Below are 70,079 nucleotides of genomic sequence, written 5' to 3'. Positions count from 1 at the left end.
GTTTCAGTTGTGAATCTGCAGAGGTTGCAAGGTAGTCAGGTACCCTGTTTCACAGAGGAGAAGATGTTGGTACACAGCTTATATACATCTGGATGTTCTGGATGTTCTTGCACATTTCAGTGAATAGAATAGAATACTTTTACGGTCAATGACCAAATATATTACAAATTTCCAATTTAGCAAATATAACAACAAGAAATGCAGATCTCTCTCCAGTACTCCAGCACTATCCATTTATATATCATTATACACTGTAAACATGTACTCAAACAAGCACAAAAATACTAAACAAAACAAAACTAGCTAAGGGGGATGCCATATTCAGATCATTTTTTTCTTTTTCGTAATGTCTAAACAGAATTTTGCTACCCGTTCAGTAATATTCTCCTTATCTTGTAATAGTTTTTCACAACAAACTTTATCAGAACGGTATGTTATCTTATGTAACAGACGTGACAGGCATTTTCCCCTTGCCTCCTCATAAAGGGGACATTTTAATAACATATGTTCTATAGTTCTATAATTCAGAGAGCAAGAACATAACCTTGTTGCATAAGGTACCTTTTGATATTTCCCTTCTAAGACAGCAGTGCACTTCTTGCAAGAGTAAAAGCTCTCCTTAGATGTTTGTTATTCAGGTAAGTTGGGCAAGGAGTAAGGCTACAGTGGTATATTTTTGTGAAGAGTAGAGCGGAAAATCTGAATATCTTGCCAGATCAGACTGTCGTGATACACACATTTCAGTGCTGACTACACCTCCTGTATCTTTTGTGAATGAATCAGATACATTGTGTGTATGTGAAGTGCTGTCAAACCACAGCTGACTTTTGGCAACCCTGTAGGTTTTTCATGGCATGAGACTAACAGAAGTGCTTTCCTCTGCATAGTGACCCTAGGATTCCTTAGTGGTCTCTCATACAAATACTCACCAAGAGTGACCCTATTCAGCTTTTGAGGTCTGACAAAATGAAGCTAACCCAGTCAAAGCATGAATATATTATGGTGCAACAGCCTCCTTTTTATGGGGGTGGTACATATTAGCCCAGTGATGGCGAACCTTTTTGAGACTTGAGTGCCCAAATTGCAACCCAAAACCCACTTTTTTATCGCAAAGTGCCAACTCGGCAATTTAACTTGAATACTGAGATTTTAGTTTAGAAAAAACTGAAATGTGGTTGGCTTCGAGGCTGCAATTACTTTCGAGGAGGCAAGTTTGGTGAAGTAACCATGCAATGCTTCAAATGGGTGAATCACAACCCTAGGAGGGTTTACTCAGAAGCAAGCCCATTGCCAGCAACTGAGCTTACTCCCAGGTAACGGATCATACCCAGGCCAGCCTAGATGTGTATGTGTAGGGGGGTTATTTTCCACCCCCCACATGACAAACTCTGTGCATATGTGACCACAGAAAGGGCTCTGAGTGCCACCTCTGGCACCTATGCCATAGGTTCACCACCACTGTATTAGCCTAATGCAATGATAGGAAATCTATGACAAACATGTCATGTGTGTTAAATACCATTATATTTCAGCGAGACACCAGCGTTCACCAACACTCGTCAACAGCTATTCTCCCTATTTGAGTTACCAACAAAACTGAACCAACAAACATACCAGGAATATGTGACCCTGCAGCACCCAGAGTTTAAAATGGATTCTGACCATCTGTATCAGCACATGATCTGGCACCTTCAGAACTGCAGTTTGTGGTGACATGAAAGAAGGAGCAACTTGCAAAATCCGATTGGAATGGGGCAGCCATGCATTTCCGGTGGTCATATGTGATTGGCATTACACATGACTGGACTGTACTTTTTTTTTAAAAAAAAAGTAATTAATATGTAAATAATTGTTTCTCTTTTGTTTGGGGGAGGGTGTGACATGCCAGCAGTCAAACTGGGCAACCTACATGACTGGTTGGATTATAACCATGAAGATTTCACATCCCATATGGATTATGCTGCAAACTGGAAAGAGTAGCTTGAAAACCATCTTTTAATTTTTTTTATTAAAACTTGACTTCTCAGCATTTCTCTCTTGCTCTACTATGAACAAGAATCAGTGTCCAATATGGGTCTATGCAGACAAATAATATTTTGTATCAAGGTATTTGGTTCTGTCTGATATATATTTTTTATTCTGACTAATGTTTCCCCGTTTTATTCATTTTGTAGTGGCCTAAATATGTTTAAACTGTCCTGTCTAACATTTATGTTTTATTGTACACTTCTGTAATCCTAGTCCTATTACATTGCTCATTAAATGTCTCATCCTATTGGCTGCATCCACTTACACTGTGCAATCCTCTTCAAGTCTCAGTGGGAAAGGTGTACTATGAATAATATAAACAAATACATTGTGAACAATTTTCTCTATATACTTATTGGCAATCACTCCATGCTTTTCTTTCATTCCCTGATCTGAATAAAGATTTGGTTTGACATGGTGGTTGAGCTTGTAAACTTGGCCAGCAAGCTTAGTGACTGCTAATTCACACGTTAAGGACCATGCAGGTGGAGCCTGGGTCTTGCACCCTGTGTATAACAGTGCAACATGAGGTATTGGTACTTCTCATTTGATACACAATCAGCAAAAGAGCACTGAACATGGCTCACAGGAAGGGTTGTGCAATGTAAACACTAATGGAACAAAATGAACTGCACTGTGTTAACAACATGTGTGCTAGTGTGTTGAGCAACAGCTCTCAAGTTCCCCCTTCTACATGCAAAGCAGATAAATGTAGACCAACTGGGCATTTCCGCACCTTCTGTGAGCTCCTCTACAAGAGGCAGCCACAAGAAACGGAGCAAGAAATGCCGGGTTCTGAGAGGATCTTCAGAAGATAGCTTTCATTGATGGAAAGAGGTCCACCAAGGGGTTTCGTTTCCACTCATCCATTTCCTCTGACCTGCTCTTCTGAGAGAGATCTCACACAGGAATCTGACTTTCCCCATCTGGGACACTGGTCCTCCCCTGCCCAGGTCAGTGCCAGTAAACTAACCATGTAGAGACACACCCTTCCAAGTTCATGGAAGTCCATGAGTTTCGAAGGCTGTAATTCTGCTTACAATTGTGGAGGGGGCATGGGGGTCTGTTGTCAGAGCATTCGATAGAAATCTGGCAGCCTCTTGAAGACCCCCCCCCCAAAAAAAGCATTTTAGCTTGAGCTTTTGCAGAAGTTAGAACTCACTTCATCAGGTGCATGGTGTCCATCCATTAGAGATTATTTATTTGTCAAGTTACAAGCAATAGGATGGTGGGAACATGGAGGCATTCATTAGGATTGCAGCGCAAATAGGGATGGTGGGACCTGGGACTCCCTGGGAGTTACACTTCATCTCCAGAATACAGAGATCAGTTCTCGTGGGAAACAAATTGGAATGTGGAATCTATGTCATTATACTCCACTAGCAGGTGAACTCTATGACATTATACTTCTCTGAGATCCTCATCTTCCCGATGCTCCCTTCCCCAGTTCTCCAGACTTTTCCCCACTTAGATCTAGCAACATTACCTTTTCCCCATACCCTACTGGTGGCCAAGGAAGACCTGACAACTCCACCTTCAAATCTATCTGAATCCGACAAAAGCAGGTTTGATTCTGGAAAGTTTATCCTCTGTGAATCTTGTTGGTCTCGCCTGAACTCAAATCTTGCTCTACTGCTGCTGCAGACCAACGTAGCTGTTCAGCAGAAACAATGTAAACTTTGGAATCTGGTGAAATGGCAGTAGCCATTTGAGGAATGAGTTTCATGTGGAGGAGTGGGGAATCAAACTCAGTTCACCAGATAAGAGTTTGTAGTGACATAATCTAATAGGAATCTGGCCGCCTCTTGAAGACCAGCAAAATTTATTTTAGCTTGAGCTTTTGCAAGTCAGAAATCACCTCATCAGGTACACGGTGTCCATCCATTAGAGATATATTTATCTGTCAAGTTACAAGCAATAGGATGGTGGGAACAGGAGGCATTACATATTTCAGACGCACTAGGATTGCAGTTCCAACTGCCTCCAAATAGGGATGCCAGACTCCTGGTGGGACCTGGAGATCCCCTGGAATTACAGCTAAACTCCAGAATACAGAGATTAGTTCCCCTGGAAAAATTGGAAGGTGGATTCTATGACATTAAACTCCACTGGTAGGTGAACTCTATGGCATTATATCCCTCTGAGGTTATCATCTTCTTGATGTTTCCCTCCCCGAATTTCCATAAGTTCCCCACCTAGATGTAGCAATCCTACCTATCCCCCCTACCACACTGGTGGCCAAGAAAGACCTGGCAACTCCACCTTCAAATCTAGTTGTATCTGTGAATCTTGTTGGTCTCGCCTGGACTCAAATCTTGCTCTACTGCTACAGGAGCAGTGGTGTAGGAGGTTAACAGACAGGAGCAGTGGTGTAGGAGGTTAACAGCTCGTGTATCTAATCTGGAGAAACCAGGTTTGATTCCCAGCTCTGCCGCCTGAGCTGTGGAGGCTTATCTGGGGAATTCAGATTAGCCTGTACACTCCCACACACGCCAGCTGGGTGACCTTGGGCTAGTCACAGCTTCTCGGAGCTCTCTCAGCCCCACCTACCTCACAGGGTGTTTGTTGTGAGGGGAAAGGGGAAGGAGATTGTAAGCCTCTCCCCAAGGTCTCCTGCAGGAGAGAAAGGGGGGATATAAGTCCAAACTCTTCTTCTTCTTCTTCAAATTTACTTGTATCTGTGAATCTTGTTGGTCTAATCCTGGAGCTCAAATCTTTGCTCTATCTGCTATGCAGAACCTTGATTAGCTGGCGAGGAGGGTTAAGAGCTTGTGTATCTAATCTGGAGGAACCAGATTTGATTCCTCCCGCTCTGCCACCTGAGCTGTGGAGGCTTATCTGGGGAACATTCAGATTAGCCTGTACACTCCCACACATGCCAGCTGGGTGACCTTGGGCTAGATCAGCCAGCTTCTCTGAGCTCTCCTTAGCTCCCACCTACCTCACAGGGTGTTTGTTGTGAGGGGGGAAGGGCAAGGAGATTGTAAGCCCTTTTGAGTCTCCTACAGGAGAGAAAGGGGGGTTATAAATCCAAACTCTTCTTCTTCTTCTATCTGACAAAAGGAGATTTGACTCTGGAAAGTTTGTCCTCTGTGAATCTTGTTGGTCTCGCCTGGACTCAAATCTTGCTCTACTGCTACAGACCAACATAGCTGTGGAATCTGGTGAAATGGCAGTAGCCATATAAAAAATGAGTGCTTCTCACATGCCTAGGTTGGAGGTGTGTTTCAGGGTGAATGATAGGGACAGCTTTACAGTTGAATGCAAGAGATGTGTAACAAGATGTTCAGGAAATCATGATTGCACCAGTCTGAACTGCCGTGTTCTTGAGGTGGTGGTGGCTCTATTAGAGTTGCCAAATGATGGTGGAACCGAGGGAGGGGAGGGATTGGGGAGGAGAAGGAGTTAATCAGGGCTGTTATCCCATAGAATTGGCCCTCCAGAGCTGCCATTTCATCTGTAGTCTGGAGATCAGTAGAGGCGGGCAACAGAGGAAGTAGTAGAGCGGAAATAACCACAGGTGACCACTCTTATTTTGACAAGATATTAATTAGTGAACCCCATGGTGCAGAGTGGTAAGCTCAGTACTGCAGTCCAAGCTCTGCTCATAACCTCAGTTTGATCCCAGCAGAAGTCGGTTTTGAGTAACTGTAACCTCAGCTTGTGGGTTCTGTGGGGCAGTACTTGGAATGAGTTGCAACAACAATTTTTAAACAACAAAATGGTTTACTTTTCTGTACAATTAACACTTTTAAAACATCAACATTTAGATCTGCTACAATTCAAAAGGTCCTGTTCAGGTTGCATTTCAAGTCCTTCTATTTACAGTCTACTGAAGTATTGCCAAGTCCAAATCTTCTTTTGCAAGTTGGCTGGCTCACTGAAGACTCCAAGGGCTTCTGATGAACAGGTTGCAACATGATGAAGGTCTCCAGGAGAACTCTCACCCATTACAACCAACCACAAAAGAAAACCCTGAAACAATAAACTCCAACATTTCATAACATAGCAAAACAACAACTACCTTCCCAGTAGTTTCCAACAATATTGCAATTACCTTAACAAGGTGTTAAGGGCTTATAGGAAATCAAGGTCCAAGTCTGGTAGCGCCTTGGCTTCTAGCCTACTGGGTAAAGAGCTCTTTGCAGCCTCTCTGTTGCTCCTAGTCTCCACCCCCCTTACTGGGGTCAACTCCATTCACAAGTGCCAAGCCATTCTTCTGGGCATGGGGTTACATTCTCCCCACTAAAGGTATTCTGTCGTCCCGACAGTAATTGTACTGTCATGCAACTTTTGAGAATCATTGCACAATGATTTCCCCAGAGATTCCTGTACTTGGAGGAACCACATTTGGTGCATTTGAATGGCAGAACATTTGTCTTCTTCCCTTGCAAGGATTTCCCAACTGTTCCAAAACTTAGCTGCACTGGAAGTTTGCAAAACTTTCCAGCAAATGTTAAACTTCAGCAAAGCAGTTTGTATGCAGAAAGGATGGGGATTACAGCTAGTGATCCCTTCCTTCATCTATAACTTCGCCAAACAGTGTTTTCAAATTAACACAGCAAACATCTCTTTGAACTTCTTCTATAACAAAACAGTTTTATGTGGGGATCAAACCCCCCAACTTGCTAGCACACTTGCATTGCAAAACAATTTATATTTGCAATCTCACTTCAACCCCCCCCACGCTGGTTGAAGCCATTTGTAACCTCAGCTTGTGGGTTCTGTGGGGGCAGTACTTAGATGAGTTGCAACAGCAATTTTAAAACAACAAAATGGTTTACTTTTCTGTACAATTAACACTTTTAAAACATCAGCATTTAGCGTTACAATTCAAGGTCCTGTTCAGGTTGGATTTCAAGTCCTTCTATTTACAGTCTACTGATATTGCCAAGTCCAAATCTTCTTTGCAAGTTGGCTGGCTCCTGAAGACTCAAATGGGAGGCTTGATGAACGGAGTTGCACAACATGATGAAGGTCTCTCGGGAGAACTCTCACCCATTACAGCCACAAAAGAAAGCCCTGAAACGACAATAAGCTTAGCATTTACAACATAGCAAAGAAACAACAACTACCTTCCCAGTAGTTTCCAACAATAGTTTGCAATTACCTTCTTAACAAAGGTGTTATAGGGCTTATAGAAATCAAGGTCCAAGTCTGAGTAGCCTTGCTTCTTCTGCAAGATAAAAGAGCTCTTTGCAGCCTGGTAAGCTCAGTACTGCTCGAGTCTCCAAGCTACTGCTCATAACCTCAATTCCAACCCATTCTGGGCATGGGGTTTCAAGTAACCAGCTCAAGGTTGAATCAGCTTTCCATCTTTGCAAGGTTGGTATAATGAGTTTTCAGCTTGCTGGAGATAAAGTGTAGATGACTGGGGAAGGCAATCACAAATCACTCCATAAACATAGTCTGCCTAATTACTAGTAAATGCCATAATTTGTCATTATCCCATGGGTCAGTAATGACCCAGTTCTTACACAGTTCTTACCTTTACCTTTTCCGTGCCTGCTGCTGAGTGAGCTCACAGCTCCTCTTGGGCTGAGGAGTGCCCTGAGTGAAACAAAATATATCCTTAGCTGGTGAGAGAGAGAGTGCTGTGCTTGAACGTTGTGGCATAGTTGAAAGAAATTGGCTGTAAACACAGACATCTTTTAGCATTTGGTGGAAGGGAATGCTTGGTTGCTTATGTGCATGTTTTGTACAGACAGAGAAAGAGTTGGTTTTTATAACCTGCTCTTCTCTACCTTGCAAGTGTCTCAAAGCGGCTTACAAACTCCTTCCCTTCCCCTCCCCACAACAGACACTTTGGTCCCTTCTGCACACGCAAAATAATGCGTTTTCAAACCACTTTCACAACTGTTTGCAAGTGGATTTTGCCATTCTGCACAGCTTCAAAGAGCACTGAAAGCAGTTTCAAAGTGCATTATTCTGCATGTGCGGAATGAGCCTTAGTGAGATAGGTGGGGCTGGGACTGGCCCAAGGTCGCCCAGCATGTTTCATGTGGAGGAGTGGGGAATCAAACCCAGTTCACCAGATAAGAGTCCACTTGCTTATGAGCAAGAATGGGAAAAATAAATGAGTCTAATGCAACCAAATATAAAATACAGTAGAACCTATACAAGGGCAATATAAACAGTAAGAATTGTAACTACTTTAACTGCACATTTTAAAAAATATAACTAGTATACAAGATTTAAGGAGCACAGAAAGCAATCCTTAGATTTGCCAACATTATGCAATGCAAGTATTCCACTACGCAGCTGGAGATAGACTCCTTTCATCATGAGATGGATCTTGTAGATCTTTCTGTCTTTTTTAAAAAATGCTTTTTTGGAGAAAAATAATATAAAGGGACAACAATGTTTACATTAGTACTATACAAGAAAATGTTATTATTAAAAAGACTTCTCCTTTGTTATATGAACTGTCATTCAGTTCAGGTAAAAGCAGGTGCTTTTCCACCCGAGAAAGAAATAAAAAAGTTACATATTATTATAGAATATAGAGAGGTTATTCAGTTCTTGTATTAATCAGTTGTAATCGCTAAGTATATCAAAAAGCAAAAAAAACAGAGAACATGTTTAATTGATTCGTTATTTCAATGTTTCTTAAGATATTATTAGTATTGTCCTGTTGAAAGAATCAAAGTTATATAAATACTTTGTCAGTGGTTCTTTATAGGAACCAAATTTTCTTTGTCGAGCACAGCAACATTCTAAGCATGTCAAGGGCAATGTAGCAAAGTCTGAAAGAAGAGTGCAAGGTCACCGGTAAGCTCAAACTCCGTTTCATGGAAGCATGTTCACTTGATCAGCATTTTAGGATTTTTATGGCATACCCGTCTCATTTCCAGAAGCTTATGTTCCCCAAAGTGGGCTAAGCTGTACATGGTAGATTCTCTTGAGCTAGAGAAATGTGAAATGTGTAGCCTATAGTATTGCTTTTACACCTCGTCATACAAGGAATTTGTTTTCTGATGTTTAGTTGGATTCTTAAATGTTGTATAAACTTTATACCGTTAATACGATGGCCATTGGCTTGCAATTTCTATGAGTGATTATAAAGTTGGCATGATTTATATTGTCTTTGTATTGCGTCTAGTGTGTTTGCGTTTCTTTTCGATTTCTATTGTCTTCGCCAGGCAAGGCAGCTGGCTCCCAATAAGATTTTAAGATCAAATATTTCTTATTCAAAAATAAATGGATAAATTATGTAACATTTTGTAGTCTCTTATTTTGAACAGGTATCTTAAAGACCCTTATGCTCATGAATACAGTTTCAAAGATAGGGACTGAACCATATGTATATGTAACAAGGATTTGAATGTGTTATATTAACGTGGATTAGCAATTATGAATTTGGTGATATTTAATTCAATCTGTTTATGAGGATTCTCTGTTCTTTATCCATTTGCAGATGGGCTTTGAGAAAGTGGATACAAAATCAGGCCAGCATGGTGTAGTTGTTTAAAGCAGGAGGATTCTAATCTGGAGAAACAGGTTTGATTCCCCACTCCTCCACCTGAGTTGTAGAGGTTTATTTTGTGCACCAGATGTGTTTCTACACTCCTACATTTCTGCTGGGTGACCGTGGGCTAGTCACAACTTTTTGCAACTCTCTCAGCCCCACCTACCTCACAAGGTGTCTGTTGTGGGGAGAGGAAGGGAAAGGAGCTTGTAAGCCACCTTGAGTCTCCTTACAGGAGGGAAAGTTGGAGTATAATTCCAAACTCCTCCTCCTCCTCCTCTTCTTCTTTTTTTACTTGATTATAGAATCTTATTTGTGAAGTAAACGGAAAATAGAAAATGTATTAAAAATAAAACTATTAAAAGTCATTGGTCTACTTCAACTTAATGCTGGTAGGGGCAGACTGTAATATGCATACTGGCCTGTGACTGAGGCAACTGCAGTTCTACCATCTTGAGTGGCTTCCCCTTTCTTCCCTTCCCCTTCTACTTTTTGCCCTACTTTTTGCTCTTTTCTCCCCTCCTCTTTTCTCCCCTCCCCTCCCCCTCCCCCCTTTTTGTTTAATAGGATAGGTTCTGGGGGATGGGTGTCAATCCCATGCTCAGGTAATAAAATGTTTGTGAGGTTCAAAGGATCTTATTGAAGGCAAGCCAGGAACAGAAAAAGACAGTTCTGGTGAAAGCGCGACAGAACAGTTGATAATACGGACAGCACAATCTCCACCTCCGCATGGGAACAACAGAGCTAGTAGTGCCCAGCCTGGAGTCTCTTCCCACCCGCAAACCTCAAGGACAGAACTAGGAGATAATTAAGCACCTGCATAAGCGAAAGTGTTCCCAGAGAATTCCCCCCTCCCAAACATGGCAACTTGACAAAAGAGAGGCTGCGACTTACCGGAGTCGCCATTGCTGATGGGGAAGGGACAGCCTCCTCGCTGGCTGCCACCTCCCCCCTGAGTCCTTGCGAGATCCCAAGTGCCCGCAAGGTTTGGGGTTGCTGGGGTGCTGAGTTGTGACGCTGGCGCCCTGACGTCAGTGGGAGGTGGGCCTAGGCAGCCTTCTTAAGCTGGCCTGCGACCTCCCCCTTCAGCCGGAGCACACGTGTTTCCCACCCACCTCTTTCTGTTTTGACCTCTTGTTAATGCACGCCTGTTTTGTTAGTTGGTTGGCAGTTTGTGCATCGGGGACTGATCTTTAGCTTGGGGTCAGCGGGTGAAATACCCACTTCATTGGAACCTCCTTATGAGGTTTGGGGTGGAGCAAGCCAAAGGGTTACCTGCCCAGACGTGGGCTTCTATGGCTTGCGTCCCTGGCAGCAAAGAGTCTTCAGGAAGTGGCGACTGCCCATCTGGAATCGCACAGCTGCTCCAGCGTGTGATAATTTTTCAACAGCAGGTGTGCTGGAGAAAAATTTAGGTGTCTGGGAGACGGCAGTCGGGCTGCCCAGCACACAGATCAGACCCCCATGCTGCGCCTTACGCTTTGTTTACCTTGAACCAATTTTTTTGTTAATAAAATGGCTATGGCCAACTTTTTCTCCCCACAAAAGCATGTTGTAGTCACTTTTATTCTTGGAAGGGCTAGGAGGGTTTTTAGTTACTTCCCTCAAGCAGCAATGGGTCACAAAGGCCCTTTTCGCCCGAGCCAATAAAAGCAGGGGAAAGGCAGGTTATATGAACCCACACTTACCCCAGCCTCTTTGCATGGCTGTCTTTGCCAGCACATTGGCTGGGTCACATGCCTTCCAGCAGGAGGGCGGGAAATAGAGTAAGGGGAAGAGATCCTATACATCGTGGTGTGCTGATGTCATTTCTAGAACAACCAGAAGTGACATCAGCAGGTCACTGGTGACATTCTAGCATTCAGCCAAAACTCTGTGGAAAAAACCTCCTGACAAACAGATGCTGGAGCAAAGCATCTACGGCACAGCCTGGCATCTGTAGGTTTTGCTTGAGAAGCTTCACTGGGAGTTGGTTGTTGGTTGTTGGAAACTGATTGCTCAGAGAGATGGAAGAAGGTAAGTTTGAAATGATGCCCTCTTTTCCTCAAACAGATGAAGTCTCGAAGAAGAAGAAGAAGAAGAAGAAGAAGAAGAAAAAAAGAAGAAGAGGAGGAGGAGGAGGAGGAGGAGGAGGAAAAGGAGGAGGAGTTTGGATGTATATCCTCCCTTTCTCTCCTGCAGGAGACTCAAAGGGGCTTACAATTTCCTTGCCCTTCCCCCCTCACAACAAACACCCTGTGAGGTGGGCGGGGCTGAGAGAGCTCCGAAAAGCTGTGACTAGCCCAAGGTCACCCAGCTGGCGTGTGTGGGAGTGCACAGGCTAATCTGAATTCCCCAGATAAGCCTCCACAGCTCAGGTGGCAGAGCAGGGAATCAAACCCGGTTCCTCCAGATTAGATACACGAGCTCTTAACCTCCTACGCCACTGCTGCTCCTTCCCGTCCTCTCCGCACAACAGACACCTTGTGAGCTAGGTGGGGCTGAGAGAGCACTGAGAGAACTGTGACTGGTTCAAGGTCACCCAGCAAGCTTCATGTGCAGGAGGGGAGAAACGAACCTTGCCAACCAGATTAAAGTCCACCACTCATGTGGAAGAGTAGGGAATCAAACCCAATTCTCTAGATTAGCATCCACCTGTTCTTAACCACAACACCATGCTGGACAGTGATCGGGTTTCACAAGGCAGTTCTTAAGTTCTTCTTTTTCTCCATGCAGGAGAAGACAGAAGACACAAGTGAAGGAGAGTCTCCCCTCCGAAGGAATGGAGGACACAACTCGGCTGACCACTGTCACCGTTGGCTATAATGAAAAAGAGCTTGCCTTCATACCAACTTTGGCGGAAAGGCTGGGCATCCTCTCCATGGTCATCTATGGGGTGGCCTTCGTGCTGGGCGTCACTGGGAATGGGCTAGTCATTTTCATCACCGGCTTCCGTATGGAGAAGACGGTCAACACCATCTGGTTCCTGAACTTAGCCATTGCTGACTTCACCTTCACCTTCTTCCTGCCACTGAGCATTGTCTACCAGGCCCAGGGGTTTCACTGGCCCTTTGGGGAGGCCATGTGCAAATTCAACAGCACACTGGCTTTTGTCAACCTCTACGCCAGCGTCTACCTCCTCATGGTCATCAGCATAGACCGCTGTATTTCTGTGCTATGCCCTGTGTGGGCTCAGAATCACCGGAGGCCCCGCCCGGCTTCCTTTGTGGCTTTGGGGGTTTGGATCGTGGCCGTGATGTTCAGTTCGCCATATATCCATTTCAGAAAGACCGTGAAAAATGGTGACGTGATCAACTGCTACACCAAATACAGCCGCAATGAGGAGCAGGCAAAAGTCACCCACCATGCTGTGGTTATCAGCCGCTTCATCTTAGCCTTCGTGATCCCTTTTCTAGTCATCATTGCTTGCTACGGGGCCATTGTTTTGAGGCTGAGGAGGGACCGCTTGGCCTCCTCCAGCAAGCCCTTCAAGGTCATCACGGCGGTGATCCTGGCCTTTTTCCTCTGCTGGTTCCCCTATCATGTTTTCTCGTTCTTGGAGATTCAAGCTTACGAGGATCACAGCCTGCGCCTGTCACTCACTATCGGTCATCCTCTGACAACCAGTCTGGCCTTCATCAACAGCTGCCTCAACCCCATCCTGTATGTCTTCATGGTGCACGATTTCAAGAAAAAGCTCAAAAGCTCCATCCTCTCTGTATTTGAGAATGCCTTTGCCGAGGACGTCAGCCAGAGTACGACTCAAACAAAGACCACATCCTCAGTGGAGATGGACTCCCATGACTGATGAACAAAGCTGCCCTTTGCTTCCAAATGCCCTCGCCTTCCAAGCCATTCAGTATGGTGCTCGGAGACAACTCATTCTCCGGGCACACACACACACCCCATGCCCCCTGCGCTCAGGGTTGGGGCTTGGGGGCATGACCCCACACTCAAGCCCTTACCCCACCCTCCATGCTTCCTTGGGAGGGCGCAGACTCCAAGCCAGCCTACAGGGAGCCTGGGAGGGTGGGGTGCCACTGCTTCCCACCGTGCAGCTCCCCTCTGGCTCCCTGGAGGCTGGCTCCTCCTCTCCCCAAGACCCCGGGAGGGGATGGGGCGCTGCAGAAGACAGCTCAGGTGCACACATTTTTGTCACGTAAGTGGTGTCCAGCACCCCCTCCTCATGGCTAAAAGGTGTGTTTCCGGGGACCTGGTTGTCTCCATGTCCCTAGGGTGGTACTACCCTGCTTTGTACTGACTGTAGGGTTATTGTGGTGGAAGGCTTCCTGGTGACCTTCTGCATTGCCTGCCAATGTTTTGAGTGGCAGCAGGAGAAAAAATAAAGAGAAAAATCACTGTTGGCCTCTGTGTGAGTGCTTCAGTTGTGGGTTCAACTTGGACATGACAGAGCGGCTCTAGGAACTGACAGATACCAAAAGAGTTTCATGTGATTCCTAGAGCTACCCATTGCAACTTCTAAGGACCATCCCATGTCCCGGCCTCCCAATCCTCCCTCTGGTTGCCCAGCTCTGCCTGGCAGCTTTAACTGTCCATCCACCCCCACCCAGAGGTGGGATCCAGCAGGTTCTCACCAGTTCCCGAGAGTGGGTTACTAATTATTTGTGTGTGCTGAGAGGGGGTTGCTAGTTGGGTCCGCTTTTCCACCTCCACGCCCTCGCCTTCCCGAGAGGCCTACTGCCTTTGAACGTGAAGGTTCCATATAGCAATTGCGACTAATAATGTAACTCCCTGAACTGGGTTAATCCCTTTCAGGTACTGCAATTCATTGAGTCTCAGCCTTTCGTACCTTTTATCTCACCAGTCTCTATCAAAGAACCTGTGTGTTTCACCATTGCTGTGTTCAGATTTGTGAGTTGGGGCATTTTCTATGATGTGATGATGATTTAGAAATGACCTGGTGCAAAAAATGTGATGATGATTTAGAAATGACGTGGTGCAAAAAAATTTGGGGGGGTCGTGGTGGGGTGGCTGCCCATGGGGGGGCATCCGACTCAGGTTTTGCCCAGGGCTCAGGTTTGCCTAGGTACGCCTCTGCCCCCTTTGCTGAGGGGGGCGGGGCTGGCGAGGGAACCTGTTACTAAAATTTTTGGATCCCACCACTGCCCCCATCCCAGCCCATCCATTCAGCACAGAGGTGGACTCCTCATTTTCTTTTGCCCCATTATTTCAGTTGTGAATCTGCAGAGGTTGCAAGGTGGTCAGGCACCCTGTTTCACAGAGGGGAAGATGTTCGTGCACAGCTTACGTGCATCTGGATGCGCATGCACACACATTTCAGTGGTGACTGTACCTTCTGTATCTTTTGTGAACGAATCAGATACATTATGTTTGTATAAAGTGAAATCAAGCCATAGCTGACTTTTGGCAACCCTGTAGGGTTTTCAAGGCACGAGACCAACAGAAGTGGTTTGCCGATGTCTTCTTCAGCATAGTGACCCTGGGATTCCTTAGTGGTCTCCCATACAAATATGAACCAAGGGTGACCCTATTCAGCTTCTGGGGTCTGACGAAATGAGGCTAACCTGGGACATCCAAGTCGGGGCGTTGGATATATTGCAGTGCAACAACCCCCACTTTTTTTTGGAGGGGGTACACATTAGCCTAATGCAATGCTAGCAAATCTATGACAAACATTTCACATGTGTCAAACACCATGATGTTTTTGTGACACACCAGCGTTCACCATCGTTCGACAACAGCTATTCTCCTTGTTTGAGTTGCCAAAGAAACCGAACCAACAAACATACCAGGAATATAATAATAATAAGCCTTTATTTGGCATAACAATAATCATAACACAATAAAAACCTGAGATAAAAGGTATACAAATACAAAGGTTTAGGATAAAATATAAATTATTGATTGTGCATCACCTCCAGTAAAAATTGTGCAACCAATTCACAAGTTTCATTGTCAGAATTGTCCAGAAGGAAAGGAAGTCTACCTGATTCTCCCATTTCACTAGGTATCCTAGAAAGAATATTGGAATATTTTGATCTGATATTAGCAGATTTAGGGCAGCAAAGCAGTTGATGTGCCAATGTTTCAATTTGTTGTTCACCACAAGAGCATACCCTTTCGCTCATACCAGGAATATGTGACCCTGCAGCACCCGGAGTTCAAAATGGATTCTGACCATCTTTATCAGCACATGATCTGTCATCTTCAGAACTGCAATTGTTGGTGACATGAAAGAAGGAGCCACTTGCAAAACCCAATAGTGGTTATATGTGATGGTACCACGCGTGATTGGACTGGTTTTTTGAAAAGAAATAGTGAATATGTATGTAATTGTTTCTCTTTTGTTTGGGGGAGGGTGTGACATGCCAGCAGAGTCAAGTTAGGCAACCTACATGGCTGAAGTCGGATTATAGCCATGAAAATGTCACAATCTATACAGATTGTGCGGTAAACTTGAAAGGGTAGCTTAAAAACCATCTTTTAATTTCTAAGCATTTCTCTCTGGCTGTAGTATGAACAAGACGCAGAGACCAAGATGGGTCTATGCAGACAAATATTATTTTGTATAAGCTATTTGGGTTCTGGCTGATACATTTTGCTTCTTCTGACTAGCGTTTCCCCTTTTTATTCATTTTTACTGGCCTAAATATGTTTAACAGATCCTGTCTAACATTTATGTTTTATTTCACATTTCTGTAATCCTAGTCCTGTTACATTGCTCATTAGATGTCTCATCCTACTGGTTGCATCCACTTACACTGTGTAATTCTCCTCGAGTCTCAGTGAGACTATCTTCATCATCATAAGTAATACAAATAAATAAATTGTGAAGAATTTTTCTATATACTTAATCACAACCACTTTTTTTAAAAAAAGTCAGTGAACTCCATGCTTTTCTTTCATTCGCTGGTCTGAAAAAAAGTTTTGGTTTGACAAGGTACTTCAGCTTGTAAGCTGGGCAAGCTTAGTGACTGCTGATTCACATATTACGGACCATACAGGTCAAGTCTGGGCTTTGCACCCGGTATAACAGTGCAACCTGAGTTATTGATGCTTCTCATTTCTTTGGGTTGCTGTGCCCAACTTGGATCATGACCACACTGTGTATAGTGAATGGGTTTCAGCCTTTCCCATGCAGTATTTTTCTGACCAGAAATGGTCTGGCCCATTGGGGAGACTCTCTTGTATCCTAATAAACATCTGGCTTTCTCCAGGAAAAAAAAATACAAGGATAATGTTCTATTTATTTACTTCATTTAAACCTGACTTTTCTCCCCCCCCCCCAAAAAAAGGCTCATGTGATGTACCTCATTCCCTTCTTCCCCATTTTATCTTCACTACAACCCTGTGAAGTAGGTTGGACTGAGAGCAGGCGACTTGCACAAGGTCACCTAGCAAGCTTCCATGGCAGAGGCAGGATTTGAACCTGGGTCTCCAGCCCAACACTTTAATCGCAACGCTTCACTGGTGTCTTATAACACTGTACAGTATTTAATGAATTCATATTGTCAAATATATTTCTTTTAGGCTGAGATATGATTGCACAAAGCAGTAGGTGGAAACATGTTGTGAAAGCATCTTCTCTGCACTGGAATTAATCTTGCATCTGTTTGACCAGCAGCTCAGTAAATCTGAGTCCAGCAATACCTGGGTGAATTGAAGCCGAAGCTTGTGCAAGAGGAGAAAGGAAGTAGGGTTGCCAGCTCTGTGGATAATTTTTGGGGCAAAACGTAGGAAGGGTAGCGCAAGAAGAAGAAGAAGAAGAAGAAGAAGAAGAAGAAGAAGAAGAAGAAGAAGAAGAAGAAGAAGAAGAAGAAGAAGAAGAAGAAGAAGAAGAAGAAGAAGAAGGAAGCAAAGGAGTAGAAGAGGAAGATAAGGAAAAGGAAGAAGAAGAAGAGGAGGAAAAGGAGGAGTTTGAATTCATACCCTGCCTTTCTCTCCTGAAAAGAGCCTCAAGGTCGCTTACAAATTACTTCCCTTCCTCTTCCCACAACAGACAACTTGGGAGGTAGGTGGAACTGAGATAGTTCGGAGTGACTTGCCCAAGGTCACCCAGCAGACTTCATGTGTAGGAGTGAGGAAACAAATCCAGTTCACCAGCTTAGAGTTCACCACTCATGTGGAGGAATGGGGAATCAAACCTGGTTCACCCGATTCGAGTCCACTGCTCTTAACCACTGCACCATGATTCCTTGAGAAGGCACCTCAACTCATAAGGCAGTGTGATGCCATAAAGTCTGCCTTCCTAAGCTGCCATTTTTCAGGGAAACTGATCTCTGTGGTCCAAGATCAATCATAGTTCCAGAAGAACTCCAGACCCCACCTGGAGGCTGGCAACATTAATTGGGACTTCTGATGTTCATTACAAAGCGCCTTTCCTCTCACCCAGCCCACAGAGATAGATCAACTGGGCTGTGTGTGTGCATGCATGCATGCATGCTTGCTGTCAAGCCTACAGTTGACTTATGGTGACCCCCACAAGGTTTTCAAACCAAGAGTCATTTAGAGGTGGTTTGCCATTGCCCACCTTGGTGTCACTCCCCTGGAATTCCTTGGAGGTCTCCCATCCAAATACTTGCCAGGGTCAGGGTTGACACTATATGGTTGGCCCAAGGTCACCCAGCAAGTTTCCATGGCAGAGCAGAGATTCAAACCTGGGTTTCCCAGGTCCTAGTTTGACAACATAACCACTACACCATGCCAGTTTTCATTTACAATTGTTGTAAAAGTTGCCAGAAGTTGCATGATTTGATTTGCACAATGTTGTATGTGGGGGTAGAGAACAAAGAAGATACATAGGCCTGAGGATGAATAGAACTATATTTTGGCTGTTTCCGCAGGGTCAAAATATCCTGGGTTCAGCAAGAAAAACATCCCTGTGCAGCTAAGAATTCTGCACGGTTCCCGATGCTAAAGCAGACCTGCCCTGATGTTATCCCGTAATATTTCCCTTACGCCAAGATTTTCAGAAATTACCAGTTTGGAGGTTCTTTTTTAAAATCCCAGTGTTACCCTGCCTGCTACCGTGCAAACACCAATTGGGAGCAGACCCAGTTTATTTTTCCCACCCAGCATGCCTGATCTGCCCGCCTGATGTCCATTCAAGCTGCCACTCAAAATCAACAGCAAATCAGAATGTGGGACACAGGGCATGCTCAGATCCACTCATAAACCAGGGAGAAAATGGGCAGCGTAGAAGCCTGCCATGAATTCCAAGCAGAACCCACTGACTGTGACTATTTCGAGTTTATAGTTGAGTAGCTTCCTTATGGCCATGTGTACTGTAACCTATTAAAAAAGTGGATGGAATCGTGTGTTTCCCCCTTCTACACAAAGAAATGTCTTGTAATCAATGGTAACAATCACTTGGTCTATTTTCCTCAGTACAAGTTCTATTTTAAATCAATTAGCAGGCCTATTCACTAGTTTTCTCTCTCTGACAGCAAAATCTTACTTTAAACTATTAAAAACACGGATCAATTTTTTCCATTCCCACAGTACATACACAAAAACACCAATCGGGAGCTGACCCAGTTTATTTTTCCCATCCAGCCACCTTATCTTCCTGCCTGACGTCCATTCAAGCTGCCACTTCAAATCAACAGCCAATCAGAACACGGGACACTGGGAACGCTCAGTTCTGCCTACAATCTCAATACAGAGGTCCTGTGCTCCTGTGGAACAAATTGGAGTATTACTTCTCAGTCCTAACCTCCTGGGAAGAAATGGGGAACCATGCGGAGGCAGAAACCGGGATAAAATAGACCCAGTATGTAAGATCCCGGTTCTAACCCGGTTTAATTGTGCCATGTGGAAACGGCCTTTGTTTCAGAAAAAAAGATGTTAGTATGGTCAGTTGAGGTGGTGCAGTTGCATTAGAATATAATCCCAAACGAATATGAGAATTATTCATTTTTACACGCTGCCTTTGTCAAAACCATTATTTTGTGCATTATAATGTTATATAATTAAACTTAATGCAAAAATGTATTTTTACTTTCAAATGGATGGAGTGGTGAAGAGCAGGGTTAGGAAGGCACTAGGACCCAGGCGGAGCATTCTGCAACAAAGAAGGTCCAGCACGTTGAGTTCTGTGGTGAAGGAATGTACAGCCCTACTAACATCTTTTGCTGAGACAGACTATAGTCAGACCACGGTGGACTCCACTGCGCTGCTGGAATTTCTGCTGCTGGAAAAAGCACGTGGAACCCAGTTCTCACTGAAAGCTCCTTTAAAAGAGGACAAGAAGGATTGATTGTTAGTTGCTTTGCAGCCTGTCCCAACGAAGGTATACAAAAGAGGGTTGAGACAACTGTTGAGGCAGAAAAGGCCATGAGCCAATGGTGCTCCTATATTGAGGGTTTTTTCCATCCCAAGACTGTCGTCTTCCAGAGTTTCAAGAATGGAGAAGAGATGGTAGGGGAACCAGCTGCAGAAGAACACCAAGACCACAGCTGCTATGATCTTGAAGGATCTACCAAAATGGCCAAAGCAGCTTCCCCTCAGTTTGATGACAATGGCATAATAGCAAGCCGAAATGATGGCGGAAGGGATGAGAAAGCCGACTGTAAATTCGATCATCACTACGGAAAAATGCCGCTGTGTCCTGAGCTCTCCGTCATCCTCTGAACCAAAGCTGTAGATGCACTCAACGAAGCCATCTGGAAGGGGCTTTGTATCACGGAAACTCAGGTAGGGTAAACTGAGGGCCAAGGCAGCCACCCAAATGCCCACAGCCATGAAGGAAGCAAGGCGGAGATTGCGGTGGTTCAAGGCCCAGACTGGGCACATCACAGAAATGCAGCGGTCGGCGCTGATGGCTGTCAAGAAGAAGATGCTGGCAAACATGTTCAGGAAGGTCACCATGGCGTCAAATTTGCACATCAGCCTCCCCAGAATCCAGTGATAATCAAGGGCTGTGTAAACTATCTCAGAGGAGAGTGAAAGGGCAAAGATGAAATCTGCCATGGCCAAGTTGAGGTACCATATGGTGGTGACTGTCTTCTTCATGCGGAAGCCGGTGTGGAAAATGACCAGGCCGTTGCCTGTGGTGCCCAGCACCAAGGTGATGCTATAAATTACCATGGAAACCCTTTTCATGACCTGCTGGATTTGGTGACTGTTATAGAAAGGCTCTGAGGCCCAACTTTCGTTCCAGCTGTAGTAGAATTCGGTGTCGCTTAATGGTGGAAATTCAGTGTTATATGGAAAGGTAGTGAGGAGAGCCATGCCCCCTCAGAGTGGTTCTTTCTCTTTCTGTAGGGTTTGTCTACAAAACAACAACCACACAAATCCATTTTGTATTACATAACATAAAATGTTGGGCCTCTCTATACAGAATTCTGAACATTTCTAAGAGGTGCATCCAGGTGTATGTTATGGCTCCAAAAAAAGGGTTGCCAGGCTTTGCCTAAGCAACCAGTGTGAGGGTTGGGGGTGGAGCCTCAGGTACCATGACATCATCTGAACTGCTACAGCACTTCAGGGGGAAAAAACAGGAAATGGCACAGGTAATTCTAGGAATAGCTGGAAACTCTATAGTAAAACTATAAAGTTTCTGGTGGTGATTCCTAGAATTACCGTATGTCATTTCTGGGTTTTCTGCCTTAAAAAAATAGTCTCCCACTGCTGCAAGGTGCAATGGAGGCTGCCCCCAACGAGAGCTGCCAGTAGGAAACCTCAGTGGTAGGCTGGGAAAGATATCGAATTGGGTTGTGGTGCTTGACAAGTGAGAAGGTTAACTTTTCCTGTATCATCTTTCCATTCTAAATTGCCTCTACAGATGGCCACAGCTTCAATCCCTAGTTAAAAGAAACAGGAAGTGATATTAAAATGCGGGTCAGACAGATTCATGAGGAAGTCCATTAATGACTACTAGCCATGGGGACTAAGAAGAGGAGGAGGAGGAGGAGAGGGGGGGTTGGATTTCTACCCTGCCTTTCTCTACCAGAAGGAGTTTCAAAGCGGCTTACAAACTCCTTCCCTTTCTGTCCCCACAATAGGCACCTTGTGAGGTAGGTGGGGCTGAGAGAGTCCTGAGAGAACTGTGAGTGGACCAAGGTCACCCAGCAGGCTTCATGTGGAGGAGCAGGGAACCTTTCCAATTCACTAGATAAGAGTCATGCGGAGGAGTGGGGAATCAAACCAGAGAGTCCACCACTCTTAACCACTACACCACGCTGGCCCTAAAGAGAACCTCCATATTCAGAGGTAGCTAACCTGTAAATGCCAGTGTTAAAAGACATAATCAGGAGAAGGCCTTGGACTCTTTGTCCTGGCCCTCCAGTGCAAATTGTTGACTACTGAGTGCAACAGGTTTCTGAATTAGATGGATCACTTGTGTGATCCAACAGAGCACTGTGTATATTCTTCTAAGAATTGGCAGCTGCTGACTTAAAAGAACTCCCCCCCCCAGCCCTAATCATAGCTGTTTTTTTTACTGGGGAAGAACAAAGGCACTTTGTGCATTCTCAGAGGTGCTATTAATGCTGCTTTTTATGCTTCTGGCATTCAAAATAAGATCGGTGGGTCAGACTTGTCAGCTCAAGCTAAAACCCCACTCTTCTTCCCTGGTGTATGTCCTTCTTGGGCATTTGGGCTTTGCTTTTCTCTCTCCCCCACAGAGAAACAACATACAGACCCCATAAGGCACTACTCACCCAATGTTGTGCTGCTGCTTCTAGCTTAGTGAAGTCTTTGGCAAATTCGGGCAGACCGGCCCAGCTCTTTGTTCGATTCCTTCCTGTCTTTGATATCTCTTTCTCTGCTAGTTTATCTCTATTGTCTTTCTGCAAAATGTGCAGAATGCTACTACTTCTTGGAGGCCATGGCTCTCTCCGCCTGCTTCAGTTGCACATTGGGTTCTTTGGGTGGCTGTGGATGAGAACGGCTGGCAACATCTATGGGGAAAATCATCACAGTGCAGTGATGTGGTCTACTCTTTGCAAAAGAGCCGAAATTCAATCAAGGGATATGTATATATGGACGAAAATTCAGACAAAAGGCCCACCCCCCCCCCCCCCCACCCCCCCCCCCCCCCCCCCCCCCCCCCCCCCACCCCCCCCCCCCCCCACCCCCCCCCCCCCCCACCCCCCCCCCCCCCCGCCCCCCCCCCCCCCCACCCCCCCCCCCCCCCACCCCCCCCCCCCCCCACCCCCCCCCCCCCCCACCCCCCCCCCCCCCCACCCCCCCCCCCCCCCACCCCCCCCCCCCCCCACCCCCCCCCCCCCCCACCCCCCCCCCCCCCCACCCCCCCCCCCCCCCACCCCCCCCCCCCCCCACCCCCCCCCCCCCCCACCCCCCCCCCCCCCCACCCCCCCCCCCCCCCACCCCCCCCCCCCCCCACCCCCCCCCCCCCCCACCCCCCCCCCCCCCCACCCCCCCCCCCCCCCACCCCCCCCCCCCCCCACCCCCCCCCCCCCCCACCCCCCCCCCCCCCCACCCCCCCCCCCCCCCACCCCCCCCCCCCCCCACCCCCCCCCCCCCCCACCCCCCCCCCCCCCCACCCCCCCCCCCCCCCACCCCCCCCCCCCCCCACCCCCCCCCCCCCCCACCCCCCCCCCCCCCCACCCCCCCCCCCCCCCACCCCCCCCCCCCCCCACCCCCCCCCCCCCCCACCCCCCCCCCCCCCCACCCCCCCCCCCCCCCACCCCCCCCCCCCCCCACCCCCCCCCCCCCCCACCCCCCCCCCCCCCCACCCCCCCCCCCCCCCACCCCCCCCCCCCCCCACCCCCCCCCCCCCCCACCCCCCCCCCCCCCCACCCCCCCCCCCCCCCACCCCCCCCCCCCCCCACCCCCCCCCCCCCCCACCCCCCCCCCCCCCCACCCCCCCCCCCCCCCACCCCCCCCCCCCCCCACCCCCCCCCCCCCCCACCCCCCCCCCCCCCCACCCCCCCCCCCCCCCACCCCCCCCCCCCCCCACCCCCCCCCCCCCCCACCCCCCCCCCCCCCCACCCCCCCCCCCCCCCACCCCCCCCCCCCCCCACCCCCCCCCCCCCCCACCCCCCCCCCCCCCCACCCCCCCCCCCCCCCACCCCCCCCCCCCCCCACCCCCCCCCCCCCCCACCCCCCCCCCCCCCCACCCCCCCCCCCCCCCACCCCCCCCCCCCCCCACCCCCCCCCCCCCCCACCCCCCCCCCCCCCCACCCCCCCCCCCCCCCACCCCCCCCCCCCCCCACCCCCCCCCCCCCCCACCCCCCCCCCCCCCCACCCCCCCCCCCCCCCACCCCCCCCCCCCCCCACCCCCCCCCCCCCCCACCCCCCCCCCCCCCCACCCCCCCCCCCCCCCACCCCCCCCCCCCCCCACCCCCCCCCCCCCCCACCCCCCCCCCCCCCCACCCCCCCCCCCCCCCACCCCCCCCCCCCCCCACCCCCCCCCCCCCCCACCCCCCCCCCCCCCCACCCCCCCCCCCCCCCACCCCCCCCCCCCCCCACCCCCCCCCCCCCCCACCCCCCCCCCCCCCCACCCCCCCCCCCCCCCACCCCCCCCCCCCCCCACCCCCCCCCCCCCCCACCCCCCCCCCCCCCCACCCCCCCCCCCCCCCACCCCCCCCCCCCCCCACCCCCCCCCCCCCCCACCCCCCCCCCCCCCCACCCCCCCCCCCCCCCACCCCCCCCCCCCCCCACCCCCCCCCCCCCCCACCCCCCCCCCCCCCCACCCCCCCCCCCCCCCACCCCCCCCCCCCCCCACCCCCCCCCCCCCCCACCCCCCCCCCCCCCCACCCCCCCCCCCCCCCACCCCCCCCCCCCCCCACCCCCCCCCCCCCCCACCCCCCCCCCCCCCCACCCCCCCCCCCCCCCACCCCCCCCCCCCCCCACCCCCCCCCCCCCCCACCCCCCCCCCCCCCCACCCCCCCCCCCCCCCACCCCCCCCCCCCCCCACCCCCCCCCCCCCCCACCCCCCCCCCCCCCCACCCCCCCCCCCCCCCACCCCCCCCCCCCCCCACCCCCCCCCCCCCCCACCCCCCCCCCCCCCCACCCCCCCCCCCCCCCACCCCCCCCCCCCCCCACCCCCCCCCCCCCCCACCCCCCCCCCCCCCCACCCCCCCCCCCCCCCACCCCCCCCCCCCCCCACCCCCCCCCCCCCCCACCCCCCCCCCCCCCCACCCCCCCCCCCCCCCACCCCCCCCCCCCCCCACCCCCCCCCCCCCCCACCCCCCCCCCCCCCCACCCCCCCCCCCCCCCACCCCCCCCCCCCCCCACCCCCCCCCCCCCCCACCCCCCCCCCCCCCCACCCCCCCCCCCCCCCACCCCCCCCCCCCCCCACCCCCCCCCCCCCCCACCCCCCCCCCCCCCCACCCCCCCCCCCCCCCACCCCCCCCCCCCCCCACCCCCCCCCCCCCCCACCCCCCCCCCCCCCCACCCCCCCCCCCCCCCACCCCCCCCCCCCCCCACCCCCCCCCCCCCCCACCCCCCCCCCCCCCCACCCCCCCCCCCCCCCACCCCCCCCCCCCCCCACCCCCCCCCCCCCCCACCCCCCCCCCCCCCCACCCCCCCCCCCCCCCACCCCCCCCCCCCCCCACCCCCCCCCCCCCCCACCCCCCCCCCCCCCCACCCCCCCCCCCCCCCACCCCCCCCCCCCCCCACCCCCCCCCCCCCCCACCCCCCCCCCCCCCCACCCCCCCCCCCCCCCACCCCCCCCCCCCCCCACCCCCCCCCCCCCCCACCCCCCCCCCCCCCCACCCCCCCCCCCCCCCACCCCCCCCCCCCCCCACCCCCCCCCCCCCCCACCCCCCCCCCCCCCCACCCCCCCCCCCCCCCACCCCCCCCCCCCCCCACCCCCCCCCCCCCCCACCCCCCCCCCCCCCCACCCCCCCCCCCCCCCACCCCCCCCCCCCCCCACCCCCCCCCCCCCCCACCCCCCCCCCCCCCCACCCCCCCCCCCCCCCACCCCCCCCCCCCCCCACCCCCCCCCCCCCCCACCCCCCCCCCCCCCCACCCCCCCCCCCCCCCACCCCCCCCCCCCCCCACCCCCCCCCCCCCCCACCCCCCCCCCCCCCCACCCCCCCCCCCCCCCACCCCCCCCCCCCCCCACCCCCCCCCCCCCCCACCCCCCCCCCCCCCCACCCCCCCCCCCCCCCACCCCCCCCCCCCCCCACCCCCCCCCCCCCCCACCCCCCCCCCCCCCCACCCCCCCCCCCCCCCACCCCCCCCCCCCCCCACCCCCCCCCCCCCCCACCCCCCCCCCCCCCCACCCCCCCCCCCCCCCACCCCCCCCCCCCCCCACCCCCCCCCCCCCCCACCCCCCCCCCCCCCCACCCCCCCCCCCCCCCACCCCCCCCCCCCCCCACCCCCCCCCCCCCCCACCCCCCCCCCCCCCCACCCCCCCCCCCCCCCACCCCCCCCCCCCCCCACCCCCCCCCCCCCCCACCCCCCCCCCCCCCCACCCCCCCCCCCCCCCACCCCCCCCCCCCCCCACCCCCCCCCCCCCCCACCCCCCCCCCCCCCCACCCCCCCCCCCCCCCACCCCCCCCCCCCCCCACCCCCCCCCCCCCCCACCCCCCCCCCCCCCCACCCCCCCCCCCCCCCACCCCCCCCCCCCCCCACCCCCCCCCCCCCCCACCCCCCCCCCCCCCCACCCCCCCCCCCCCCCACCCCCCCCCCCCCCCACCCCCCCCCCCCCCCACCCCCCCCCCCCCCCACCCCCCCCCCCCCCCACCCCCCCCCCCCCCCACCCCCCCCCCCCCCCACCCCCCCCCCCCCCCACCCCCCCCCCCCCCCACCCCCCCCCCCCCCCACCCCCCCCCCCCCCCACCCCCCCCCCCCCCCACCCCCCCCCCCCCCCACCCCCCCCCCCCCCCACCCCCCCCCCCCCCCACCCCCCCCCCCCCCCACCCCCCCCCCCCCCCACCCCCCCCCCCCCCCACCCCCCCCCCCCCCCACCCCCCCCCCCCCCCACCCCCCCCCCCCCCCACCCCCCCCCCCCCCCACCCCCCCCCCCCCCCACCCCCCCCCCCCCCCACCCCCCCCCCCCCCCACCCCCCCCCCCCCCCACCCCCCCCCCCCCCCACCCCCCCCCCCCCCCACCCCCCCCCCCCCCCACCCCCCCCCCCCCCCACCCCCCCCCCCCCCCACCCCCCCCCCCCCCCACCCCCCCCCCCCCCCACCCCCCCCCCCCCCCACCCCCCCCCCCCCCCACCCCCCCCCCCCCCCACCCCCCCCCCCCCCCACCCCCCCCCCCCCCCACCCCCCCCCCCCCCCACCCCCCCCCCCCCCCACCCCCCCCCCCCCCCACCCCCCCCCCCCCCCACCCCCCCCCCCCCCCACCCCCCCCCCCCCCCACCCCCCCCCCCCCCCACCCCCCCCCCCCCCCACCCCCCCCCCCCCCCACCCCCCCCCCCCCCCACCCCCCCCCCCCCCCACCCCCCCCCCCCCCCACCCCCCCCCCCCCCCACCCCCCCCCCCCCCCACCCCCCCCCCCCCCCACCCCCCCCCCCCCCCACCCCCCCCCCCCCCCACCCCCCCCCCCCCCCACCCCCCCCCCCCCCCACCCCCCCCCCCCCCCACCCCCCCCCCCCCCCACCCCCCCCCCCCCCCACCCCCCCCCCCCCCCACCCCCCCCCCCCCCCACCCCCCCCCCCCCCCACCCCCCCCCCCCCCCACCCCCCCCCCCCCCCACCCCCCCCCCCCCCCACCCCCCCCCCCCCCCACCCCCCCCCCCCCCCACCCCCCCCCCCCCCCACCCCCCCCCCCCCCCACCCCCCCCCCCCCCCACCCCCCCCCCCCCCCACCCCCCCCCCCCCCCACCCCCCCCCCCCCCCACCCCCCCCCCCCCCCACCCCCCCCCCCCCCCACCCCCCCCCCCCCCCACCCCCCCCCCCCCCCACCCCCCCCCCCCCCCACCCCCCCCCCCCCCCACCCCCCCCCCCCCCCACCCCCCCCCCCCCCCACCCCCCCCCCCCCCCACCCCCCCCCCCCCCCACCCCCCCCCCCCCCCACCCCCCCCCCCCCCCACCCCCCCCCCCCCCCACCCCCCCCCCCCCCCACCCCCCCCCCCCCCCACCCCCCCCCCCCCCCACCCCCCCCCCCCCCCACCCCCCCCCCCCCCCACCCCCCCCCCCCCCCACCCCCCCCCCCCCCCACCCCCCCCCCCCCCCACCCCCCCCCCCCCCCACCCCCCCCCCCCCCCACCCCCCCCCCCCCCCACCCCCCCCCCCCCCCACCCCCCCCCCCCCCCACCCCCCCCCCCCCCCACCCCCCCCCCCCCCCACCCCCCCCCCCCCCCACCCCCCCCCCCCCCCACCCCCCCCCCCCCCCACCCCCCCCCCCCCCCACCCCCCCCCCCCCCCACCCCCCCCCCCCCCCACCCCCCCCCCCCCCCACCCCCCCCCCCCCCCACCCCCCCCCCCCCCCACCCCCCCCCCCCCCCACCCCCCCCCCCCCCCACCCCCCCCCCCCCCCACCCCCCCCCCCCCCCACCCCCCCCCCCCCCCACCCCCCCCCCCCCCCACCCCCCCCCCCCCCCACCCCCCCCCCCCCCCACCCCCCCCCCCCCCCACCCCCCCCCCCCCCCACCCCCCCCCCCCCCCACCCCCCCCCCCCCCCACCCCCCCCCCCCCCCACCCCCCCCCCCCCCCACCCCCCCCCCCCCCCACCCCCCCCCCCCCCCACCCCCCCCCCCCCCCACCCCCCCCCCCCCCCACCCCCCCCCCCCCCCACCCCCCCCCCCCCCCACCCCCCCCCCCCCCCACCCCCCCCCCCCCCCACCCCCCCCCCCCCCCACCCCCCCCCCCCCCCACCCCCCCCCCCCCCCACCCCCCCCCCCCCCCACCCCCCCCCCCCCCCACCCCCCCCCCCCCCCACCCCCCCCCCCCCCCACCCCCCCCCCCCCCCACCCCCCCCCCCCCCCACCCCCCCCCCCCCCCACCCCCCCCCCCCCCCACCCCCCCCCCCCCCCACCCCCCCCCCCCCCCACCCCCCCCCCCCCCCACCCCCCCCCCCCCCCACCCCCCCCCCCCCCCACCCCCCCCCCCCCCCACCCCCCCCCCCCCCCACCCCCCCCCCCCCCCACCCCCCCCCCCCCCCACCCCCCCCCCCCCCCACCCCCCCCCCCCCCCACCCCCCCCCCCCCCCACCCCCCCCCCCCCCCACCCCCCCCCCCCCCCACCCCCCCCCCCCCCCACCCCCCCCCCCCCCCACCCCCCCCCCCCCCCACCCCCCCCCCCCCCCACCCCCCCCCCCCCCCACCCCCCCCCCCCCCCACCCCCCCCCCCCCCCACCCCCCCCCCCCCCCACCCCCCCCCCCCCCCACCCCCCCCCCCCCCCACCCCCCCCCCCCCCCACCCCCCCCCCCCCCCACCCCCCCCCCCCCCCACCCCCCCCCCCCCCCACCCCCCCCCCCCCCCACCCCCCCCCCCCCCCACCCCCCCCCCCCCCCACCCCCCCCCCCCCCCACCCCCCCCCCCCCCCACCCCCCCCCCCCCCCACCCCCCCCCCCCCCCACCCCCCCCCCCCCCCACCCCCCCCCCCCCCCACCCCCCCCCCCCCCCACCCCCCCCCCCCCCCACCCCCCCCCCCCCCCACCCCCCCCCCCCCCCACCCCCCCCCCCCCCCACCCCCCCCCCCCCCCACCCCCCCCCCCCCCCACCCCCCCCCCCCCCCACCCCCCCCCCCCCCCACCCCCCCCCCCCCCCACCCCCCCCCCCCCCCACCCCCCCCCCCCCCCACCCCCCCCCCCCCCCACCCCCCCCCCCCCCCACCCCCCCCCCCCCCCACCCCCCCCCCCCCCCACCCCCCCCCCCCCCCACCCCCCCCCCCCCCCACCCCCCCCCCCCCCCACCCCCCCCCCCCCCCACCCCCCCCCCCCCCCACCCCCCCCCCCCCCCACCCCCCCCCCCCCCCACCCCCCCCCCCCCCCACCCCCCCCCCCCCCCACCCCCCCCCCCCCCCACCCCCCCCCCCCCCCACCCCCCCCCCCCCCCACCCCCCCCCCCCCCCACCCCCCCCCCCCCCCACCCCCCCCCCCCCCCACCCCCCCCCCCCCCCACCCCCCCCCCCCCCCACCCCCCCCCCCCCCCACCCCCCCCCCCCCCCACCCCCCCCCCCCCCCACCCCCCCCCCCCCCCACCCCCCCCCCCCCCCACCCCCCCCCCCCCCCACCCCCCCCCCCCCCCACCCCCCCCCCCCCCCACCCCCCCCCCCCCCCACCCCCCCCCCCCCCCACCCCCCCCCCCCCCCACCCCCCCCCCCCCCCACCCCCCCCCCCCCCCACCCCCCCCCCCCCCCACCCCCCCCCCCCCCCACCCCCCCCCCCCCCCACCCCCCCCCCCCCCCACCCCCCCCCCCCCCCACCCCCCCCCCCCCCCACCCCCCCCCCCCCCCACCCCCCCCCCCCCCCACCCCCCCCCCCCCCCACCCCCCCCCCCCCCCACCCCCCCCCCCCCCCACCCCCCCCCCCCCCCACCCCCCCCCCCCCCCACCCCCCCCCCCCCCCACCCCCCCCCCCCCCCACCCCCCCCCCCCCCCACCCCCCCCCCCCCCCACCCCCCCCCCCCCCCACCCCCCCCCCCCCCCACCCCCCCCCCCCCCCACCCCCCCCCCCCCCCACCCCCCCCCCCCCCCACCCCCCCCCCCCCCCACCCCCCCCCCCCCCCACCCCCCCCCCCCCCCACCCCCCCCCCCCCCCACCCCCCCCCCCCCCCACCCCCCCCCCCCCCCACCCCCCCCCCCCCCCACCCCCCCCCCCCCCCACCCCCCCCCCCCCCCACCCCCCCCCCCCCCCACCCCCCCCCCCCCCCACCCCCCCCCCCCCCCACCCCCCCCCCCCCCCACCCCCCCCCCCCCCCACCCCCCCCCCCCCCCACCCCCCCCCCCCCCCACCCCCCCCCCCCCCCACCCCCCCCCCCCCCCACCCCCCCCCCCCCCCACCCCCCCCCCCCCCCACCCCCCCCCCCCCCCACCCCCCCCCCCCCCCACCCCCCCCCCCCCCCACCCCCCCCCCCCCCCACCCCCCCCCCCCCCCACCCCCCCCCCCCCCCACCCCCCCCCCCCCCCACCCCCCCCCCCCCCCACCCCCCCCCCCCCCCACCCCCCCCCCCCCCCACCCCCCCCCCCCCCCACCCCCCCCCCCCCCCACCCCCCCCCCCCCCCACCCCCCCCCCCCCCCACCCCCCCCCCCCCCCACCCCCCCCCCCCCCCACCCCCCCCCCCCCCCACCCCCCCCCCCCCCCACCCCCCCCCCCCCCCACCCCCCCCCCCCCCCACCCCCCCCCCCCCCCACCCCCCCCCCCCCCCACCCCCCCCCCCCCCCACCCCCCCCCCCCCCCACCCCCCCCCCCCCCCACCCCCCCCCCCCCCCACCCCCCCCCCCCCCCACCCCCCCCCCCCCCCACCCCCCCCCCCCCCCACCCCCCCCCCCCCCCACCCCCCCCCCCCCCCACCCCCCCCCCCCCCCACCCCCCCCCCCCCCCACCCCCCCCCCCCCCCACCCCCCCCCCCCCCCACCCCCCCCCCCCCCCACCCCCCCCCCCCCCCACCCCCCCCCCCCCCCACCCCCCCCCCCCCCCACCCCCCCCCCCCCCCACCCCCCCCCCCCCCCACCCCCCCCCCCCCCCACCCCCCCCCCCCCCCACCCCCCCCCCCCCCCACCCCCCCCCCCCCCCACCCCCCCCCCCCCCCACCCCCCCCCCCCCCCACCCCCCCCCCCCCCCACCCCCCCCCCCCCCCACCCCCCCCCCCCCCCACCCCCCCCCCCCCCCACCCCCCCCCCCCCCCACCCCCCCCCCCCCCCACCCCCCCCCCCCCCCACCCCCCCCCCCCCCCACCCCCCCCCCCCCCCACCCCCCCCCCCCCCCACCCCCCCCCCCCCCCACCCCCCCCCCCCCCCACCCCCCCCCCCCCCCACCCCCCCCCCCCCCCACCCCCCCCCCCCCCCACCCCCCCCCCCCCCCACCCCCCCCCCCCCCCACCCCCCCCCCCCCCCACCCCCCCCCCCCCCCACCCCCCCCCCCCCCCACCCCCCCCCCCCCCCACCCCCCCCCCCCCCCACCCCCCCCCCCCCCCACCCCCCCCCCCCCCCACCCCCCCCCCCCCCCACCCCCCCCCCCCCCCACCCCCCCCCCCCCCCACCCCCCCCCCCCCCCACCCCCCCCCCCCCCCACCCCCCCCCCCCCCCACCCCCCCCCCCCCCCACCCCCCCCCCCCCCCACCCCCCCCCCCCCCCACCCCCCCCCCCCCCCACCCCCCCCCCCCCCCACCCCCCCCCCCCCCCACCCCCCCCCCCCCCCACCCCCCCCCCCCCCCACCCCCCCCCCCCCCCACCCCCCCCCCCCCCCACCCCCCCCCCCCCCCACCCCCCCCCCCCCCCACCCCCCCCCCCCCCCACCCCCCCCCCCCCCCACCCCCCCCCCCCCCCACCCCCCCCCCCCCCCACCCCCCCCCCCCCCCACCCCCCCCCCCCCCCACCCCCCCCCCCCCCCACCCCCCCCCCCCCCCACCCCCCCCCCCCCCCACCCCCCCCCCCCCCCACCCCCCCCCCCCCCCACCCCCCCCCCCCCCCACCCCCCCCCCCCCCCACCCCCCCCCCCCCCCACCCCCCCCCCCCCCCACCCCCCCCCCCCCCCACCCCCCCCCCCCCCCACCCCCCCCCCCCCCCACCCCCCCCCCCCCCCACCCCCCCCCCCCCCCACCCCCCCCCCCCCCCACCCCCCCCCCCCCCCACCCCCCCCCCCCCCCACCCCCCCCCCCCCCCACCCCCCCCCCCCCCCACCCCCCCCCCCCCCCACCCCCCCCCCCCCCCACCCCCCCCCCCCCCCACCCCCCCCCCCCCCCACCCCCCCCCCCCCCCACCCCCCCCCCCCCCCACCCCCCCCCCCCCCCACCCCCCCCCCCCCCCACCCCCCCCCCCCCCCACCCCCCCCCCCCCCCACCCCCCCCCCCCCCCACCCCCCCCCCCCCCCACCCCCCCCCCCCCCCACCCCCCCCCCCCCCCACCCCCCCCCCCCCCCACCCCCCCCCCCCCCCACCCCCCCCCCCCCCCACCCCCCCCCCCCCCCACCCCCCCCCCCCCCCACCCCCCCCCCCCCCCACCCCCCCCCCCCCCCACCCCCCCCCCCCCCCACCCCCCCCCCCCCCCACCCCCCCCCCCCCCCACCCCCCCCCCCCCCCACCCCCCCCCCCCCCCACCCCCCCCCCCCCCCACCCCCCCCCCCCCCCACCCCCCCCCCCCCCCACCCCCCCCCCCCCCCACCCCCCCCCCCCCCCACCCCCCCCCCCCCCCACCCCCCCCCCCCCCCACCCCCCCCCCCCCCCACCCCCCCCCCCCCCCACCCCCCCCCCCCCCCACCCCCCCCCCCCCCCACCCCCCCCCCCCCCCACCCCCCCCCCCCCCCACCCCCCCCCCCCCCCACCCCCCCCCCCCCCCACCCCCCCCCCCCCCCACCCCCCCCCCCCCCCACCCCCCCCCCCCCCCACCCCCCCCCCCCCCCACCCCCCCCCCCCCCCACCCCCCCCCCCCCCCACCCCCCCCCCCCCCCACCCCCCCCCCCCCCCACCCCCCCCCCCCCCCACCCCCCCCCCCCCCCACCCCCCCCCCCCCCCACCCCCCCCCCCCCCCACCCCCCCCCCCCCCCACCCCCCCCCCCCCCCACCCCCCCCCCCCCCCACCCCCCCCCCCCCCCACCCCCCCCCCCCCCCACCCCCCCCCCCCCCCACCCCCCCCCCCCCCCACCCCCCCCCCCCCCCACCCCCCCCCCCCCCCACCCCCCCCCCCCCCCACCCCCCCCCCCCCCCACCCCCCCCCCCCCCCACCCCCCCCCCCCCCCACCCCCCCCCCCCCCCACCCCCCCCCCCCCCCACCCCCCCCCCCCCCCACCCCCCCCCCCCCCCACCCCCCCCCCCCCCCACCCCCCCCCCCCCCCACCCCCCCCCCCCCCCACCCCCCCCCCCCCCCACCCCCCCCCCCCCCCACCCCCCCCCCCCCCCACCCCCCCCCCCCCCCACCCCCCCCCCCCCCCACCCCCCCCCCCCCCCACCCCCCCCCCCCCCCACCCCCCCCCCCCCCCACCCCCCCCCCCCCCCACCCCCCCCCCCCCCCACCCCCCCCCCCCCCCACCCCCCCCCCCCCCCACCCCCCCCCCCCCCCACCCCCCCCCCCCCCCACCCCCCCCCCCCCCCACCCCCCCCCCCCCCCACCCCCCCCCCCCCCCACCCCCCCCCCCCCCCACCCCCCCCCCCCCCCACCCCCCCCCCCCCCCACCCCCCCCCCCCCCCACCCCCCCCCCCCCCCACCCCCCCCCCCCCCCACCCCCCCCCCCCCCCACCCCCCCCCCCCCCCACCCCCCCCCCCCCCCACCCCCCCCCCCCCCCACCCCCCCCCCCCCCCACCCCCCCCCCCCCCCACCCCCCCCCCCCCCCACCCCCCCCCCCCCCCACCCCCCCCCCCCCCCACCCCCCCCCCCCCCCACCCCCCCCCCCCCCCACCCCCCCCCCCCCCCACCCCCCCCCCCCCCCACCCCCCCCCCCCCCCACCCCCCCCCCCCCCCACCCCCCCCCCCCCCCACCCCCCCCCCCCCCCACCCCCCCCCCCCCCCACCCCCCCCCCCCCCCACCCCCCCCCCCCCCCACCCCCCCCCCCCCCCACCCCCCCCCCCCCCCACCCCCCCCCCCCCCCACCCCCCCCCCCCCCCACCCCCCCCCCCCCCCACCCCCCCCCCCCCCCACCCCCCCCCCCCCCCACCCCCCCCCCCCCCCACCCCCCCCCCCCCCCACCCCCCCCCCCCCCCACCCCCCCCCCCCCCCACCCCCCCCCCCCCCCACCCCCCCCCCCCCCCACCCCCCCCCCCCCCCACCCCCCCCCCCCCCCACCCCCCCCCCCCCCCACCCCCCCCCCCCCCCACCCCCCCCCCCCCCCACCCCCCCCCCCCCCCACCCCCCCCCCCCCCCACCCCCCCCCCCCCCCACCCCCCCCCCCCCCCACCCCCCCCCCCCCCCACCCCCCCCCCCCCCCACCCCCCCCCCCCCCCACCCCCCCCCCCCCCCACCCCCCCCCCCCCCCACCCCCCCCCCCCCCCACCCCCCCCCCCCCCCACCCCCCCCCCCCCCCACCCCCCCCCCCCCCCACCCCCCCCCCCCCCCACCCCCCCCCCCCCCCACCCCCCCCCCCCCCCACCCCCCCCCCCCCCCACCCCCCCCCCCCCCCACCCCCCCCCCCCCCCACCCCCCCCCCCCCCCACCCCCCCCCCCCCCCACCCCCCCCCCCCCCCACCCCCCCCCCCCCCCACCCCCCCCCCCCCCCACCCCCCCCCCCCCCCACCCCCCCCCCCCCCCACCCCCCCCCCCCCCCACCCCCCCCCCCCCCCACCCCCCCCCCCCCCCACCCCCCCCCCCCCCCACCCCCCCCCCCCCCCACCCCCCCCCCCCCCCACCCCCCCCCCCCCCCACCCCCCCCCCCCCCCACCCCCCCCCCCCCCCACCCCCCCCCCCCCCCACCCCCCCCCCCCCCCACCCCCCCCCCCCCCCACCCCCCCCCCCCCCCACCCCCCCCCCCCCCCACCCCCCCCCCCCCCCACCCCCCCCCCCCCCCACCCCCCCCCCCCCCCACCCCCCCCCCCCCCCACCCCCCCCCCCCCCCACCCCCCCCCCCCCCCACCCCCCCCCCCCCCCACCCCCCCCCCCCCCCACCCCCCCCCCCCCCCACCCCCCCCCCCCCCCACCCCCCCCCCCCCCCACCCCCCCCCCCCCCCACCCCCCCCCCCCCCCACCCCCCCCCCCCCCCACCCCCCCCCCCCCCCACCCCCCCCCCCCCCCACCCCCCCCCCCCCCCACCCCCCCCCCCCCCCACCCCCCCCCCCCCCCACCCCCCCCCCCCCCCACCCCCCCCCCCCCCCACCCCCCCCCCCCCCCACCCCCCCCCCCCCCCACCCCCCCCCCCCCCCACCCCCCCCCCCCCCCACCCCCCCCCCCCCCCACCCCCCCCCCCCCCCACCCCCCCCCCCCCCCACCCCCCCCCCCCCCCACCCCCCCCCCCCCCCACCCCCCCCCCCCCCCACCCCCCCCCCCCCCCACCCCCCCCCCCCCCCACCCCCCCCCCCCCCCACCCCCCCCCCCCCCCACCCCCCCCCCCCCCCACCCCCCCCCCCCCCCACCCCCCCCCCCCCCCACCCCCCCCCCCCCCCACCCCCCCCCCCCCCCACCCCCCCCCCCCCCCACCCCCCCCCCCCCCCACCCCCCCCCCCCCCCACCCCCCCCCCCCCCCACCCCCCCCCCCCCCCACCCCCCCCCCCCCCCACCCCCCCCCCCCCCCACCCCCCCCCCCCCCCACCCCCCCCCCCCCCCACCCCCCCCCCCCCCCACCCCCCCCCCCCCCCACCCCCCCCCCCCCCCACCCCCCCCCCCCCCCACCCCCCCCCCCCCCCACCCCCCCCCCCCCCCACCCCCCCCCCCCCCCACCCCCCCCCCCCCCCACCCCCCCCCCCCCCCACCCCCCCCCCCCCCCACCCCCCCCCCCCCCCACCCCCCCCCCCCCCCACCCCCCCCCCCCCCCACCCCCCCCCCCCCCCACCCCCCCCCCCCCCCACCCCCCCCCCCCCCCACCCCCCCCCCCCCCCACCCCCCCCCCCCCCCACCCCCCCCCCCCCCCACCCCCCCCCCCCCCCACCCCCCCCCCCCCCCACCCCCCCCCCCCCCCACCCCCCCCCCCCCCCACCCCCCCCCCCCCCCACCCCCCCCCCCCCCCACCCCCCCCCCCCCCCACCCCCCCCCCCCCCCACCCCCCCCCCCCCCCACCCCCCCCCCCCCCCACCCCCCCCCCCCCCCACCCCCCCCCCCCCCCACCCCCCCCCCCCCCCACCCCCCCCCCCCCCCACCCCCCCCCCCCCCCACCCCCCCCCCCCCCCACCCCCCCCCCCCCCCACCCCCCCCCCCCCCCACCCCCCCCCCCCCCCACCCCCCCCCCCCCCCACCCCCCCCCCCCCCCACCCCCCCCCCCCCCCACCCCCCCCCCCCCCCACCCCCCCCCCCCCCCACCCCCCCCCCCCCCCACCCCCCCCCCCCCCCACCCCCCCCCCCCCCCACCCCCCCCCCCCCCCACCCCCCCCCCCCCCCACCCCCCCCCCCCCCCACCCCCCCCCCCCCCCACCCCCCCCCCCCCCCACCCCCCCCCCCCCCCACCCCCCCCCCCCCCCACCCCCCCCCCCCCCCACCCCCCCCCCCCCCCACCCCCCCCCCCCCCCACCCCCCCCCCCCCCCACCCCCCCCCCCCCCCACCCCCCCCCCCCCCCACCCCCCCCCCCCCCCACCCCCCCCCCCCCCCACCCCCCCCCCCCCCCACCCCCCCCCCCCCCCACCCCCCCCCCCCCCCACCCCCCCCCCCCCCCACCCCCCCCCCCCCCCACCCCCCCCCCCCCCCACCCCCCCCCCCCCCCACCCCCCCCCCCCCCCACCCCCCCCCCCCCCCACCCCCCCCCCCCCCCACCCCCCCCCCCCCCCACCCCCCCCCCCCCCCACCCCCCCCCCCCCCCACCCCCCCCCCCCCCCACCCCCCCCCCCCCCCACCCCCCCCCCCCCCCACCCCCCCCCCCCCCCACCCCCCCCCCCCCCCACCCCCCCCCCCCCCCACCCCCCCCCCCCCCCACCCCCCCCCCCCCCCACCCCCCCCCCCCCCCACCCCCCCCCCCCCCCACCCCCCCCCCCCCCCACCCCCCCCCCCCCCCACCCCCCCCCCCCCCCACCCCCCCCCCCCCCCACCCCCCCCCCCCCCCACCCCCCCCCCCCCCCACCCCCCCCCCCCCCCACCCCCCCCCCCCCCCACCCCCCCCCCCCCCCACCCCCCCCCCCCCCCACCCCCCCCCCCCCCCACCCCCCCCCCCCCCCACCCCCCCCCCCCCCCACCCCCCCCCCCCCCCACCCCCCCCCCCCCCCACCCCCCCCCCCCCCCACCCCCCCCCCCCCCCACCCCCCCCCCCCCCCACCCCCCCCCCCCCCCACCCCCCCCCCCCCCCACCCCCCCCCCCCCCCACCCCCCCCCCCCCCCACCCCCCCCCCCCCCCACCCCCCCCCCCCCCCACCCCAGGCTGATGGGAATTGTAGTTCCTGAACATCTGGAGAGCCGCAGGTTCCCTACCCCTGCAATAGTCCCTCTAACTGTTCCCCAGTGCTGCACAGAACTTTCCAGACGCTGAGCAAAACTGAGCCACCTGGGAGAGCTCCCCCAGCTGGGCGGCCCCTGATTTACGCGACTTACAGGGAACGTTGACTCTGTGGTATCACACCCCTGCTCAGCAACTCCCTCTTCCCCCCTTCCTCCCCCTTTCCTGTCCTTTTTTCTTTAAAAAATTCTCCTCTTTCCCCCTTAACCTTCCCTCTTCTTCCCTGTTCCGCCTTATCCCTTCGGCAGGGGTCCCTCCTGAATTAAATGCTTCTGTGTGGGAGAAGGAGGGACTCAGGCACGAACTGGTTGATGGCCTGTGGTAAGTTGTATGTTATTCATATTTTAAATTTAAAGGTATTTGATAGGATGCGTTTTACAGAATTTATTGTGATCCCGCATCTTTGGTTAAAATACCTTCGGAACCGTCTCACCCCATACGTCCCGGGTCGTACCCTCCGCTCAACGGAGGCAAACTTGCTGGTGGTCCCCTGTCCCTCTATGATGTGGCTGGCCTCTACGCGGGCCAGGGCGTTTACTGCCCTGGCCCCTGCCTGGTGGAACGCTCTTTCTCCAGCAGTTAGGGCTCTGCGGAACCTTGGGGAGTTCCGCAGGGCCTGTAAAACTGAGCTGTTCCACTGGGCTTTTGGGGGGACCGGCCGCTGATTCCGCCCCTCTTATTGCCCTGCCCACTGGCTGTGTATCTGACCATCTGCCAGCCCCCTCCCAGAATTTGACCACTCCCAGGATTTGATCACTGGGGTGTGACGCCAGACGCCCTTTATTATAAGTAATTATTAACTATTTATTGATGGATGCTGCTGCGATAGTTTTAAGGTTTTGTATTTTAATTGGGGTTATTCGATATGTTTTATTATGTGTGTTGTTGTCTGTTGTACACCGCCCTGAGCCCTTCGGGGGTAGGGCGGTTTATCAAATCAAATCAAATCAAATCAAATCAAATCAAATCAAATCAAATCAAATCAAATCAAATCAAATCAAATCAAATCAAATTAATAATAATAATAATAATAATAATAATAATAATAATAATAATAATAATAATAATAATAATAATAATAATAATAATAATAATAATAATAATAATAATAATAATAATAATAATAATAATAATATAACCCCGGAAATAACCCTGAGCCTCCCAGGGAAGAGCGGTGAAAAAAAACTCCAATAAATAAAATTGCATTGAATAAGTAATAAATACAAACTCAAACAAATAAATACAAACTCTACCTTCTCAAGGTAAAGTAAAAAAGGTAAAGTTTCCCCTTCAGTCCTGTTCGCCCCTGGGGTACCACTGCAAGCAGTGATTTCAAAAGCAAGCTGTTTTTGTGGGGTAGTTTGCCATTGCTTTCCCAGGCTATTCTTTACCCCCTAGCTGTGTGCCAGGTACTCATTTACTGACCAAGGAATGGGTGGCTTGCTGAGTTGACCATGAGCCAGCTGCCAGGATATCTGACACACAGGGGGCTCGAACTCCTGACCATGTGAGTGGCAGTGCAAGCACTTAACCACTATGCCACACGGCTTCTCAAGGTACCACCCCCCAAACCTCTGGAGATTTCCTAAGCTGGAGATGGCAACCCCACCATCAGAGGGGGACAAAATCATTCCTGCATTCAGAGTCTTGCGTAGTAGATACCCTAGAAAACTACCTAATGGGTGTCCATTTTCGGGGGGGGGGGGCGGGGGGTTACCCTTTTCCATCATGTACCAAATACAGAGGCAGACTGACTGGGGACATGGGGTCTGGTACACTTAGTGCTGTGTTTCACTTTCAGGGAAAACGCAGAACCCAGAGGACTCTTCTGTGACGTGCCCTTACTTGGTGGCATAGCCGAGACTCAGGATGCGGTTGGTGAGATGCCGATCTTCGCCAAAGGTGCACTTTTTGCCTAAGAAGGTCTGATTGTACCAAGGCTCCAGGGCCTGCTGCAATAGGTTGTTACGGTACATGCCTGGAAAAAAAAAGTTGCGCCCCAAAAGATAAGGTCATGCCAGCATGCACACCATTTATACCCCTCTTTTCCCTGCCTTTGCACCAACTGTCTTCTGCATTTGGGGGTCTGTAATGCTATTAAATAGCCCTAAAGTTGGCTTTAAAACTACCTCAGAGATCAAATTAGCACACTGAGGCTCATTCCGCACAAACAGAATAATGCACTTTCAAACTGCTTTCAGTGCTCTTCGAAGCTGTGCGGAATAGCAAAATCCACTTGCAAACAGTTGTGAAAGTGATTTGAAAACTCATTATTTTGCGTGTGCGGAAGGGGCCTCATTGTACTGCACATTCATAGCATAGACCTGAAAAATACATAGACCTGAAAAAACATATTCAGTAGGCTAAAAATAAGTCTAATTTGAACCTTTCAGAAATAACAGAGAGATAGATTTTTTCTGCCATTTATAACAACATAGAACAGTGGTGGCGAACCTATGGCACGGGTGCCAGAGGTGGCACTCAGAGCCCTCTCTGTGGGCACGAGCAGAGTCAACCCCCCGCCCCACACACATCTAGGCTGACCTGGGCCATTGGGCTCGATTATTAGCATTAAACCTAAGCCCCAGTTTTGGGGAAGCAGTGTAGGTAACCCTGTTAAGCGCTGTTAAACCCCATTGATTTTCATGCAAAGAACTAAAGCATGATCCTTTGCCTGGGAGTAAGCTCGGTTGCTGGCAACGGGGCTTGCTTCTGAGTAAACCCTCCTAGGGTCATGATTCACCCGTTGGAAGAGTTGCAGGGTTGCTTCAAAGCAAAGCCACCGACTACCACCAAGCTTACTCCCGAGTAACGCACGCCTCGGAGCCAACCGTTTTTTCTGAACTAAAACCTCAGTATTCAGGTTAAATTGCCGTGTTGGCACTTTGTGATAAATAAGTGGGTTTGGGGTTGCCATTTGGGCACTCGGCCTCGAAAAGGTTCACCATCACTGACATGGAGGATTTGGTGTGTATTCAAGGCATTGTAGTAAGTTGGTTTTCATCAGGATGTTTTCCTTCTTTATATTGTCATAAGAACATAAGAACAAGCCAGCTGGATCAGACCAGAGTCCATCTAGTCCAGCTCTCTGCTACTCGCAGTGGCCCACCAGGTGCCTTTAGGAGCTCACATGCAGGATGTGAAAGCAATGGCCTTCTGCGGCTGTCTTCCGCATTTGTCCCACTACCCTTGCCTTCCATTACACATGAAAAAGCCAAGAAGGATGTAATTCTACTCCGTGGAGAGAAAATAAGCATTAAATTTGTTGGTGAATACTACTAGTCAATTCAGAATTACATATTGTGTTCATGGTATATATAAATAATATTGTATGGTATATATAAATAATATTGTGTAATGATATTGGATGATTTCATCGGCAATACTTACATTGTATATGCTTTGTAGAAACCCTTATATTATGGCTGAAGGATAAGGAATGTAACCATATTATTACTTCTTATGAAGATAGAGAAAAAGTGTAATTATCTTACTTCTCTTGAGGAAGATTTCTTGAAGACGCAACTGAATGCGTGAGGCGTTTGAGAAGTTGAAAACACGCTACATACGTTGAAAATGGCTGAATATCATTTGAACATTGGATATTTATCGCTAGTGGGTCATCGATTGGGCATTTCCCCTCATATTTGAAGACTGATATTTGTTTGGGATATGACTTAGGAATAAGCACGTGAATGGAACCATGTAGGCAAGACACTACCTTACGAATGAAATGGGATGGCAGTTCTATTATATTCTGAACTTTAAATATTTCTGTTATATTTACATGTTACAGTTATAGAATTGGTGATCACACAAGATCGTGTACTACATGTTATATGATATAGACATGTTCCTTAAAGTCTGCATAGCCTACGCCACTGTGCGACGCGTACTTTTGTCGGACATTTTTTACGTTGCACACGTTTGTCTGAGCTGTTTCCACCGCCCCGCACTGAGGCTGCCTGTCTTCCACCTTGGCTGGGCCTGATTCCATCTCGGGCCCTGCCTTTCCCCCCTCCCTCTCTGGCCTTTGGATCGGGCGTCTGTTTTTTAACAACTATTGTTGTTTTAATTTCTATTCATTTAAAGTGATTGCTGCTATTAGATTTTAATGGGGTTAAGTTATATTTGTGTATTTATTTGCTGACATTGTAAACAGCCATATTGTGAGCCGCCCCGAGCCCTTCGGGGGTGAAGTGGCCTATAAATCAAATAGATAGATAGATAGATAGATAGATAGATAGATAGATAGATAGATAGATAGATAGATAGATAGATAGATAGATAGATAGATAGATAGATAGATAGATAGATAGATAGATAGATAGATAGATAGATAGATAGATAGATAGATAGATAGATAGATAGATAGATAGATAGATAGATAGATAGATAGATAGATAGATAGATAGATAGATAGATAGTGTTGCCAACATCTGGTGGGGCCTGGAGATCCCTTGTTATTACAATTGATGTCCAGACAATACAGATCAGTTCCCCCTGGAGAAAATGGCTGGTTTGGAGGTTGGACCCTACAGCATACAACCCTGCTAAGGTCCTTCCCTACCCTAAACCATGTCCTCACCAAGCTCCTCCCCAAAATCTCCAGATTTTCCCCAACCTAGGGCTGGCAAGCCCACACGATTCAGTTACTCACTAGTACAGTTCCCAGCAGTGGCATAGCGCCCATAGGATAGGGGAAACAACGCCCTGGGCGGAGCAGCAGCAGAGGCGTGCCTGGGGCATGGAGAGGGCATGGCGGGGGGAGGTGGCACCGCAGCAGGGGTGCAGGGTGCACACATGCCCTAGGCACAGTTTCCCTTGCACCCTGGTTCTCGGTGTTCTGGTATCATGACATCCCTAAAAATGTACACTGATAGGATTATTGTGGTCTTTTTACTAAAAAAAGTCTAAATCGCTGACTAAATAAACCTCAGTAAAGCTCCCAATTCTGAGTTCACACCCTCTGAAGCAACCTCCCAAAGTCTTGAATATACATGTGCCATAGAAACAAAGTTGTCATGCAACTGATAGCCAGATTTACCCAGGGAGCCGCTGATGCAGGAAACGCAGTCAAAGTAAGACTGGCAGGCGCATTTGATGTTGAAGGCCATCCAGTTGCGCATACTGCTCATGAAGCTGATCAATGAATCAGATCTGTTGAGGATCCGCATTTCCCCCGCAACAGCCCCGTAACAATCATTTGACTCCAGCACCTTCACTAGCTCCACCGTCGCCTTTGAGTCCAGTTTGATGTCCGAGTTACAGACCTGGGTAGAAGTGATATGATGTTGTTGTAAAAAAACACACATTTCTATACCTTGGCTACACTCTGTAGGAACAGCCTGCTCAAGCAAGACTGCTTAGCCACGCATCAAATAAGATACCTCCATTTTGTAAGAGATTAAAATGAATTTGGATGCTGTTAATGGGAAGGTGACCTTACAGAAAAGCCAGTAGGACCTGATGTATGCAGGAAGTAGACAATAATTAATTCCACAAAATGAGAATATACCAAGGGGTTTTTTTTGGTCAGTTTGCATTGATGAACTGGTTTGATTTCATATTTGAGCACCAATGTTGGGTATGTATTGTCTTCTTGCAAGACTTTCTCTGGCTAACTGTTATTGTGTACATGTTTACGTGGACATTAAATATACTGTGATTTTGTACTACCAGCGTGCTATTCCCATGAAGTATAGTTAAGGCATGTTGATGTTGATTTGACTTATCTATACACAGTTGGACCTTTTCTGTTTACCAACATGATGAGTTCTTAACCATAGGTCTTTCCTGGTGGGTACTTTTCAAATTTCCCACAAAGCCTACTTCCTGTCCACCTCACTTCCTGTCCATCTCCCCACTCCAATATGGACAGCTCCAACTCTAGAGCAGTGGTTCTCAACCTTCTTAATGCCGCAACCCTTTAATACAATTTCTCATGTTGTGGTGACCCCCAACCCTAACATTTATCCATTTTACAGATGGAGAACGCTGATGCAGAGAGTCTTAGGCGACCCCAGTGAAAGGGTTGTTCGATCCCCAAAGGGGTCCCAACCCCCAGGTTGAGAACCACTGCTCCAGAGGGAAGTGTATCCCAACTGAATATCCCTCTCTGTTTCCTATACCCCAACTTCTTAAGGAAAAAAAGAGAATAAAACAATAAGAACAGCAATCATAGAAAACATCTTTGTTACACTTCCGGGCACTGAGAGATCTAATAGAATTATGCCAACTGATCCTCCACAAAATCATAAAATGATCAACAAACTTTACAAAAAAATTTTTGAGGACACAGAATTTTTTTGAAGGTAAATAGATTCTGTTAAAAAGAAGGTACTACGTGATCCCAATTTTTTGAGCAGTCTGACGTTTCAAGGCAGTTTTTGTGTGAACTGATTCCATATGGATTCCTGCGATGTTTTGATGCTGTTAACAGTAACTGTATCTTTACAAAAATCCTAAGAATATCCAAAGAGCCCTGCTTGATCAGACCAGTGGTCCATCTAGTCTAGCATCCTGTCTGACAGAGCAGCCAACTGGCTTCCCTGGATGTCTGTCACAAGGGCATAGGGGCCAAAGGCCTTCCCCATATGTCACCTCTTGGCACACGTGTTCAGGGACTTACTTCCTCTAACTGCAGTTTGAGGCCTTTGTACAAATGGGCCCTGTTCTCCAAAGAGTATTATGCTCAGTAAACAGCCTGTTATGCACAAGGCATCTGCTGCATGGTGGGAGCAAATGCCCATTGTTGCAAGATTTCTTGTATGAACCTATTTCTTCAAGCCCCGCGTTCACTTTCTATTTTCCCTGCAGCAAGCGAGAACACTTCCACAAATTTAATTTCGCTTTGCAGCTAGAGCAGGCAGATTTGCCAGTGAGCACAGTCTTGCCCTGGGCCTCTTCCATTTGGCCATAGCCAGCCCGCCTAGTCTCACCCCCCACTCCCTCGCGCTGCTCTGCACACTTCCCCCACAACCCCTTCCCTGTTGCTGACTCCTCCACACTTCTCTAATTATTTGTACTGATACATCGATATCGTAATAACAGAGAGTTGGCTTTTGCAAAGGAGCAGCACAAGCAGGGTCTCTTTCTTGCTCCACCCCATGTCCCTCACTCTGCTTCTGTCCTCCCCGATGATCTGGAGGGCACTTTTAAAACTTTCAGACAAACTTCTATATTAATAACATGTCTCTCTCTTGCAGCATGTTTCACCCTCGGACTAGTGCAAAAAGTTCACCTCTATCCTTTCCTTTACCGAAAAGCATCTTTAAGAGGCCTTTGCAGCTTTGCAGCTAGAGCAGGCAGGCAGTGTTGGGTTCTCTGTGTTGGGTGCCATCAAGTCTCAAGTGACTTCTGGAGATGCCAGCAAGGGGCTTTCGAGGCAAGGGAGAAGGAGAGGTGAGTTGCTGTTGCTGTTGCCTTCCTCTGCAGAGCCTTCCTTGGCGGTCTCTCTTCCAAGCAGGGCTGCCAACCTCCAGGTGGTGGCTGGAGCTCTCCTGGGATTACAAATGATCTCTAGCAACAAAGGTTGGTTCACTTGGGAGAAAATGGCTGCTTTGGAAGGTGGACTCTGTGGCATTATACCCTGCTGAACTCCCTCCCATTCTCAAAGCCTGCTCTCCTCAGGTTCCACCCCCCCCCTCCCAATCTCCACCTATTTCTCAACCTGGAGCTGGCAATTGTACTTCCAAGTACTCATTAGCTTCTGAAATCTGATGAGACCAGGCTATATTGTGCTTCTTTCCCTCCAAGAAGTCCTTTACACCACAGGTGTCAAACTCGCGGCCCTCCAGATATTATGGACTACAGTTCCCATCACGGATGATGGGAACTGTAGTCCATAACATCTGGGGGGCCGCGAGTTTGACACCTGTGCTTTAGACCCATTAAAATCTTTCCCCACCTTTCGCTTTACATTCGTTCATTCATAGAGCCCATGTCTAATCAGTGGGTTCCAGATGTCTCATGAACTTACACCCTATCACGCCAAGCATGGCCAATTTGGAATTGTAGTTCATGCTGATGGGAATTGTAGTTCATGAACATCTGGAGAGCCGCAGGTTGCAGACCCCTGATCTAGAAGCAAGCTTATTCTTCCATTGTCTTAACTTCAAGTTTTCTTTTTTTTAAAGAGACAGTCTGGTTCTACACTGAACCACATCAACATATATTAAGGAAGAATGGAAAACCCATACCTGGATATGGTCCACAGAGTCCCCTAGAGCTCGGAAAGCTGTGTACATCGCCTCCCGCTTCCCACCTCGCTTCTGCATGATGCAGACACATCTCTTGCTCCTGATCAATGTCTCCACTTCCCACTGTTGGGTCTCCTTCTGATCCCCGGTCATTGGGCGGCTATGGTAGTTGCCCTCCCAGACGTAGGTACCTAAGTCATCCCAACGAAAAACTTCCTGGAACATCTCCATCATGTACCGGTCCTCAGAGCCGTTGCCATCAACGACCATCACCACGGAGAGAAGGTGCTTTGGGTAGGCCATGTCTCGGATGGATTCGAGGCACTGGCGCAGGCGGGAAGGGGTCTCCTGATAGGCCGAAATGGTGAGGGCTACTGTTTTGGACAAGCTGCAGGGCGCGTCGGCGCGGCGATGCTTGCCCAGTTCCTTGCATGCAAAGCATCCCTGAGCGAAGAAGAGGAGGATCAAGAAAACTTCGTAGAGGCCCAGAGATGCCAGGGTCAGCACATGGGACTCCATTTGGAAGCCCAACGTGTAGGAAGCCAGGATGGTGATGAGGAAAAGGGAAGAGAAGAAGTAGGTGAGGAAACAGCGGAGGAAGCAGGATAGAAGCTTCTTTGATACAGGCTGTGCCATGACTATAGGCTGTCAAACTGAAAGAGAGGAGGAAACATAAATATTAAATACTGCCCCTATTGAAAGGCCCCCCCTGTGGTTCCTCTCTTCCCCAAACCCTGCTCTCTCGAAGCTTCACCCTTAAATTTCCAGGTATTTCCCAGTCAGGAATTGGCAAACCTCGTTGGTATCCATCTTTCCTTTTCCCCAAGAATTTCAGAGCAGCCCCCACGGTTGTTCTTCCAACCACCATTTGAGGTAGGCCAGACTGAGAGGGAGTTGCTCTTGTGAATTTCATGGATGCCCTTGGCGCCTGACTCCTAATAATATCTCCAGGCCCAAATTTCACACCCTCACCAGCCCATGAAAGTTCACTTAGCATTAAAACCCGGCGGAAGAACTTTTGTAAAAGTGCATCTCAATGATACACTGCAAAAGCAACATTTGAATTCCAAATCAGGAGCGTATCTAGCTGAAATGGCATTTTGTACTCACTTGGCGGGCTTGCTTGGCACAGCAGCGATTCAAACCCAGATCTCCCAGATCCTAGCCCAACACTATAACCTAGTGGTGGCGAACCTTTGGCACTCTAGATGTTATGGACTACAATTCCCATCAGCCCCTGCCAGCATGGCCAATTGGGAATTGTAGTCCATAACATCTGGAGTGCCAAAGGTTCACCACCACGGCTATAACCACTACATCATACTGGCGGTATCCACCAGATCTCTTCCCCGTTCCTCAGTGTTTTACCACCCGTCTGGGACCCTGACTCAGTTCTGTCATTAACACCAGAGCCAATCAGGGACTGGGAACTTTGGGTAACTGCTGATGCTAGAGATGCCAGTTTCCAGGTGGGTCCTGGGGACCACCTGGAATTACAGCTCATCTCCAGACAACAGAGATCAGCTCTCTTGAAGAAAATGGATGCTTTGGAGGGTGGACACTGTGCCATTGTACTCCATGGAAGCCCCTGTCCTCTCCAGGCTCCACCCCCAAATCTCCCAACTTGAATCTGGCAACCCTATCTTCCCAATCCCCACCAATGGTCGGGGGCCCTCCAACCAGAGGGGTAGCTGCAATGAGTACATGTGGGGACATTTGCCCCAAAGGGCCCCCGTTGAATCATGTAAGGGGGGAATCGCCCCACACACTTCCTTCCATGCCCCAGCAGAGGCCCCAGCCACACCCCGCTGGGCCTGGGCATGACATGTGCGCACCACGTGGGCAAGCCTCCAGGGGGCATGGCTGGGGCCTTTGACAGGGCGAGGGGGAAGGAGGACACTCCTCTTTCTCCCCTCGCCCCGGTGGAGGCCCCAGCCATGCCCTGCTAAGTCTGGGCACAACATGTGCATGTCGTGCAGGCAGGCCTCTGGGGCATGGTGTCATGCCCCAACCTCCCAGCAGGCAAGTGGGTGGGGCTTGGGGGTCATGCCCCTTTGCTCTGCCCCCAGCCTCCGTGCTGGCAAAAGCTTCCATGCTTTCAAAAGCCGGCTTGCAAAAGCTCCGGCTGTTGGCCTGCAGGGAGGTGGGGGGCCGAACTTTTGGTGAGCCCCCAAGCCCCGCCTCCTGGTCTCCATGCTTTTAAAAGACAGCTTTCAAAAGTGCTGGCTTTTGCGAGCACGGGGGCAGGGCTTGGGGGCATGGCCTAAACAGAGGTTGAGCGTGGCCCCACCACTACGAGCCCCACCCCCCAGCAAGGGGGGGGGCAGAAACTCAGAATCAGTTCCAGGCTCAATTTTAGCTAACTACGCCACTGCCTACAACTCTTGCTAAGTCCCAACAGTCTCCAGATGATCTACTTCCAAACTCTGTCCTGAGCCGTTAGACGGACTCAGAATGGCTTACTACGGTTAAACAAACATGCTAAAACCAACAATCTCCATACATAGTCTCAGCACCTTAATTTCTACAATAACTCAACCTTCAGGTCAAAGGATTGGTCAAGGGACAGAAGTAGAAATCAGTTGCCAACGTTGCCCATGGCACCTTTGAGCACACGTTACCCATGGCACCTTTGAGTACAACGTTACCCATGGCACCTTCGGCTTACTACCTCAACTTACCTTCACCCACATTCATAAAAGCTGCTAAAACACACACAATCTCTCTTTAACCTCTGTGAAGGATCCACACCAGCTTTGAACTGAAGATGGAACCTTTCCAAGTCAGCCTCCAAACAGTTTCTTTTTGAAAGGCAACAAGCACATTCCTGTTTGCCATTGGCTGATACTCCTGATGACATCACTGATGCCAGCAGCCCAGAATTCCGAAGTCAGAAGATGAGGTCGTCGCTTCCCCAGACCAAGAGCCAAAGATGAAAATCCTGCATAACAAATACTTTTACCGAGTATTAGTAGCGGTTTAGAAGGAATGGGGACTTACGCCAGGGAAATGGTGTAGGAAAAAGGACTCCGAAAGGAGAGCCAGTGTGGTGTAGTGGTTAAGAGCAGTGGACTCTAATCTGGAGAACCGGATTTGATTCCCCAGTCATTTACAGGAGTGGCAGCCTCTTATGTGGTGAACTGGATTTCTTCCCCTGTTCCTCCATATGAGGCCTGCTGAGTGACCTTGGGTAGTCACAGTTCTCTGAAGGTGTCTGTTGTGGGGAGAGGAAGGGAAAGTAGTTTGTAAGCTGCCTTAAGTCTCCTTGCAGTAGAGACGGGTGGGATATTCATTAATTCATTAATTCATTAATTCATTCATCCATTTATATGCCGCCCTCCCCCGAAGGGCTTTGGGCAGTGCACAACATATAAATCAAAGTAGAGCACAGTTTAAAACATAACAAATACAACTATAATAACATATGTATGGCTCTGTAGGATTAAATAGTTACAAACTCTATTAAAGCACAGCATTACAGTATATAATGCCTCGTGTCCGGTAGCTAAAACCCTCCCGAGAGGGGAGTGGTAGATCCCTCAGATGTTATGAGGACCATCCGAGAGGGGAGATCCCCAAAAAGCGGGGGGAGGCGCTCCAATATAAATATAAATCCAAACCCTTCCTCCTGCCTCTCCTCCTCCTCCTTCCACCTGCATCCTTGGCTTATGAGATCAACCACCATGACACTGAGAAACTGGAATTAGATTCTCTGCCATGCGTTTCAGCTGCAAAAGAAGCTATTGCTGGGGAGAATGGGAATGTTTATCAGGGTAGCCTAAATGGGAAGTGGGGTTCGTATGTCTTCCTCTCATTTCCACTCTGGAAATAGTTCCTCCGGGTTGCTTTGAGCCCCAGGAACAAAAAGAAATCAGAATTGCCCTTTTCTCCTCAGTCCCTTCCCAGGGTTCAGAGCAGTCCAGGTTGCCACAGCATGTGTGTGTGTGTGTGTGTGGGGGGGGGGAGTTAACCCCTTTCCTTAGGGCTGTAGCTAGGGTTGCCAACTCCAGTTTGGGAAATGCCTGGAGATTTTTGGGGTGCAACCTGGGGGAGGCAGGGCCTGGGAAGGGGAGGGACCTCAGCAGTATATATTGCCACAAAGTCCACCCTTAAAAGTTGCCATTTTCCCCAGGAGAACCAATTTCTCTGGTCTGGAAATCAGTTATAATTCCAGGAGATCTCCAGGCCTTACCTGGAGGTTAGCAACTGTAACTATAAGCCTGGTCCATTTTGCTCTCCATCACAGCTGGATTCTTTGGCTAAAGTGCACGTCTGGAGGTGCAGTCCTCACTTGTGGATGGGACCTTAGTCGGCCTCTTGAGATAGAAGAAGGAAGTGCTGAGTCCCAACCAACATGGGAGTGTTCTATCCAAATGGAGCTCCAGGCAAGAGACGAGCCAATATGCCTTCCTTGGCATAGCAACCCTGGACTATCTTGGTCATCTCCTGTCCAACTACTGACCACAGCTGACCTTACTTAGCTTTCAAGGCCAGACAAGCTCAGGCTAAGCTAGAACCAGCTCGTAATCTGAGGAAGAACTGCTTTTATTGTTCCTTTTGACCCTCCTTGGGTAGGAATCGTGAAGGAAAGTGGCCCCCAACCATATGCAGAGTGTCTTTTGCTCGCTTGGGTCTCTCAGCCGCAGAGATGCTACTTTGCTGGAGCACGTCTGGATTCCATGAACCCAGTAACAAGTTGGGTCTGCTCGTTAGGGCAGAGCAGAATAACATTTTGAAACAATGGAATGACCCAGGAAGATAAAGCAGGGTGTATTTTTTTGGAACAAACAATGATGCAGAAATGGCTGTAAATGTACTTACCATTTAGATAATAAAATAAAGTTCACAGAACAGCCGAACGAGAGGGAGCAGGGGCTGCAATAATGCTAGAGGCCTCTAGATGGCAGCATCAGCCTGATTCTGATCATAGTCTCCCCATGAGTTTGTAGATTAGATGAGTTTGTAGATTAGAAAGCTTGCTGAGCTGGCGTTTTCTGGGTGAAATTCTATGATTACTCTGACATTTAGAGCAGTTTGAAGCCTTCAAGGGTGGGGAGGAGCAGAAACCACCGGTTAGCGCCTGTGTATGTGTGAGCAGCTGATACCGGATTAAGGGCTGCTAGACTTGATCTGATTGGAGAAAAATCGCATAGGATACCAATCTAGAGGGTGGTTGCCAGGTTTGAGGATAAACTAGCAGGAGACAAAGAGGCTGGGCTGGAGTAGTTATCATCATCAAACGAGGCAACCTGCACCCCATTTTTATGCTCAGAGGCTATTCATGTATACAGTGCTCACCTTGTGGCTGTTGGCTTTACAGTGGGGTTTTTCACACTGTTTTGTAACAAGTGCATAAACGGTCAAAGAGCACCCAAAGGGAATCAAAATATTTTAAAAATTTAAACCACAGCTAAAGGAGCAGCAGTGGCGTAGTGGTTAAGAGCAGGTGTACTGTAATCCTGAGGAATCGGGTTTGATTCCCCGCTCTGCTGCTTGAGCTGTGGAGGCTTATCTGGAGAATTCAGATTAGCCTGTGCACTCCAACACCTTGAGCTAGTCACAGTTCTTCTGAGCTCCCTCAGCCCCACCTACCTTACAGGGTGTTTGTTGTGAAGGGGGAAGGGAAAGCAGTTTGTAAGCCCCTTTGAGTCTCCTTACAGGAGAGAAAAAGGGAATATAAATCCAATTCTTCTTCTTCTTCTTCTTCTTCTTCTTCTTCTTCTTCTTCTTCTTCTTCTTCTTCTTCTTCTTCTTCTTCTTCTTCTTCTTCTTCTTCTTCTTCTTCTTCTTCTTCTTCTTCTTCTTCTTCTTCTTCTTCTTCTTCTTCTTCTTCTTCTTCTTCTTCTTCTTCTTCTTCTTCTTCTTCTTCTTCAAGCAACATCAGGGATCTAGTCTTCCTCCAAGAATTCTTTCTCCAACTTAAGTGTCTCCTCTTCTCAAGATTGGGCTGCCACCTTTCAGGTGTGACTGGAGGTGCTCCTGGAATAATAACTCACCTCTAAAGTACAGGAATCAGTTCCCTGAAGAAAACGACAGCTCTGCAAGGTGGCCTGAATGGTACCACATTCCTGCTGAGCTCTTTTCCCCTCCCCAAACTCTGCCTCCGAATCTCCAGGAATTTCCCACCTGCCAACCTCCAGGTGGACCCCCCATAATAACTAGATGGGGTAGGGTACACCTGAAGGTTAAGCAAATCACCCACAGAACCCAATCTGTACCCAGAGAACCCAGTCTATTCACGAATATCAGTTTTATAACTTTTTTCACAAATGGGCTATCAACTTAATTCAAATTTTCTCAGCAGTTCCGCAGATCAAGACAACTTAAATCAATTTTTTTCTTGTTTGTTTGACACGTCAAGACAACTTCACGTTACACAGTAAAGAAGACCCGACACTCAACAAATATTCTCCAGCAATACAGTTACATTCAGATAATTACAATAAACATTCCAGTCCATTACATTTCACGTATTGTGTCCTTCTCTTATTGGTATCAAACAACGATTTCCACTTGTGTAAAGAATTTAGGGGCAATTAATCTCCGGTAAGGTATTAATTTTGTGGGTACTTCTTTAAAGCCAAATATATAAATAGTCACTCAATATGCTCAATTGACATTTGGAAAAAGCTTTAACAGCCCTTCACAATTCTGGGATGATTGCTTTGCCGTCTAAGAAAAGCCAGCGTCCAGGTGGGATCTGGGAATCCCCCAGAATTATAGTTCTTCTCCAGACGACAGAGATCAGTTCTCCTAGGGGAAAAAAGGATCCATTGGTGGGTGGGAGCAATGGTATCATACCTCACTGAGGTCCTTTCCCACCTTCCCCCAGGCTGCACCTTTCAATCTCCTGGAACTTCTCAATTTGGATCTTGCAATTTTACCCCACATCCCCAGCCGGTGGCCAGGGAAGACCTGACAACTCTGTGGATCACATAGGTCGATTCCACATGGTCAATTTATTGCGTGATACTCATGTGAAAAAACACAGTTTCAGCAAGAACTCCCCACTGCTTAAGTGCTGAACACGGATTCATACCGGTTCTGGCATGCGCTCCCCCTTATCCTGTGTTTTTTCAGAACCTGAACTGAAGTGCACCTTTTCTCCCAATCACGCTTTGAAGCCAGATCAGTGGGGAGAAACGGGACAGACGCGGCTTATTCTTCCCACCCTTTGAAACTTACAGCCAATCAGAGCGCTTTTTTTGTGCTGCGCTGGGCGTGGCTAAGTAGAAACGTAAATAGGAAGCTACGGTACAATGATTTTGATAAATTGTTTATGCGTGGCTCTGTTCGAACATAAAAATGAGAAGACGAATAACATGAATGTTCAATCGGGGCGGAGTAGTGTTCCCATTTCAGCACAATAGCCAATCTAGTGATGTAGCTGCGTGAAGAAAAATATTTTTAAAAAGTTCCTGCCCCAACACAACACAACAGCCAATCAGGACAAGGAAGAACAGACCTACCGAGCAGATCATGTGTTTGTAGGTAGTGTTACATTGCTTGAATCCGCGATAGACATCAAGGTCTTCACTAGACACACGCTGCAGTGGGGAAGGAGAAACCACGATGAAAAGGTGCTGTTTCTTTTGACACCTGGTTGTGTCCGGCTTTAATTTCTCAGTGGGGAAATCACCATAGAGTCAGTACAATCAACAAGTTGGGACATCCAGCAAATAATGAAACAGCATTTGGGCTGAAGAATCAAACAGAAGTTTCAAAAAGGGAACTGAAGCCAAGCATAAGTGTTAGTATGACACATGAAATGATGCAAAATTATACCACAAGCTCCGACCCGCAGCAAACTACATGCAGCTGTACAGACTGCAGTCCCCAATAACTTATGCAAGGGACTTTGTGAAGCCTTTTGTACAGAGCTACCCTGTTGCCTGCATAGAAAAGCCCTCTTTAATCATCCAGTTTTGCATAGTTTGTGGGAAGCCAGGAGAGCGGCAGCTTTCCTGACCTTCTCAGACAGGCCTTTCTGCAAGTTGGGGGCCACCACAGAGAAGGCCTATGCATTGGGAAGTTGTTGATTTTGCCCATGTCAGAGAAGCAAAATAAATATGGTGTGCATCTTGTGCGCAGATCATGGTGATCTGAATGACAGCACCTGTCATCCAGGGTCAGTTGGCAAAGCCTGATGCAACTGAACCAAACCAGTCTGATCCAGTACTGTGACCTTCACAGTGATTGGTCAGTGATTGTATATAATCGGAGCACTATCAGTGTACAGCGTCCGTTAGGGTTTCTTGTTTACCGTGAGGCATGCTGCCGGTTTGTTCCTTGGTTTCACTGTATATAGCTTGCACCTGAAAGTAAAATTCCTTCTTTGAAGTGAAGCTACTGTGTGGTGTGGAGTTATTCTTCTGCTGTGCCAAGCCGTCGTCAACTGCGCTTATCTTACTCTGGTAACGCACCTTTCCGCGGATAAACCGCTTACTCTGTCAGCCCCTTCGAAGGTTAGGCCCTGCAGAAGCCCCACCTCAAATGGGCAAAGCTATCATGGCAGAGCACAGAGAGATAGATGGTCTTGCAGATATGAGGATCCAAGGCCACAAGCTTTCTATGGGACAGCCAATGCTTTAAATTGAGCGTGACGGGTAGCCAGCAGAGTGACTGGAGAATGGGTGTACAGTTATCCCTTCCAGGTTGCTGGAGTTAGGAGCACAGCAGCCTCTTCCACCCCATGATCTAGAAATCTGCGTAAAATTTTTGGATTCTCCCTTCTTGCCAGAGAATAAGTCTGATTTTTAAGATTTTCTATTAACTTTAAAAAGGAAATTGTGTACACTTATGGTGTTAAAAGATAAAATATGTTGATGTTATATTTTTATGCATCTCTGAGTTTCTAAACTTTTTCTGCATTGTCTACGGCTTCCGCAAAGCTCCCCGCAAATTCCCATTTAATGTCTTATGCAGACCCATGATAAATCAAAACCGAAAGCCAGGATTTGGAAGGGATAACTGTAATACGCATGCTGTGTCACGCTTTTGATAATAGGCAAACTCACCTTGAGCGAACTCCACCATTCAAAATGGTGCACAATGGTTACAGCAAAGATCGGGGAACTGGGTTACGGCAGCGACTCTTTCAATATGCCAACCTTCACTGAAACTTTTGCCCTCATTAAAGAGAGGTTGTTAGCAATGGACTATCAACAACTGCAGAGCTTGGCAAATAAATCTTGTTCGCCATCGAATATGTCAATTCCTTTCATGCAGGGATACCCAGCCTATTATATTACAGCGCTCACAAACCCCATACACAGGAGAGCCTATATGCTGGCTAGATTTAACGTCATGCCATTTCCACTACACAGAGGAAGACTTAAAGGTCTTCCAAGCGACAAGAGGTTTTGTCCCTGTAGCATAGGACAACTGGATTCCATCCCACACATTCTCCTGAACTGCTTATTATACCAAGAACTCTGATCCAGTTTGTTATCCCAAGTTATAGACTCCATGATTGATTATACTGAATCGGATAAAGTAGTCATGCTTTTAAATTGTCAGGATTTTCATGTTGCCTGATAGTGGCAAAGTTTTTGTCAGAAGTTTGTAAACGGAATGTATGACAAACGCGGAGTCTTTTACTTTTCACTTTTTAACTGGAATTGTATTTTATACTATCATGTTATATGCCAATAAAGGCTTATTGAAATTGTCAATAGGCAAGCTTCCGCATTCTACACCAACTGGAGCTCCTGAATTGATTTTGAGGGAGGCTGGTGTACAGTGCATTGCAGTAATCTAGTCTCAATGTCACCGTGGCATGGATTTATGTGGTCAGGCCACTTGGGGGGCTAAGATGAGTTGGAAGACACTTTTTTTGTAACTGTGTTAACTTGCTTTCCCAACAATAATGTTAAGTCCAGCACAACCCCAAGGTCCTTAACCACGTCAGCATGGAACAACCCAACCCTGTCAAAAGCGGAGAGAAGAATGTCCTTCAAAACCTCTGCCTTCCAGGGTTTGGGTTCAATTTGTTTATTCTTAGCTATTTAACCACAGCAGCCAAGGAGTAGTTGAGAATCTCTACCACAGCACCAGGAGATTTGGATAAGGATATGACTAGCTGTGTATCTTATGCATAGTGAGGACAGCCAGCCTCCAAACTGCAAATAGTTTGTTCTAAGGCACAGGTGTCCAACTTGCAGCCCTCCAGATGTTATGGACTACAGTTCCCATCATCCCCTGCCAGCATGAGAACTGTAGTCCATAACATCTGGAGGGCCGCAAGTTTGACACCTATGATCTAAGGGCTTTACCTAAAGATTCAAGAGCATGCGGGATGGGATTGTTACAACGGAGTAACGAATTTAAAATAAAGAAGCTCAAAGAAGCTCAAGCCGATACAGAATAAAATCAGAGAGATCTTTATTCGGCCAACTGCGGGCAAGACAATATCAGGGGAGCCACACTTAAAATGGCGGTGTGTTCTCGCTTTTATAGTATTAATGACAAGCTATATCAAAATGGCAGCAAAGAATACACCCCAAAATACCCACATAAATCAATCAATCACACAAAAGGTGGAGATTTCCCCGGTTCCCACAGCCCTTTGGGGCTGTCCAAGATCCTCATTGGAAGATGTCAGTATTTCACTCTTTGATGTTATGTGAATCAAAAACCCTTGTTTCTGCTTATCATTAATGTTTCTAGTTGCCCTATGTTTTAGACAAAGAGCCCAGACTTTCCCATAGGCCTTTTTATTGTCTCAGGAAAACAAAGGGCAACTTTAAGGTGTCTTTTGGGTACAACGGGATCTTGAAAACAGTTCGGCTTGCACTTTTTGTATAACTGTGAACAAAGGGGCATTTTTGGAGCTATTAGGCTAAGCTAGCAGCAGTAAAAGAATAGGTTTAAGGCCTGCATGATTTATTTGGTTAGCAGCATGATGGTTACCATCTCTCCATTATAGGAAAAATAATGGAGGGAGAGAAGAAATAATCTTTCTTATTAAATTCAAAACCCTTTTCTCGCTCTCTGACTTTCTACCACTTGCTCTGACTTTCTCTTTCTTCTGCGCCTACAGGATTGCACCCTTCGAAAACCCACAGAGTAAGTCCCACACTGATGATAACTGATCTCCAATGGCAATTTCTCTGGCCTGGTCCATAAGGAATGATTTGAACCATTTGAATCACCACCACAGTTGCCTACTGTAATAGGAATCGCCGCCCTAAGCCACCATTGGCAAAGGCGGCCTAGGCGCAGAGCGAGCAAGCACACACCTAAAGCTCTTCAGGAGATCCCAATGGCTTATTCTAACTGCCACTTCTGATGGAATGTTGACAGCTCTGTGAGGTGATTTTACTTTTCCCTCTTATAAACTGATTGCTCTTATCGGCTGGACTGGGCACTCTCAAATGACCCCTTGAGGCTTATTAACAAGCAAATAAAGCTGGAACGTTTATTTACAGATTTACAAGAATATAAGTTACAGAGATGGTTAAGCTTTTTCTTTTTCTTTGGCAGGAGTACTTTGGTAGACCTTTTAGTTGTTTCAGACAGTTCTTTGACTCAGTTTCAGTAACACTCCTTTCTACTAAACTTCCCTCACAGGGAAAATCTTTCTTTCACAGATCTAGACAAATACTTAGATCTCCCGACTCCTTTTACTAAAGAAGAGGCACACTGGCAGGGGCGTAACGAGGCAGCCCTGGGCAAACTGTAGCCCTGGGCAAAACCTGAATTGGATGCCCCCCCCCAATGGGCGGCCTCTCCACCATGACCAAATGTTTTTTTTTGCACTTCAGGATTGGTGCTCTGGTGAGGGGTGCATTTTTAGATATTATCAGCACTAACATTTCAGCATATCATCAGGGTGACTGGTCCCTTATAGCAGCCTCCTACAGCAGGAGGTTTGGTTCAAAGAGTCCAGTTATGGACTTCCGCGTGCTTCTTATCTCTCATTGTTTCCAATGGGAGCTAATAGTGAGATGAGGGCTACAGTTTCAGCCCAGCTTTGAGGGCCGTCCATAACTTTGGCCCCCTGAACCAAACTGCACCAAACCTGGTATCATTGTGGCAGTCTCCTGATGAGATCCTTTGAAAGTTTTGAGGTTGTAAGCATTCAGAAATGTGTTCGTAGTTTCAAAATCTCATTGATTACAGGGTAATACAGAAAATTTCATGTAGAACAAAGATCTTAAATTTCAGATGCTTCCTGAAGCCTATGGGCGCATTTTGATGGATGGCTGTTACTGCACTGTACTCAGGGTAACATCTGGAAACCGTTCTCATGGGACTTCCATGTTTGGTACAGTTTGGTTTAGGGGGTCCAAAGTTATGGACCCTCAGCAAGGGGTACCCCATCCCACACTTCACTTGGAAGGAGAAGGGGGATACCCTTTTGAGGGTCCATAACTTTGGACCCCCTGAACCAAACTGCACCAAACCTTGGGGGTGCCATCATGACAGTCTCCAGATGATACCCTGAAATTTTGGTGCTGATACGTCCAGGAATGCGCTCCCTACAAGAACATCCCAAAATTTGCCCAAGAATCTTTGTTCTGCATTGAGTTTTCTGCATTGCTGTCAATGGGGGTTGCAGGCTGTGGGGGGCACATTTCTGAAGTCACAGTCTCAAAACTTTCATGGTCTCATCAGGAGACTGCCCTAATGATACCCCCCAAGTTTGGTGCAGTTTGGTTCAGGGGGGCCAAAGTTATGGACCCTCAAAACTGTAGCCCTCATCTCCTATTACATCCCATTGGAAACAATGGAGGATAGGGGCACCCCCTTTGGGAGTCCATAACTTTGGACTCCCTGAACCAAACCTCACCAAACTTGGGGGGTAGCATGAGGACAGACTCCAGATGATACGCTGAAATTTCGGTGCTGTTAGCCTAAAAAATGCGCCCCTGCAGGCCAAAAATGGAAAACCACTAAAAATACCCAAAAACAAACCCAGCATTTTGATGCCCCCCACAAGGTGATGCCCTGGGCAGCTGCCCACCTTGCCCAATGGGCATTACGCCAGTGCACACTGGGCTTCGCAAAGCAGGCTCTGGGGAATCCCACTCCTGACTCTGTTAATTAAATAACAAACACCTTCAGAGACTTCACTTTCCCATATCTAGAGACCTATAACCAAACCTTCCATGTGTTAATAAGTATTGCTGTCGTATGGATAAATACTTAATTAGCAGAGTTAATGCAATAATGAGGCAGACACAGTTGCTGTACTGAAATGTACATAGTTTACTTACTAACAGGGAAAAAAGAGTAACTTGGAGGAAAACAAGAAACATCTAACTAGCTAGCACCAACCGCCAGCTTACTGCTGAGACTATTACATGGCTACTGCCGAGCAACGGATTGACTGAACTGACCACGTGCAGAGTGCAACACAAAGAACATATATCTAAAGCCTACGTGCAGACCTGCATGCAGCCCACCCAACCAATAGGTATCAATTACCTGGTCACTGACTTCTGACCTCACTAACTAATTAGCATGCAACAATTAACTCCTTCATTACTGGATTGTGTGACTGGCACTTGCCAAATCCCATCAACTGCCTTTGTGATGAGGTTTCCCTTTGGACTTAGGCTCATGTATGACACACAGGTCCTTCACTAAAATTGGCTATATACCGCCTCTTGGGCAACAAAACTCTCTGTCTCTCAGCTCTCTGCCTTTCTCTCCAGTCTCTCCTTTCTGCCTCAGGTACACCCACCCTCTGGCCTTTTATAGAGAGCTGCAGCAGTGTTACCGCAGGTTTGGGGTACAGAATCAGAGGCAAATGAGCCAAACTGACAAAGGAATAAAATTAAAGAAATAATTTTATTCAGACCAATGGGGGGTCCGCTAGAATCAGGAGAGTTGTGCCCAAGTGGGTAACAACCAGGGGTTTATAAAGGGTACAAGCCAGAGTACATCAAAAGAGTAAAAAGACCAATTGGTGCAGCTAGAATTACCTCGTAAGTGTCACAATTAAGTCATCAACATGCAAGGAGATGTTCTTAATGTTCCCAAAACATGCAGAGATTTAGATCCGTAGTTTGACATGATTTAGCACATTTCATACTATTGACATCCTGTTCCTCTGATGTTCCTATTCTCTTATCTAAATGTGCCTTTTATGGCCCTGACTTAAACTAAACAAAAGAAGCTAACTATTGACACTTTTTCTGGAATATCTCAGAACATTGGCGCCAGGGAGGGATTGTTTCTAGGCAGAAGAGAAGAGAATCCCTTTATCATTGGGATTCTTGCAGGGGTCTTTTGATAACACTATGAATTCCATTAGGCCAAATGTTAATGGACCAGGGCAGAAAGCCTACGTGGTTTCTCGCTTAGCAGATTATGGCTGCTGCCATCCAGGGCCTGACTAGGAGGGAAAATATATTGTTCTTTTCTGCGCTTACAGCAGCAGCCAGCCAAATCAGGTGGAGCTCTGTGTTAACTCCTTACATTCCTTATTTTTTTGCTAGAACTGCACTTTAAAATTAACCCTTAATTCAGCAGTGGGTCACACCTACTTTTGCCTCCAGATGCCTTAACAAGATGTCATGGTTCACTGTGTCAAGGGCAGCAGCCATAATCTGTCAAGGGCAGCAGATATAACCAGCAGGAGCAACAGGGAGGCCTGACCTTTGTCTACATTCAGACAAAAGTCATCAAGTAAAGCCAACAGAGCCATCTCAGTCCCAAAGCCCAGTCTGAGACCAGAGTGGAAAGGGTCTGGAGCAGATGGGTTATCCAAGAGGGCCTGTTGCTGTCTCAGTTACTTTGCCTAGGAATGGCAGATAGGACAATAACTATTTCATTTTTCTGTAGGGATTTTTTTAAAAATAGCTAATGGATATCTGACTCTTTGAGTGGCTGAGGGTAGGTACCTTGAGTCAATGATTGATTGATAATCGATGCTAAGGGTTTGTTGATGTGACCCTTACATGATTTCAGCAGCTAGGATGGGTAAGGATCCAGGGCACAAGTAGTGGTCTTCACAGATCCCAGGAGATCAGGGGCTTGGACAGATTTATGGAGGAGAAGTCGATTTATGGCTACCAATCTTGATCCTCCTTGATCTGAGATTGCAAATGCCTTAGCAGACCAGGTGATCGGGAGCAACAGCCGCAGAAGGCCATTGTGTTCACATCCTACGTGTGAGCTCCCAAAGGCACCTGGTGGGCCACTGCGAGTAGCAGAGTGCTGGACTAGATGGACTTTGGTCTGATCCAGCTGGCTTGTTCTTATGTTCTTATGAGATCAACATCCAGTTTTACGTAGTGGAAATACGGATTTTTGAGGGTGTACACCTATGAAAGCTGAAAATATGCAAGATTCCTTGACTACGTATATCAAGGGGATACTGGCGTATCTAGGGTGGGGTAAGCCAGGGTGTATACCCCGGGCACCACTTGCCTGGGTGCACCCCAGCCGCCCCTTTTCAAGTCAGGAGGCAGCTGTGCCTTCTCCTTCAGACTGTGTTTCACCAGCTGCCACTTCCTGTTGCCACTTGCAGAGTCTACCTGCTGTTGAGAAGAACTGATAGACCTGGCCTCCCGCAGCCAAGTATACACATTGTTTTCAAACACTATTGCCAGAGGCCAGGTCTACCAGTTCTTCTTAATGGCAGGTAGACCACCTCTACAGAGAGCTGGACTAACTGTGGGTGACAGCAATGGGTAGACTTGCCCGCTGGAGAGTTGGTCGACTAAAATGGAGATTTGTTGGGTTGGAGGGGGGGAAGGGGCACAATTTCAGTGCTTGCCCTGTGCTCCATTTTCGAAATAACACCCCCTGCAAGGGGATTGCAGGTGCTGTACATACCTATTACATGACAGTCGAGTACCAAACCTTAACACCGAACAAGGCTTGTGAAGAGGCACACTGTTATACGTGAAATGATAGCAGAAAAAGAGGACAAACGGACCCAATGGAGAATATATGTTTTTATTAGATTGTCCAGTCTGTGCATTGTTTGTATAGGCTTTAGAGGATCAAAGAGTGACCTTTAGAGATTGGATCCTTGTTAACACAAATCTCTCTGAGCACAGGCAGCTGAGAAAGGGAAGAGCCAGCTGGTCAAGCTGTGAGCAGTCACGACACCAACCTGTGAATTTTCACATCTCCATCATCCAATTTCATATATGCCTTCATCATGTGCCAACAATGGCCTTCTACTGTCTATATCAGACAAACGTGCAGGTCTCTGTGCGGCAGAATCAATCCACACAAATCAGAAATAAGCAGTAAAGCCATTCAGAAACCAGTGGGGGAACGTTTTAATCTCCCTGGACTTACTATTATAGACCCGAAAGTCCCTGTTCTACAAAACAAACACCCCCCTCCCTCTCCCCCAAAATGAACAAACAACTTCAGTGGGAAAACACAACATGAACGTGCTGAATTAGAACTAATTAAAACACACACACACACACAGAACGCACTATGTGACACAAAGTGGCAAATTTCCTCAGTCACCACAATCTCTAATAGTTCTGCAAGACTCTATTTTGGGAAATTTCCATTGGACGTTTATCACGTGTTTTATCAGACTATAATCTCATGCCAATATCGGAAAGTGTTGTTAGGTCACAGCTGACTTACGGTGACCCCGTAGGGTCTTCAAAGCAAGAGACATTCAGAGGTGGTTTGCCATTGCCTGCCTTTTCCAATATCAGTTACTTTCCCCTTGAACCATTTGCTTATTTGTTCAAACCTCTGACTTATCTCACCATCTAGTATTTGTAACCAGTGCTGGGATCCAAAAATTTTAGTAACAGGTTCCCATGGTGGTGGGATTCAAACTGTGGTGTAGCACCAATGGGGCTGGGCAGGGCACAACGGGGGCAGGGGCGGGCATTCCTGGGCAAGGCTGTGGCAAGGACGCAGCCACTGCGCCGGTCCTTGGGTGGGAAACGAATGCACGCAGAAACAGGCTGCCATGCCTCCTGCTAGACTGCTTCAAGTTCTGCGCGCTACTGCTGAGAGGAGGGGCGTAACTAAGGCAAAAATCACGTGGCAAAATCACCAATTAGTAACCCTCTCTCAGCACACACAAATAATTAGTAACCTACTCTCGGGAACCTGTGAGAACCTGCTGGATCCCACCTCTGCTTGTAACTAAGTAGAAATATGATGGAACTCATATCTAAGCTTTCTACATCAACTCTCCCTAACCCAAAATTTACACTTTTTTGAAGGACTCATAGTCTATTTTTCATCAAGTCATCACATGGCTATCTGAAGAAATGAGCTGCGGCTCATGAAAGCTTATTTGGACATAAATGCGTTTCGTCTTTAAGGTGTTACTGGACAGTCAGCGTGATGCAGTGGTTAAGAGCAGCAGACTCTAACCTTGGGCTAGTCACAGTTCTCACAGAACTCTCTCATCCACATGGAGGTCAGCAATGGCAAACCACCTCCAAACATTTTTGCCTTGAAAACCCTACAGGATCACCATAAGTTGGCTGTGACTTGATGACAAAACAGCTATGATTTGGCAATTTCTGCATAGGCAACTGCCTCTGGTTGAGAGACAGGGTTAGAAGGAATAACAAGAAGCTGGACCATGGGTCTTGGGTATTCCGTAAAGCCATGTATGAGGGGAGTGGGTTTGAGTCTCAGCACACTTTGGGACATAGCACAAATACTCCAAGCAGGTCCCCTGCCTGAATTATTTCTCTAGGACAGCAATGGCAAACCTTTTTGAGACCAAGTGCCCAAATTGCAACGCAAACCCCACTGATTTATTGCAAAGTGCCAACACGGTAATTTAACCTGAATACTGAGGTTTTAGTTTAGAAAAAACGGTTGGCTCCAAGACATGCGTTACTCAGGAGTAAGCTTGGTGGTAGTCGGTGGCTTTGCTTTGAAGCAACCCTGCAACTCTTCCAACGGGTGAGTCACGACTCTAGGAGGGTTTACACAGAAGCAAGCCCCATTGCCAGAATCTGAGCTTACTCCCAGGTAAAGGATCATGCTTTTGTTCTTTGCATGAAAATCTGTGGGGTTTAACAGCACTTAACAGGGTTACCTACACTGCTTCCCTAAAACTACCGTGTTTCCCCGATAATAAGACAGTGTCTTATATTAATTTTTGCTCCCAAAGTTGCGCTATGTCTTATTTTCAGGGGATGTCTTATTTTTCTGTGTTCTGTTCGTCGGGCATGCTTCCAAACAAAAACTTTGCTACGTCTTACTTTCAGGGGATGCCTTATATTTCGCGCTTCAGCAAAACCTCTACTACGTCTTATTTTCTGGGGATGTCTTATATTCGGGGAAACAGGGTAGGTCTTAGGTTTAATGCTAATAATCAAGCCCAGCGGCCCAGGTCAGCCTAGATGTGTGTGTGGGGGGCACTCTGTTTGCGTGTGCCCACAGAGAGGGCTCTGAGTGCCACCTTTGGCACCTGTGCCATAGGTTTGTCATCACTGCTCTAGGAAAAGTATTCATGTTATCTGGATGGACAGATAGAGTGCAACCAAGCAGATAGTTTAAGCTGCCCATTGTGCACTGGCTGAATGGTGCCTGCGGAAGGTGGAGTTTCAGAAGAATGTGACCTGGCTTCTGAATGATGCTCTAGAATTTTCCCCATCTCTGTGGTCTTTACCACAGAGTTTTGGAAGCTCCTAGAATGGCATGGAGGATGTGACATCACTTGCCGGAGCAAGGCTGATGACAGTGTCATCACTTCTGGGGAACAGTCTAGGAATCCCCCCTCCAATCTCTATGCTAAACAAGATAGAGATTAGGGGAAATTCGCATCACATTTGATGCCATTCACCCGGTTTTCCCCCCTACTGCTTAAATTATTGAAGAGGACTGAAAGGGGTGGCAGCAAATAGTAAGTCTTACATAGACTTAGACTATAACCAAATAAATAGACAGCCAGACACTCATCAAGATTTGTCACAAAAATGCGAGCACAGACAAATAGACAGTTCCCTCGTTCAAAGTCTGATCTCCTCAGCATGGTTTTGTTTCTTCATATTGTTTCTCCAGGGGGACTCAGCAGCTTTAGCAAGCTGACTCGAGAATTGTTCAGGACAAAGAGTCACTTCCTTTCCTTTCCACCAAAGTCCCGATTCAGCCCCTGCATGCGCACATACAACTACCTCTGAGAAGTACTGGAAAAGACGGGAATTAGAAGTTTCCAGTATCTTATCCAAAGAGATGGACCTTAACTTACAGCAAACCTTAAGCAGTATGGCCAAAAAATGTCTCAGGGATCAAGAAGCTCATTGGTTAATGATCAAAATGAAGGCCACCAGTTCCTTTGTAAGTTTCTACAGATGTCCACCAAAAGGTAGGAGCCTTGCTTACTTGGCTTCCCTGGTGAGAGCAGACTAGGCTCTTAGGTCTTCTGTTTCAGGCTCCGTGACACCTCAGCCCCTGTGGAGTTTTCATCTTCTTCAGTGAGAGCCCTGCGGAACAGTCCGAGGAAGGAGGCTCGGCGATGGAGACTTCGGATACGGAAATAACCCACCAAGACATAGATCACAGGGTTGATACAGCTGTGGAGGTAGGCCAGAGCATTGGACAGCTTGAGTGCAATGCCCCAGGAGTCCTCAGAGCCCCCCAAAGTGCTGACAAGTGTGACCACATGATGGGGAAGCCAGCAGATGAAGAATAGCGCCACAATGGTGGCCACCAGAGAGAAGGTTCGGTGTGACCCTTCCCAGCGCCGTCGGTGAAGCTTGAAAATCAGAACCAAGTAGGCTGAGAGAATAACGATGAAGGGTACCAAGAACCCCCCAAAGAACCTGCTTAGCCTCAGGGGCAGCTCGGTGGCAATCTTGAGATCTTTCCGGTAGCCACAATACTTTGCTCCGTCTTTTAAAGTGACTTCCCGGACTACCAGATAGGGGACACTGAAGACCAAAGCTAAAATCCAAGCCCCGGCACACAACAGGGCCTGGAAGCGAGGCCCTCGGTGGTTTCGGGCCCAGACAGGTAAGGTGACCAGCAAGCAGCGGTCTACGCTGATGAGAGTGAGGACAAAGACTCCAGTGAAGACTGTGAGGTAGCGTGCAAAGGTGTGAAGCTTGCACAAGGCGTCGCCGAAGGGCCAGCACTTGTACATGACTTCCTGCACCAGGGCGGGGATGCGGCCTAGAGAGAAGAGGAGGTCTGCCACGGCCAGGTTGAGATAGCAGGTTGAAGTAAAATTGTAATGCTTCTTCTTTGTGGCTGTCACCCACACCACAAGCCCATTGCCAATGACGCCCAAGACAAGGATGACGACGTTGGTCACTATGCCAATCCACCTCATGGCTTCTTCTACGCTGGAGGTCCTGCCATTGAGGCAAGCAGTTGAGGTGTTCATGATGCCTGTAAGGAAGAAGAAGCCAACCAGATATTAATACCTGAGCCCTTTGTCCAAACCCGAAACCACCGTGACAGACAAACAAAGAAACAAAAGTACTGAACAGCTATGGCCATTTTCGCACAAACCTTTTAAAATACTTTGAGGCAGGAAATAAAACGTTTCCTCCATGGAGTTACACAACTTCTATACCGTGTCTATTTGGGGATTGCACAATCGGGTATGATACAGCTAGAAAGGCTACAGTCCAAATTTTTAAGAGCAATCCTTCAGCTTCCTCCAGGAGTCCCAAATACATTTATTAGGCTTGAAACAGGAGTAATGAGCCTGAAGGATAAGATAATAATAACAACGGCATATAAATGGATAAAGTTACACACTGATTCAAATGGTCTCTGGCCTTTTCTAGCAAAAGATCCTTATAAACCTAGGTGGGCTCAAGAGATGGAGAAGTGCCTTAATAAATGTGGCCTTCCATATAACATCCATATGATCAAAAATTGGGATCATTTTAAAAGTGAACTTGCCCAAAGAATTAAAGATGTATCACGACAGTCTGATCTGGCAAGATTTTCAGATTTTCCTCTATGCTATACACAGACATATATCACTGCCCCTGCTCCTTATTTAACTTATCTGGATAATAAAGATCTAAGGAGAGCTTTTACTCTTGCAAGAAGTGCACATTTACCTTCTGCTGTCTTAGAAGGGAAATATCAAAAGATACCTTATGCTGCAAGGTCATGTTCTTGCTCTCTGAATTCTGTAGAAACTATAGAGCATATGTTATTAAAGTGTCCCCTTTATGAGGAGGCAAGGAAACAATGCCTGTCACATCTACTGCACAAGATGACATATTGTTCTGATAAAGTTTGTTGTGAAAAACTATTACAAGATAAGGAGAATATTACTAAATGGGTAGCAAAATTCTGTCTATTCATTATGAAAAAGAAAAAAAATGATCTGAATATGGCATCCCCCTTAGATACTTTTGTTCTGTCTAGTATTTTCATGCTGTTTGGTGTGTTTATAAAGTATAATGATATATAGATGGTTAGTGCTGGAATACGGGAGAGAGATCTGCATTCTTGTTTTGTTGTAGATATTTTGAAGATTTGTAATATATTTGGTCATTGGCTGTAAAAGTCTCCTCCTCCTCCTCCTCCTCTCCTCCTCCTCCTCCTCCATGGAGTTCTGCATTGTTTTTTTACCCCAAAACGTTTTGCTTGCAGCCTCAAAATGTTTCGAATGAATCCCCTTTTAAAACGATTCTCTGGCTGAAACATTTTGAAAATGTCTTCAGTTACTGTGTGATTTATTGACTAAGGACAAATTCCCACTGAAAACTTAATCTAGATACAACCAAGTTTCAAAAGAATCGGCACCTTTTCATCCAGGTTCCAACATCCTCACTGCAGCATGTTTCTGGTGAAGACATCTGGACCTGCCCCTTGGAGGGGGGTGCCTGCTGTCAGGGGTGCAACTGTTAAGTTAGCAGCACCAAAATTTCAGAGTATCTTTAGGAAACCCTTCTGATGGTACCATCCAGGTTTGGTGAAGTTTGGTTCATGGGGTCCAAAGTTATGGACCCTCAAATGTGTAGCCCCCATCTCCTATTAGCTCACATTGGAGTGTTTCCCCCCCCCCCTCAAAAGGTGCTTATACAAGCAGGTCCAGGAAAATCCCGTGATAAGAGAGGGGGGAGTGCCAGAAACGGGACTGATCTATGTTCTGCGGTTTGGCTGTGAGGAGATCTCAAGGGAACCCGGATATTTCAGGTGACTATCCCAGGATTCATCGCCCGTGAGGATTTCATAAGTTTCCCATGCTTCTCTGCCTCCCTGAACTTCCTGCTTGGTGCCATTTTCTGAGCTCACTCTGTTCCCCCACACCTATTTAGGTGCAGCATTTCTCTGTTTTTTTAAACTGGGGGGGAAATCTTCAAAGCATCAAGTATACAAAGAGTACAGAATTATAGCACGAGGCTTTGAAGTACCGACGCATCGATTCAACACAGAACTTAAAAAAGAAAGGGAAGAATATGTAAAGGTGGTCATGAATCGTTTTGAGGAGGAGAGTGTAGGAGGAGAGTGTAGAGAATTGCTGTAAAGAGGCAGGGGGACTGAAAACCTTTTGGAAATATTTCAGGTGATTTTTGTGGGACGGGCCTATGTGTGTAAAATGCCCTCAAGTCTCAGCCAAATTAAGGTAAGCCCAGCAAAGGACTTTCAAGTCATATGAGAAGTTTGTGATTTTTTTCCTCTTCAGATCTTTCCTGGGCAGTCTCTTTTCCAAGTACTGCCTGCTCCAGCTTCCCAAGGTCTGATGACATTTGGGCCATAAGAAACCAATGCAGCTTTTCCCTTGAACAGCCAGCCAACATTTGAATGGTTTTTTCTCAAATTTCCGATCTGCAAGAGAATTTGTTCAAGCGTTTTAGGTCTGCTTTAAATTTCAGCTCTTGTTTAGTGTACCATACCCTATGCTTGTAAGGACAGGGACGGGGTGAGGGGGATTTACATCTGGGGCATGCCTGAATCCTATGCCCTTGCCATGCCCCCGCCCTGGAATGCCCCCGCCCCAGCGTGGGCCCGGTGCATTGCACCCCACCTTATCCCCTTGGCACTACGCCACTGTGTAAGGCTTAAGTTAATTTGAGTATGACAGCTTTGGAGGTGGTAGTAATATAAGGTGACCAGATTTTCACCTTTGTAACGCGGGACGCGTGCGCGTGGCCACAGGAGCACACTGCCTTTTGTGGCACTCCCCGGTTTCCCGCCCTGTGACAGGGCAGGAAACCAGAGAGCACCCCAAAAGGCAGTGAGCTCCTGTGGCCGTGTGCGCAGGAGGCTGCCGCACTGCCTTCTGGGGTGCTCCCCTGTTTCCCGCCCTGTGACAGAGCGGAAAAGGGGAGCGCCCCAGAAGGCAGTGTGGCAGCCTTAAAAAAATCGGGAGAATTAAAAAACCCGCGGGACATGGGACAAATTGCTCAAAAGCGTGACTGTCCCACCAAAAGCGGGACATCTGATCACCTTATAGTAATATGATGATAGAAAGTGCTGTCAAGTTGCAGATGGTTTATGGAGACCTCCCACATGATTTTCAAGGCAAGAAGTGACCAGAGCTGATTTGCCATTGCCTTCTTCTACAAAGCAACCCTGGACTTCCTTGGTGATCTCCCATTCAAACACTAACCAGGACCAGCCCTGCTTAGCATCTGAAATTTGACAAAATCAGGCTGGACTATCCAGGTTAGGTCTGGTAGAAATACCCTGGTTTTAATCGCTTGACTCAAGGACTCGTTGCACTTTTGCCACTAGTGAAGCATAGTCATGATGTCATCAAAAATATTCCTGACTTTCCCATATCACAGCTCATTTTTACCTCTGGAAAGCCTCTAGAAAGCTGAAACTTCAGATCGAAAAGACCCTGTGCTATTCTTATCCCTACTCTCACCCCATGCACAAGACTTCTTCCATCCTAAAAGAGTGGTTGAGAAACCACCTGGAAACGTGGGTTCAGAAGAGACCACAACTTCCTTCTTTTGGATGAGTGAGTCAGTTTCCCTCTCTTCAGCAAGAGACCAGCTGCAAAACAGATCCTTGAGTAACAGCAAGCCATGCTTGTTGACAGACAAAAGCTATCGCTTGGGTCAAACCCAAGGGACATAAGGGACCAAGTTTCAAATTTGTTCTCTGCTGGGCACTTGCCAGGTAGGCACAGCACAGCTTCCTATGCTGTTTGTGAAGATAAGCTATCTATTGACAACTGCAGATTGGTTAGGATCCCATCTGAATTCTCAAAAGTCTTAGTAGACCACAAACTGAACATGAGTCAGCAATGGGATGCGGCAGCCAAAAAAGCCAATGTAATTCTGGGCTGCATCAATAGGAGTATAGTGTCTAGATTGAGGGAAGTAATAGTACCTCTTTATTCTGCATTGATTAGACCTCACCTAGAATACTGTGTCCAGTTCTGGACACTGGAATCCAAGAAGGATATTGACAAGCTGGAATGGGTCCAGAGTAGGGCGACCAATATGGTAA

General features: G+C 55.6%; 4 protein-coding genes across 4 annotated transcripts; 1 reads left to right on the top strand and 3 right to left on the bottom strand.

Annotated features, from left to right (window-relative positions):
* The first annotated feature begins 12,257 nt into the window (after positions 1-12,257).
* LOC125435478 (chemerin-like receptor 1) lies at positions 12,258-13,819 on the top strand. The gene has a single exon (XM_048501677.1). It carries the CDS (start codon positions 12,258-12,260, stop codon positions 13,281-13,283), a length of 1,026 nt encoding a protein of 341 aa, XP_048357634.1. The 3' UTR covers positions 13,284-13,819.
* Positions 13,820-19,606: 5,787 nt separating this feature from the next.
* LOC125435476 (chemerin-like receptor 1) lies at positions 19,607-20,689 on the bottom strand. The gene has a single exon (XM_048501676.1). The coding sequence runs from the start codon at positions 20,687-20,689 to the stop codon at positions 19,607-19,609; it is 1,083 nt and encodes a 360-aa protein (XP_048357633.1).
* Positions 20,690-39,383: 18,694 nt separating this feature from the next.
* On the bottom strand, positions 39,384-46,379 carry LOC125435475 (hyaluronan synthase 1-like). The gene is made up of 3 exons (XM_048501675.1): positions 45,744-46,379; positions 42,590-42,815; positions 39,384-39,520 (listed from the first exon to the last, which is right to left on the bottom strand). Exons 1-3 carry the CDS (start codon positions 46,377-46,379, stop codon positions 39,384-39,386), a joined length of 999 nt encoding a protein of 332 aa, XP_048357632.1.
* Positions 46,380-65,061: 18,682 nt separating this feature from the next.
* Positions 65,062-66,033, bottom strand: LOC125435474 (C3a anaphylatoxin chemotactic receptor-like). The gene has a single exon (XM_048501674.1). It carries the CDS (start codon positions 66,031-66,033, stop codon positions 65,062-65,064), a length of 972 nt encoding a protein of 323 aa, XP_048357631.1.
* Between the last annotated feature and the right edge of the window lie 4,046 nt (positions 66,034-70,079).

The sequence above is a fragment of the Sphaerodactylus townsendi genome, linkage group LG06 (genome assembly GCF_021028975.2).
Source record: "Sphaerodactylus townsendi isolate TG3544 linkage group LG06, MPM_Stown_v2.3, whole genome shotgun sequence".
NCBI classification, from domain to species: Eukaryota; Metazoa; Chordata; class Lepidosauria; order Squamata; family Sphaerodactylidae; genus Sphaerodactylus; species Sphaerodactylus townsendi.
Note: the sequence above shows the minus strand (reverse complement) of the source record. Positions and strands in the feature narration are given on the sequence as shown.

Coding starts and splice junctions, on each gene's coding strand:
- LOC125435478 (XM_048501677.1), top strand. CDS start 12,258: ATGGAGGACACAACTCGGCTGACCACTGTCACCGTTGGCTATAATGAA.
- LOC125435476 (XM_048501676.1), bottom strand. CDS start 20,689: ATGGCTCTCCTCACTACCTTTCCATATAACACTGAATTTCCACCATTA.
- LOC125435474 (XM_048501674.1), bottom strand. CDS start 66,033: ATGAACACCTCAACTGCTTGCCTCAATGGCAGGACCTCCAGCGTAGAA.
- LOC125435475 (XM_048501675.1), bottom strand. CDS start 46,379: ATGGCACAGCCTGTATCAAAGAAGCTTCTATCCTGCTTCCTCCGCTGT. Junction 42,816..45,743: donor ACTCTGTGGACCATATCCAG/GTATGGGTTTTC, acceptor ACTTCTACCCAG/GTCTGTAACTCGGACATCAA. Junction 39,521..42,589: donor CTGCATCAGCGGCTCCCTGG/GTAAATCTGGCT, acceptor TTTTTTTTCCAG/GCATGTACCGTAACAACCTA.